The 71405-nt window shown below is 40.4% G+C and overlaps 6 protein-coding genes across 6 annotated transcripts in view; 2 read left to right on the top strand and 4 right to left on the bottom strand.

Moving 5' to 3' along the window:
- The window catches only part of arhgap1 (Rho GTPase activating protein 1), a 22398-nt gene extending 8710 nt beyond the window's left edge, over positions 1 to 13688 (bottom strand). The window contains exons 1-6 of the mRNA XM_084347532.1: positions 13579 to 13688; positions 5084 to 5336; positions 4793 to 4891; positions 3876 to 3963; positions 1991 to 2122; positions 854 to 940 (exon numbers count right to left, since the gene is read on the bottom strand). Of these exons, the coding sequence (XP_084203658.1) occupies positions 854 to 940; positions 1991 to 2122; positions 3876 to 3963; positions 4793 to 4891; positions 5084 to 5204 (527 nt within the window). The 5' untranslated portion in view covers positions 5205 to 5336; positions 13579 to 13688. The remainder of the gene's footprint in view (positions 1 to 853; positions 941 to 1990; positions 2123 to 3875; positions 3964 to 4792; positions 4892 to 5083; positions 5337 to 13578) is intronic.
- Positions 13689 to 14103: 415 nt separating this feature from the next.
- Positions 14104 to 16543, top strand: arl6ip6 (ADP-ribosylation factor-like 6 interacting protein 6). The gene is made up of 5 exons (XM_084347533.1): positions 14104 to 14132; positions 14197 to 14513; positions 14999 to 15052; positions 15561 to 15690; positions 15847 to 16543. Exons 2-5 carry the CDS (start codon positions 14246 to 14248, stop codon positions 15938 to 15940), a joined length of 546 nt encoding a protein of 181 aa, XP_084203659.1. The 5' UTR covers positions 14104 to 14132; positions 14197 to 14245; the 3' UTR covers positions 15941 to 16543.
- Positions 16544 to 18243: 1700 nt separating this feature from the next.
- Positions 18244 to 27555, bottom strand: slc19a2 (solute carrier family 19 member 2). The gene is made up of 6 exons (XM_084347269.1): positions 27368 to 27555; positions 23586 to 24125; positions 23244 to 23490; positions 22277 to 22469; positions 21437 to 21578; positions 18244 to 21321 (listed from the first exon to the last, which is right to left on the bottom strand). Exons 1-6 carry the CDS (start codon positions 27506 to 27508, stop codon positions 21154 to 21156), a joined length of 1431 nt encoding a protein of 476 aa, XP_084203395.1. The 5' UTR covers positions 27509 to 27555; the 3' UTR covers positions 18244 to 21153.
- Positions 27556 to 28051: 496 nt separating this feature from the next.
- On the bottom strand, positions 28052 to 37800 carry atg3 (autophagy related 3). Its single transcript, XM_084347638.1, has 12 exons — positions 37604 to 37800; positions 37316 to 37357; positions 37159 to 37208; positions 35575 to 35645; positions 34957 to 35064; positions 33538 to 33590; positions 32764 to 32851; positions 32625 to 32659; positions 32396 to 32548; positions 32132 to 32259; positions 31671 to 31739; positions 28052 to 30247 (listed from the first exon to the last, which is right to left on the bottom strand). Exons 1-12 carry the CDS (start codon positions 37673 to 37675, stop codon positions 30166 to 30168), a joined length of 951 nt encoding a protein of 316 aa, XP_084203764.1. The 5' UTR covers positions 37676 to 37800; the 3' UTR covers positions 28052 to 30165.
- Positions 37801 to 37874: 74 nt separating this feature from the next.
- Positions 37875 to 45672, top strand: cars2 (cysteinyl-tRNA synthetase 2, mitochondrial). The gene is given in 16 exon segments (XM_084347637.1): positions 37875 to 38271; positions 38865 to 38915; positions 39000 to 39117; positions 39214 to 39285; positions 39408 to 39513; positions 39595 to 39675; positions 40567 to 40696; positions 40865 to 40998; positions 41807 to 41874; positions 41974 to 42040; positions 43012 to 43150; positions 43751 to 43874; positions 44564 to 44662; positions 44933 to 45148; positions 45232 to 45278; positions 45280 to 45672. Coding segments are annotated over 16 exon segments (1737 nt in total). The 5' UTR covers positions 37875 to 38038; the 3' UTR covers positions 45332 to 45672.
- A 2858-nt stretch (positions 45673 to 48530) lies between these two features.
- Positions 48531 to 53296, bottom strand: ddrgk1 (DDRGK domain containing 1). The gene is made up of 8 exons (XM_084346686.1): positions 53101 to 53296; positions 51573 to 51722; positions 50996 to 51114; positions 50644 to 50745; positions 50433 to 50555; positions 50311 to 50349; positions 50119 to 50224; positions 48531 to 48875 (listed from the first exon to the last, which is right to left on the bottom strand). The coding sequence occupies exons 1-8, from the start codon at positions 53186 to 53188 to the stop codon at positions 48715 to 48717; spliced, it is 888 nt and encodes a 295-aa protein (XP_084202812.1). The 5' UTR covers positions 53189 to 53296; the 3' UTR covers positions 48531 to 48714.
- Positions 53297 to 71405: the final 18109 nt, after the last annotated feature.

Consider the following 71405-nt stretch of genomic DNA (forward strand, 5'->3'; position numbering starts at 1 on the left):
ATAATGTTGGTGTATTGCCCTGCCCCACAGTACTGCACATCAGTGCCTATGTCACTGTGGCTGACAATCTGACAAAGATGTTTTTATGTCAGGGACCGTCCAGATATCCAGCATAAAGTCATTTATTTCACATGCAGCAATTAACAATGGCCAACAACCTTATGTTAAAAAGATAAGAGGGCCACCAGGGCCAGAACTGCCACTATCAATATGATATTTCTTATAAAATGGTTAACTATTCTCACTCTAATCAGGTTTCATTTGCAAATAATTATGTCTTTTCGTGTGAATACTCTGAAGTAACAAAATGATTGCTGCGTGCATGCACACAGCAGCAGAGCAGCAGAGTACAGCGCTCATAACAGTGTGCAGGATGTGATCTAAAATTAGATGCATCCATTTTCTTTTGTATCGATCCTACGCACACTAGTATACATACTTTAAACAAGACTTAGTATCTGGCTGACTGCAAGTTCTGTGTAGGTTTGTTTAACATCGATCATCATATCATTGAACAAGACATTACTCATTATGTACAACAGCTTGGATGTTGTAATGTTCTCAATACCAATCCCAACACATTTCATAACTGGTCACAAGCCAACCTATGAGCAGCTCAAACATCTAGGCCAGTTTCATCAGGATTTTACTAAATTTGAAACTGAAAGATTTTACCCAGCAATTTTGTCCTATCTGAACATGCAAAGTATGAGACGATAATGGCTTCAGCTGTAAAAGTGTATGGAAAACTAATGTTTAAAATGTTTAATCATTCAATCATTAAATTATAGCTAAAGCAGGTGTTGCATTGACCTAAAATTAGTAAGTTCGGTAAGTTGACATAAAAGAGAACCTGATAATTGGTTTGAAGAGGATCAGCAGAGTCTTGATGAACATGGTGGGATGGACGATGTACAGAGCCTTGATGTTCTTCTTATACCTGAAATCACATACACATGAAAATCAAAAACATGCTAAATGTAATGTACAGATGATAAGCATAAGATCTCTGGAGCGGCATATGTGGTTCTGCTGTGTTATCTACATTTTTACCACTAGAAGGTGCTCCTAGCATCATTTTTACTCATTCACAGTTGGGTTGCTTTGTAAAAAGAAAATATAAAGTACTACTTATTTAGCAAAAATGCAGAATGACAACATATATTTCATTTAAAAAAATCACTGGGACATCTCAGATTGTTGCATCAATAAATCAAATCAAACTGCTTGTTTTGTTTATTTCTAAAAACATTTAGTTTTTTTTTCTTTAATGTTTATTTGTATAGGGACAAGTATGTAGCAAACACTGGACAACACACCACAAGCATGAAGGTGGCCACACATACATTTTGTATTGATGATTAACAATCCTACAAGAGGGGCAGTGGAGGCAATAAATAATCATGGGTTTATTGACACTTTTTCCTTAATGTCAATTGGGCCGATAGTGTTTTCTTTACACATAGAAAAATATGTTCTATTCCTTCCCATAACTCGTCAATTAGTCAGTCCTGTTTTAATCTAACAAGTGCAACGACAAGAGCAAATAATAGGTCTTGCACACACTGACTGTGTGGGCGTCCACCGGCTGTTTTGGTAGCAGGGTGTGGTGATTAATATATAAACTCTCAGCCAGTCATGACTAATGTGATCACTCTGAAACAGCTGAGCCATTCACAGCAGCAGCTCAACAAATGAAAGATACTTCACCAGAGGATTGTGTTGCTGTCCGGATAAAGCTGCTCCGCAAACAGACATTGTGCCGAGAATGAACATCTCAGAACCATGTCTGTTTGCAACCAGAATAATCATATGTCATCGTTGGCTTTGTTAATTTCAAAATCAGGATATACCAAACAGACAGAGCACTGCCATGAAAATAGGGCCCATCGTGTTTATTTTACACAGATCTAAGTGGAGAATTAAGGCCAGGGTACGGCGGCTGTGTCAGTAATGCTGTGCACATGCTTAGTGATGTTATTAAGCTTACTTTCTATCAAACTCCCTGTATGCATCTCGTAGCCAACTGAGAGACGGTTTGTTTTCACTCGTCAGGCCATGATGGAAGTAGATCAGCGTGTAGTCACTTTCAACATACTGATCCAGTGTTCCTTTAAGATACCTGCAAAAAAAAAAGAAAAGAAAATCCATTGTCATTTAAATGGATAAGTGTGTATAGCCACTGGACTTAATATTCTGGTCCAGATTAACCAATGAACCACATTTGCACTCGCCAGTTTAGTGTTTCAGCATGTTACAGAAACTGTCATGCCATATGTGGAAATAAACAACATTACGGAGAAAGAAAAACCTGAAGTAGCATTGTTCTTCCCTTCACAGAGGTTATGAGACACTTAAGAACAGTTCCCTTTGAGACTTCTGAGAAACATGCTCTGCTTCATACTGGGTTATATGGATGTGTTGATGAGCCAGCAGTCAAAGAAGTAGACTGCAACCACAATATCCTTTAATGCATATTGGCCTACTGAAATTTCCTGTCACTCTCTGTAATCAGGCAACTAATGAATGCAAATGCAAATGTGTTTATAGAAAAACAGGGCAGCAATCTAAATAATTCTATGTCAAAGTTAACACACGGTACACATGGATGTGGTTCGATGGTTTTTACTTCTCTGGTGCACCTGCAATGATGCAAGTGCTTGTGGCTGGTAAATCAAACAGTTTCACTACGAACTGCTTGTACAGTTGAAACAGGATTAAGTGAGTATTATTGATGCACACAGACTCAAAGGGGTTCTTGAATGTCTGAACAATGGCATGGAATCTGACTGGTAACTAAACTGATGGATTGAAATGCTTTGGGAAATGTTCAAGAAATGCACTGACACGCACACATATAACACAATTTTTGTTTCTGTAAAATGTATTAACATAACACTAAAAATTGTATGGTGACCAAAATTTTACTCCTGTTCTAGAATTATTAAATTAGTTAGAATACAACTGTTAGCAGCTCCTAGAGATAATGAAAATACTGCATGCAAGACAAAAACATCCCATGACTTTCATGTAGTCAGGCTTAAATGTTGAATTTGAGGGTAGCACTACAGGAAATGCCAATTAAAATGGGGTAAATCTGCTGGTGAACATCAATGTTCAGCAAAAAAACAAACTACTGAATACATTATGATGTATTTTGTGGTCAGAATATTTTAAGATTTTGTGCTTGGTAAATCTCATGGTAATCTGCCTGTTGGATATTAATATTTCTTGTGAACAAATGGGAAATGCTGCCCTGCTGGTGGCACTAGAGAGAAAGGTAAGAAAAATGACTGGGCTAGATGAAACGTTAGGGAATTACTAAAATCAATAAAAGACATCCACTGAGGACCAGTGGGAAAACTGCATGGCAATTTGGTAAGTGTATGTAATGGATGACGGGCAAAATGCCACCACCATCCAATGCTGCCACCACTTGTGAAACAAAAAACAATTGTGAACTACAGCCTCTACCCAACCAGGGTGGACACTTCTCCTGTGTCTCCTGTAACTTGTTCTGATTAGAAAACGATTGAGCTGTGTCACTGAGGGCTTAAACCTGTCTAAATGTACACACTGTGCCAAGAATCAGAAAACTAAATGAGATATATTCTACCCAAATCCTGGATATTCCATTTGGTGGTCACCAACCTGTCGCTGCATAAAAAAAACAAAATGCTGCTGTGCTCAATCAGTAAAATTCACTCTCACCCAGGGACTTCCGCATAACACTTCAATGGAAGCTTAAATGGAGAAATGTAAATATCCCACCGTTGAATGAGGAACCATTCAGGGATGTGCTATTCCATTTAAAATAAAGAAGAAAAGATTGCTGATTTAATAATCCCACTTTGCCATAAATCATTAGTACTTACATCAGCAGCTTGTGATGGTCCAGTTGGTGCTGTGGAGGCATCCTGCAGGCATTAAACACTATCACCTTCCTGCCAAAGTTATCATCACCTACAGACACACACACATACACACACACACACACACACACACACACACACACACAGACAGGTGGAGATATTAAAATAGATTACTTTCACAGTATTAAATTGTTCCTACTTTTAAATGGACAGTTCACCAATAAATCAAAATACAGATGTTTCCTCTCACCTGTAGTGCTTTTTATCAAGATTGTTATACACCGTAACAATCTCAATAAATAGCATTACAAGTGAGAGGGAACGACTGCATGGCTATAAAATGATCCGGTTTCCATGGGGCCCATAGCGTGCACACATGAGACTTCCGCTGACCGAGCCAGCTGACTTCCAGTTTTGTGCCTGGCTAACTTGAATAGAGATAAAATGACATAATCTTGCAGCTCTTCTAGGCTACCCAAATTTTATTGGACCGAATGGCTTAAATTATGATAGTCAAAGAGTCATTTTGTGATGCTCAAAAAAACTTATCTACTGCTTTACAGCCGCTCCTTCCACAATGTAAGCTTATGGAAAAAGTCTTTTTGGGCCCATATCACATGTGTGTATGGCGAATATTGGACCAGGATGAGCTTCAAAACTGCTTGAGATGTCACAAATCATCAATCATGCTCGTAGGCCCGTCACTTTAAATCACATTTTTCCACAAGCACAGAGAAAACTTTACACTTTCAGCAATAAATGTGAAAACAGCCCTCTAGTGTCAAACTGTGCACAGCCATCATTCTCCATATTGCAGCTCATACATTCAACTGCAGGAACAAGAAGAAAGTCAGTTTTGACTGGAGGGGGACTTTTACTACTGATTTCTTCAAACAGAGGTTTGTGATTGGAGGACTGACCTGCCACCTCAATGATCTGATGCCTGGCGATGTCATAGAAAGGATGGTCCCAGGGCAGGTGGGGAGAGTCTGCATCGAAGCGCTGGGAGAGGTCCGTCTCTGAAACACACACACACACACACACACACACACACACACACACACACACACACACACACACACACACACACACACACTCACAAACATTATTATGACACCCACTGTTCAGCACTCTTTCCCATTGTCTTTTTATTAAAGGCTATGCTCATGAATTAAAAATATAGTGTATGGAATGTGAGTAATCCCTCTCACCTGACTTGCTGAGAGTAGACTCATCTGCGGGCCACTGCTGGTCCTCTATTGTGGCCAGCTTCAGCTGTCCTAACTGGGTCGCAGGGTCTTCGCCCAAATCTACCAGCAGCTCTGAAGACATCACACACACTGCAGAACGGTGCTACACACACCTACTCACACACACTGCACAGTGATGTCTCAGATACACACACACATACACACACTGCCACACACACAAAGCTGCAACTTCCACAGAGTAGTGGGCAGAATCCTGCAGGGGACAGAGACACCTAAGGTCAGATGGGTTTGAAAACATCTTCACTACTGCTGAAAGCATTGACAGATCATCCAACAAGAATGATTTTATAATCAACCGGTTTAAGCTACTCAAATGTCAGGTTTTTCTGCTTTTCTCTGTTTTATATCACTGTTCAGTAAATTTAATATCTTAGGGTTTGGAACTATTAGTTGGACAAAACAAGTATTTTGACATGGTATCAATGGAAAATCCCACTGAGTATCCAAAACCAAAATTAATTCATCCCATTACAACTATTGTGTGTATCAACAGTTGTGCCTTTGGCCCAGTCAGGAGGTACAGTTGCCATCTACTAATGAGAAGGTAGGTGATTTGATTCCAGACCCCTGCAGTCTACATGTTGTAAGTGTCCCTGGGCGAGATACGGAACCCCAAATTGCTCCCGATAGGTGTGTGTGTTGAGCGGGTGCCATCTTGTATGGTAGTCTTGTGTGTGTAAAAAGGTGAATGCAGGCTCATGTTATACAGTGCTTTGAGTGGTTGTTAATAGTGATGCATGATATAATGTATATTTGACCAATAAATGATCGGCTATTTATCAATAACGGTGAAATTAAAGCCCATAAATAGAGCCGATAATACAAAGCCAAATTTTCATTGACTAAGCCAGCGCGGCATCTACACACTTTGATATAGTAGGTGATGGTATGCAACTTTTAAAGTTGGTTCTACCAATAAACACTGATGAAGAATGAGAAGGGGAAGAAGAACAAGTGCAGCATGCTGCTGTTATGCTCATGAAGTCAAACTGCTGCACCTAGGTAGAGCCAGGCAGTGTCAACTGGAGAGCCAAACATGTCATCGCCAGTGTGGGTGGACATCTGGAAAGTTGCCTGTCTCACCATCAAGTGTGCATAAAGGACTGGTTACAAAGTTATTTTTAAAATTATTGGTTGTCTAATTGGTTTGGCCATTAGAAGTAGGTAATTGGTTATCAGTTTCGGCTGAAAAATATCCATATTGTGCACTGCTAATCGTTAAGACAAGAGAAGTGCGATATAATTGCAGTCAATTTGAAAGTTAAGCCTGACTGTCTTACTCCTTTGTGCCACATAGCTCCATTCTCATCCAAAAACCATTAAAAGCATATCAATGAGCCGCACTGTTGCCCTGGGTGACATGTTCCATTTCATCGCAAAGAACATGACCAGTGTATTGGAAATATGTCATGCGTTAGAAGAGTGGAGTCAGTTTAGTCCAGGTTCCAGCTGTAGAATTAAACAGACATGTAGGAATCAGTTCAGTAGGTACTTGTTAACCTGCTCTGTGTTGATATCTAGTAGTAACCTTCAGAGTAATGCCTGATGATAACCCTAAAGTATAACAGATAAAACTCTCTTACTGCCTGAAGTTACTCATAGGTATTTTCAATACATTTTCTGAATCCCATAATTAAAAAGCACACTGCAGATGTTTCAATCAGAAGAGAAAGAGCTTCATTTTTTATGCTTAAACAAACTAAATAAACAAACTCTCTTCATTTTCATGACTGAATAAACTGAATGAATGAATAAATAAATAAATAAATAAATAAATAAAAGTCAAACCTTACACAATTTCATACTGTTTTACTTTGTTTATATTTGGTGGACCCTGCCACCATTCTAGCTTCAATCAGTGATCTGGGGACCTTATTTTTGGTCTGAGGGCAGCTTGTTTATTCACAGATAGATATATCAGTTGAGCTTGAATATACATTACTTGAGGTGTTAACTGACAGCAGAATCTGACTGTGCAGACACAGTACAAGTAAACATCTGAGTGAGGGATGATGATACAGCCCTCTGTTGTAGCTCTGCTCTGCAGTGGAGGCTGCTAAGATGCCGAGTGCACATTCAAATACCCCCTCCAGCAGCCCCAACACAGACTGGAAATCAGTGAGTTTGAGCCAGCAGCATAGTGTAACTGCTCCAATTCAATGACTGCTTCCTCTTGTCACACATTAATTCTCTCCCCCATTTCTATACTAAAGCTTCCTCTTTTATCTCCCAACCCCCACTTATTTACACTGCTCTCTCTCTCTCTCACACACACACACGCACACACACACACACACACACACACGCACACAGCCTCTGTTCTCTCTCTAGTATGTGATGTTATACTAGCTGACAGCATGTTGCTTTAAATAAATATCGCTACTAACCAACAAACACAGTCAGCCTATTGCAGCTGACCAAGCGCACACACACACAGATAGTGAAACAGCTGTTGGTGCACAGTCAGGCTGTTTTTCAGTCAGCAAGAAGCTTTTATGGAGGACATTGGGTAGGATTTTGGATGATGTGGACAGTAACGGTTCCTCTTCCCTGGCGTGTGTCCACGAACACAGTCCCATTGTGCTCACACAGCAGGTCAGCCAGTATAGGTCACAGCAGAAGGTCGAAGACAAACCACCTGACTGTGGACACTGATGTCATCTGTGGACGTGATTTAGCTCCACGATTTATGTCCAAAACAGACACATGTGAGAACCAGCAGCACATGTGAAACACATCACAATTTAAAGCAACTATGCTTGACAAGACTAGATAAGCAATCTAGTTCCAGGGATTTTTCATCTTTAGCATCTTCATCCATGAATGGAGCCGGTCATCATGTGACCAAAGTGTAGAACATGGATCATGTGACGACAAGTGGTCATACATACAGTACTAGGTGGAGACAACATCAGCAGTCTGTAAATACCACACCAAGACCACTCACAGCATCCAAAGGGAAGATATCATAGGCCTTCATCAATCCACTTAACATAAATCCAGGTAAATGACAACAGCTTTGCTGTATCATTAGCTATATCAGCAATTAAAATGAAGAATCACATTATCATTACTTTGTAAAAATACACACTGAAACACCAAGGCAGTTCTAGGTGCTGTATCGTAGGCAACTGGACTTGTTTCAGTTCCTTGAAGACGTTTCACCTCTCATCCAAGAGGCTTCTTCAGTTCTAACTAACTGGAGAAGAGTTGGCTGGCTCTTAAACTCTGTGTGGCAGTGTTTTAATATTTAGCATACGGTTTAGAAAAAAGTTATTTGGATGAGAACTTAATCTTAATGTTAATGTGATGTCACCAAGTGAACTCTGTGAATACTGAGAAAACTTTAACTGCTGTGGTGCAGAGCTTTCGACGGCATCTAACAGTCACAAAGCTATTAAGTGGAATGTTGAATTAAGGCTATTTGCCACACTTTATTCCAAAGGTCAAGAATAAACGTCAATGCTCTAGCAGAAATATACAATATACAATAAATACACATTCAATATTACATACATTCAGTCCCACATTTCCAGAGACCAAGATTCAGTTTGTGTATTTTCTTTGAACGGTTAACAAAGGTTGGGCATTTCTTATTTACTAGACCATTAATTGAATCTTAAAATTATAGATGATGAGTTTGACCTTGTCAAATGGTCCACTGGAATGCAGGACTATGTGCTATGGCTGATAGCCCCAGCTGCTGCTGCCTATGAAAATACAATAACAGAATCTTTCTCAGTTAGCATAGTCGCAATCTAACCATTCCAGTATCTCCAATTTAGCATTTACATCCCTGTTGACAGTGAACAGGCAGTCAGCTCATTAATCAAACAGTAACACAGTCCATTTGCTTCCTCCAGGATATATAGCAGGGAAGGAGCACAGCATCCTGAGTCCTGCCCTGCCCAGCCAGGTACAACACCTATCTGCAGGTGTCAATGTTTAAGGATCATGTTGCAATATAGCCCTGCACACACACACAGTTTAGAGAAGGATGCAGCAGCAAAGGCACCCTGCCCCCTTCATCCCTCCTCTCTATCACAGCACTGCAGAGCAGCAGAGGAAAGCAGCTTAGGGGTTGGGAAGTGGTTCCCAGGAAATAATGGCAGGAAAACTATACGTCTGACAAAAGCCCCCAGAATGATTCTGTTCCTGTTGCCACAGTGTTGAAAGAAGAAGCAAGAGGAGTGGAGATGCACTGTTGTTATCACTGATTTTGTCACTGTCCTTCCACATGTTTTAATGGTGTCGTTGCTTCAATAGGCAGCACAGAAGCTCTCATTATCGCAAATAACAGAGATGTGCAGAGGCGGGCCACATTATGAACGCAATAGCCCAGAACAGAAGAAAGGCGAAGGGGCAAGCTCTCTCTTGCCAGGAGATGGAGTTGTCACAAGCTGAAATAGAGCAGCTTAAAGCAATGGTGCAGGCTCCACCTCCCCCACCCAGCTCAGTAGTTGCCTTGGTTTTGGGTGAGGATGAGGATGATGTAATTGTTTTGCTTTTCTAGCATGGTCAAGTGTATCAGTCTGCCGTCTATCCATTCAGCCTGCTCCTAGCTCCTCAATTTTTTACAATACATCAGGACAAATCTAATTCTATCCAAGAAAGCAGACCACCTTTATTGGCAAACCCACCTATGGAGCAGACAGACAGGGTTCAGTGCCTTACAGTCAACAGCAGCCTCAGCAATCACAACCCTGACCCTAATGCATCTACACCCCCTGCAGAGGTGGCACAGCAACCTCCACATGGAATCTTGTTTACACACGAGGTTCAAGGTCTCCGCCAGTGGGGATGTTCGTCTTGGCTCGGACCAAGCAAGGCTAAAGTTTGTGACAACATAGTTGGTAGCAGAAGGGGTCAGTCCAGAGGGTGTGAAGCCCCTAATGGAGAAGACAGCACATCAGTGTCCCAGAGCTTCAGACTGTCTACTTTGAGCTGATGGACTTCTATGATGTGCTTCAGGATTGAGATCACTATAGTCCCTAAGGGAAGCCTACAGACTGTGGTCAGCCTCCTAGGCAGAGCGAACTCTTGTCAGATTACCTTTCATGTCATAGGCTCTCCCTAGGGGGGTGAGCATTCTCAGGTGGCTCTCTTGACCCCCCGGATAGCACCCACACCTCACAGGGTGAGCCTTTCAAACCACAGGGTCCTCCTTATGGTCCTCTCAGGTGGCCATCAACAATACGCTTCTTCAAACTTCTCAGTCTGTTGAAAGGGGACCTCAGTACCTTCCAGTGAGAATGGGCCTCCTGTTCAAACAGACCTTAAATACAAGGGGTCCTCCAATGCAGATGGAGTATGGAAAATGTTAGGCTGTGTTCTCTTCATGGTACAGGTACAAGCATTTTGACCCAGTCTCCTGCAGCTTGCAGGACATACTGCAGTGCTTGCAGTAACTCGACTGTGAAGAATGCAGGAAGATTCGGTGCATTCACTGCATGAACAGGAACTTTTTTATTTCTCTTTTCTCCATTCATCTACTAATTGGTTTGTAAAAATTCACACAGTGACATCTGCACTCTGCTTGTTTTGTCCGGCCAACAGCACAAACCACAAAATTATTATCCAGATGCCAAAGGTGAGCCTCAGGATATTTCACAGCCTATGCTCTGTGTTACATTATCTTATCTTTAATATCACAATCCAGATCCTGTCAGTAACGTAACCCCTTTATTGGAGTAGAAGATCCATGGATAAGAGCCAGCAAACCTGTTTGTTATTAAGGATTTAAACGCCTTATTATTGGTGTAGGAAAAACAATTGCCGATCATCCCTTCATTAATATGATCCGATTGTCAGTCACCAAAAACCTATAAGCAGCTGTTGACTCTCTGCAGTTTATCTTTCAACAACACATCTGTTGTTGACGTTACTCACGGGGAAGGCAATATATTGCCACACAGGGACTTCAGGAGGATTTTACAGTTCTGCTTCTCTGTGATGTCCAACTCTGGCAGTGGCCATGGTGACAGGTTGAAATGGTGCAGCAGCGGGCTACCGGTAAGCTATGCTGCGTCATGTTTGAAGTGTTTTTTTTCCTTCGAACACGAGCCAGACACATGCCAGTAGGCCAGGGTGGAGAGGAAAAACAATGCTTTGATTTCGACGAATGAAACAGAGGGGAGTGGGAAACTGTGGGGAGTGTCACTACTGGGGATCTGTGCGTAGCATAGTCAGCATACTAACATAGCCTGTACTGCCATTGGCTGTTGCAGTTAAATGTTCACACAACAATGCCTGCAATGCCAGCTTTGGGCCAAAGAGCTTAGAAAATACAGTCTTCCACACTTTAAGCCCGTGCTCGAAACTCATGGCCAATCATCCGAGGATGATAAAAAATGTCATTGGGGAAAAAAAAGCGCTACCCCTGGGATGCCTCTATGAGAAAAGGGATTTTTGAATGTACTATCACTTAGCAAAGGACCAACTGAAAAGAGCACTGTCAAAAACGGAGCGCGTCTTCTCATGCTGTTACCATAGTTATCTCATTCTCCGCAGTGCTAGTTACTATCTCTAGCTGGCTACTAGTGTGAGACCTGTGAAACTATGACACATTAAAATCTGAGAGGTGGCAGTAAGCTTTCTACTGACAGGGAAGGGCCTTAATTTCCCCCTAATAATGCTACATTGTTAAGAAAAAATCTGTGCTGAAATAGACCTGGTGGAGAGCTGGTTAGCTGTTGTTTACAGCAGAGTCCACAGTGATCGCTGATAGAGCTAACCGCTAAAAACACAGCCGGCCTGAGAGTTTCTGTTCAGAGGAACAGGAAGCCTTAATCAGTGAACTGCAGTTCAATGTGACAAGCTAACAACACAAGTTTGCAAATTTAGAAGTACTTCAGCCGAGTACAGTTTGGAGGAAAAGGACTTTGAATGACCTTTCACTTTTCCAGGCTGATGCACAGCAATTTTATTTTTGAGGAATTTAAAGACAATGAAAATGCAATTTCAGCATGTTGTAGCCAGGCCGGTGTTACCAACTGATAATATCAGTTTGATCTGTTGGAGGCACTACTAGCAGCAGACTATACTTCACCACAGGACACACAACTTTGGTGCCTAAACCTATTTAGTCTGAGGTAGTATCATGTAGTTGTGGTTGTGTCACTGTCTTGTAGCTACTGAGTCTGCAGATAGACCTGCGAGACCTTTTGGCCAATTAATGGCTGAGGGTGTTGCTCAAGGACACTGACCAGTCACAAGTCTGCTTTGCTAACCTTTAGGTCACCACTGCCTTCCTGTTAAGAAATAATTCTGTACACACTTTTTATTTAAGCATTTATGTTTCATTGTAACTTTGACAGTACCAATGGAAGATGTAGCCTCAAATCCAACACATATGAAGTAGACTGACACATGACTGGAGCCGACTGACACATGACTGGAGCCAATAAAACATATTGTGTTTTATTTTATGCTCAACAAAGTACAGTGGCCCTGAAGTGTAAATCAGAAAGGAGATAGGAAAACAAAATAGAAAATAGGTAAATGGAACCAAATTGTGAGTTTGATTTGTAATTTATTGTTGTGTTTTGTTTTCTGATTATCATTGTGTTCCCCTATTTGTCCTTGTGACATGCACTTCAGGGCCAACACAGGTCCTTATGTTTAAATGTCCTATATATGTCAAAATCCTACTTCGATTGACTGTCTTACATAAAGCTGTCAACTTAATGTCAAATGACAAGTGACACAGAAAAAATGTGCATCAGTACAATACAATCACCTCTGATAGTAATATGTAAGAGCATTTATGTATGCCGACATGTCAAGAGTAACTTTCTGATTAGGGATCATTTGATATATTATGTTTGAGAGAAATGCAAAAGACAAGAAAGCGAAGACACGTTAAATTGGCAGATACTTAAGTGGCGTTCGGAAAATAGCTCTCTCCACACAGGAGGCAGTGTTGGAGCTAGAAAATCTAGCTATTGATATGTCCGCTGATAAAAGCAACAAGTGAGCAGTCAGGTAAATTAGTTCCTTTACCTATATCCACAAAGTTAGGTAGCTAAAGGAAAAACTGAAAGTATCTCAGCTGTTGCTTTAGAAAAGCTAAACAGGCTAACTTCCCAAGCTTAACTGACAAATATGACAAAGCTAAAACACATTAGCAAACTGCCTTAGCAAGCTAGTATGGTTTATTCAGCAATATTTCTGCATGTTAACACACACACATTCTGAACGAGCGGTTTCACGCTGTGTGGGGATTCTTCTTAGAGATAAAGTCTGAAGTTACGCTTTAATACACCATGTCACCGCAGTGTAATAAACCCATGTTACCACAACAAATTAGCCCCTTGATAACGCTGTGACTAAGAGCATACGACCACCAAACTCTCACCCGACCGCTGTGCTTCGGCCTTAATAGCTGAGTTTCATATTATAGCCTCAAAGTTACAGCACAGTGAAATGTTATTTACCGTAATAGTATAGTTCCTTTGTAGTCACCCGATGGGCTGTGTGGCGTCTGTAGGCGCTGTAGACCTGATCAGCGTTGTTGACAGCTAAGATCTGCGTCAACACCTCTTCCGGTTTATAATTTTCAAAATAAACGTGACGTATATTTCTTTATGTTCTTTCTTCTTCGTTGGTTTGGCGGCCTCCTTATGTTGTACTGTACTTGTCAAAATAAAAGCTCTCATAAGATATGTGCGCCCCCTGGTGGTTTTGTAGAGAAGGTACAGCTGCAGGAGACGCTGTGTGGAGTCTCCTGCAGGACTCTGTCTCCAGCTCTAACCTTTCGTGCTGTTATTAGGTGGTGCTTCTCTTCTTCACATGTTTCTGTAGATACTTAGTCAACACTTAATTTTACATGTTAATCTTTTTTTTCTGGTAGTCTGGTAGTTAATGTTTGACACGGGCTTAACTACAAAGAAAAAAAAACTAAAATAAAACTACATTGACGGAACTGCCTGTGGGACAATCTTGTGTGCGGAAGTGCGACGCGAATAAGTCACGCCTGCAACAGTTCCTGGTACGACCACAATGAACAAACCCTGATATGACTGTGACTTACAACTAAGTGTGTTAATACACAGGTTGTCCCATGGTACGTCAACGGCAGCTCTTCGTTTCAAGTGCACCAGGATGCCGAGGAGTGCGACACACAGGGACGGCTTAGGAAAAAGTTTCGGTGGCTCATATTCGTCCGAGGAGATGGACCGCAGGGCTGCCGAGTATCATCCCGTGAGCCCCGGGATGACAGCCGGGTCCGGAGAGGGGGACGGGGGGAGGCCGTCCACCACCCGGAGAGGCCCCTCACAGTGGCCCGTCGTCGTGCTGTCGGTGCTGGGCTCCGCAGTAGCCGTGGCCGCCGTCGGCTGTTTCTGCGCCCTCATCTACCCGATACTCAAAGGTGAGCACCAGCGTGTGTGTGTGTGTGTGTCAGTGCTGTGGAGACTACTGCTACTCTTTACTCTCCAGTGTTTCTTCACTGTGGTGTCAGCCTTACATGTTGCCACCTTCTCCTCTGCCAATCTGTGCAGCAGGAAAATATGATAAAAGTTTGATTTAACATGGTATCACCTTATGTTATATTTTGGATATTAACATTGCTGAATATTTACAGATTTGCTCATGAAATGCATTACACTCGCAGTAAATTAGAACTTAAAAAGAATGTCATGTTAGCACATAGAGATAATGGCCTGTGTAGGTCTATTATTTCAATTAGCTGTCTGAAAAGTGAAGTGACCATTGAGCCAAAAGTGAGTCAACACTGCTTCTATCAGAAACTAAGTATGAATTGTAAAGTCCACCATCTCTGATCCGTCAGTAAGCAGGCTGTGATGTCACTACTGTGTGTTTGGTCAGTAATCACACTGATTGATGCTGTTTCAGAGCTGCGGGCAGAGAGAGTGAGAGGACAGGATGGGACTGAACAGAGGATGCTGGGTGAGTGCATATCTGCTCATTTTGTCAAAGAGTAATTAATTCCACTCAACAAAATATTAACATTTGTTTTTACTCCATTTCTCACAAATCCAAGTAAAAGATTTTAAACTTTCTATATGCACACAAAATAATTATTTCTCTCAAATTTTGAGCACAAATTTGTGAAAATCCATGTTAGTGAGCACTTCTCCTTTGCCAAGACAATATCAAGATGCTGATCAAACAGCATCATTAGTGCACAGGTGTGCCTCAGACTGCTCACAACGAAAGGCCACTTTCAAATGGGCAGTTTTATCATAAGTTTTGAGGGAGTGTTTTCGTGCTGACTGCAGCATTGTCCACCACAGCAGTTGCCCATTAATTCAGTGTTCCTTTAATCTATTAATTGACTACTCCTAACAGCTGTTGCAAAATTATTTTTGGTATGGCTAATATACCTCTTAACTGTTTATTTCAGAGAACAGTAGTAACAGCAGCATTTAATCATTCATTGTGTGTGTGCGTGCAGGTTTCTCGAGTATCCTGGTGCTGGCAGTATTAGTAGGATGTATCAGCTGTGTCTTCTCATGTACTCTCACCTACCTGGACTCACACCAGCCTGGCATGGTGGTCCCAACACTGACACTGGCCCACTTCAGGTAACACACCTGCATATCTACCTTACAGCAAATATAGAAAGAAATCATCATCACGCAGTCAGTGTCGTCCAACACAACGTGTGACTTCACTAGGAGACTGCAGGTGATGATGTCAACATGTTAAAAACTAGAATCTGTGTGTGTGCTTTCTTCTAGAGATGTATCCAGCCATGGGTTCCACTTGGGCTATGGTGTTGCTGTCCTTAATGGCATCATGGCCATGCTCACCGTCATTTGGAGCCTCACCTGACACACACCTGACACACACATCCTCTGTAGAATTGCACAATTATCTGATACTGGGCAGTGACCATCGTTTAACAGTGTAAAGGCATCTAATTATCCACTATTCCATTTTTTTTTTAAAGTTTCTAATTGACCTTTAGTCATAAAGGACCAGCAGAGACACAGTTAAGTTAATCAATGTCATCCTTTTTACCAACAGTTAGGTTGTAAAGGGCTGTGATTGTGTATTATAATTTCTCAATTATGCTCCAGGTGTTTTGTATCCAAACAATTCGACTGTATGACAAAGGACAAAATCAGATGCATGTCAGCCATGTTCTTTTCTGTCATCAGTCTCATGCAAGTCTTTTTTTCTTCTGCATCTTCTTATGTGCATAACTACAGTGATTTTGTATTCTGCTGTTAGTGCTATTGAAACGGGTGTAACCACACAGCAGTACACTGACTGAAGACAACCTGTGTAGACACTGATGAAGGACTGACGCTGCTGCTGTGTAGACAAGGTTAACAACAAGAAATGACCTGATACTCAGTATTTACATGTTTGTTCTGTGATGATGGACTGTCCAACATATCTAACGCTCCAGATTAAAAGTTCTGGCTTTAATTTTGGTCAAGGTTTTTATGTTCCAATACGTAATTAACAACACAGAAATAAATTAATGATAGGATCATGTCAATATTCACCTCCATGTGTATGCCAGACTGTTTGTGATTCAAACTGTGCTTACACTTATACTGTAGTCAGGGCTGAAAATTAGATCTAGATGTGTAACTTTAAGAGCTGCACAAAATATCAATACAATGAATCTTACCATTTAAACTTAACTTAAAATAGCACTGGATCGGTTCTGGGCACCGTATGTTGGCTGCCCACTGCAGAGGAGTTTCACTACATTGTACATTGTATGATTTAATGTGATTATGATTTCACTCTACTTAAAATGTGATTTAAAGTCTGCTTTTATAACAAGCATCGAAAAAGTTGTTGCTACTGTATAATGTAGCTCTGATTATTTTCACAGGGAGGCTGGTCTGGGTGTTAAGACATACATTACATACACATAAGGTGCAGGACCTTACTGAAACCATTTGAAAGACATTTGATCAGAACAATGATTGATTTTAATGCTTAAACAAATTAATAAACCACCTCTCTTTGTTCTCATGACTGAGTAAATTGAATAAACAAACTGACCTTAAAGGACGACATCATTTCATACGGTTTTACTTTGTTTATAAGTGGCGGACCCTGCCACCTGCTTAGCTTCAAACAGTGTTCTGGGGGCCTTATTTCCCCCTGTAGATGGCAGCCTTCTCTCATGTTAGACTCATCAGCCTACCATCACTGCAGCAGACTGAAGGAGGAGCTCAAGAACTTGATACCACTTTTATTTACCATTCACATATATTGTTTAACTTAACTTCATCTCCGAGCTCAGAGAATAAGAGTTCTCCGCCAGGACAACATGATGTGAGCCAAACTCTGCAGGATTACAGACAAAAAGCTAAAACTTATAGTGTGAGGAAGGTAGAAAGAGAGTGTTTCAGGGGGGGCAGAACTGGACAAGAACATGCCGGGGTGTATTTAAACCTTGTAGTCTCTGAGGTGTTGTCAGATCTGTGGTCAGGGGGCCAACTGAAAAATGTGTGACCATAATGCAGCTTTTAACAGTCAGGTTCTACCCGGAGACTTGTTCTGCTGGCTGACACCATGCTTCTTCACTGTTTTCAGGCTTTAGCTGACCATCATTTAGGTAGTCCATTGTCTTGCTTGTACAACCTTCAGTGTATTATAAAAATGACATTATTTGCATTTTAAATGAGTAGCCACGCTAGCAGCATTGCTCCAGGAGTGACATGTCGGCCTACCAGTTTGGTTCCACTGTTAAAAGGAATGTGACGCAGCAAGTTTAGTGATATCCTTATTTCTTATCTAGCACCATCAGCACATCACTGATCTCTACATCCATAGGATGGATTTGAACAAAATTTGGTGCAGGAATTATACAAATATTAGTTGGATTGACTTGAAATTTGGTTCAGACATTCATGTTCCCCTCAGGATGAATTGTAATAACTGGTGATCCTCCCACTTTTCATCTAGTGTCCTCATCAGGTCGACATTTTCATTTGCCAAGTACTTCAGTTTGTGATTAAATACCTGCAAAACTAATGACATCACCATGAGCCTCTGCTTTACTTTGTGTATTGTGATTACTAGCAAATGACGTTTTTACATGCTACACATCAGCATGTTTATATTGTTACTGAGCAAGCATACACAGAAAAAAAGATGCTGAAAAGTGATGTCATCTCTGTTTATTTAAAAGATATACAGTATGGTTTAACAACAACAAAAATACAGAGTTGTTCTCTCTATGCAATAACTATCACAAAGAAATCATAATGTAATAATTGTTTGTGTTAAGTATGGATGTGTATTTTCAAAGTGCCACAAAGTTTGTGGGTCACTGTTAAGTTATAGTACCATCACAACACAACTTACATGTTTGGCAGGTGACTACACACACAGAATTTCATGTAAGACCAAGTATAAAAATAGTGCAAAGAATCTAACGGAAGTGAAGAATGAACCATTTACACAAAGCCTAGCTCTCATACAATTCACTAGTGATGAGTGACTGTCAAAAGAAATGAATACACAGAATACAGAATACATAGAAAAACGAGGAGAGGCACCATTTCACACAGCAAAGGCCAAATGTTTATAATCCATTCTTATCGCCTCAGTACTGAGAGAAATGAGACTTCATCACAGTCATCCAATTTTATTAATAAATGCTCAGTTAAATAATACAGTGATACTCAAATTCAGTGTTTGACATGCATTTCCAGCGCTGCGTTCATGAACCTAATAGCCTTTGGTTTTGAAATGCTTACTGTACATACAAGCATCTAAACATTTTACTGTGATAGTAGATTAAGACCGATTAAAATAGATTAACTGACATTTAATCCAGTTTACATTTATTGAAGGTATTTGGCTTGCTTGTTGATTGGAGAATGCATGTGCAAGCGACATCATTTGTCAAATTGTCATAAGCACTAAGAGACCAGACTAGAGAACCTGGGTCACATATACACATGTGGTCAACACAGCCACTGGCCTCTAATCTGCCTATTTATCAAAGTGTTTCAGTCAGTGTTTCCTTTTGTGAAAAGACAAACTGTTTCCACTTTATCTTGTGATTGTACTGCAGAGCAAATAAGGTATTATTTATTTAAGAGCTAAAGTTACCAAAAGTTGCTACTCCACCACCGTTATCAGTTTATTTGTATTTATATTAAGAAAGACACTAACTAGTTTATGATATAAATGAAAACTAGAGGCTGGCACAGAGCCTAGTTGATTTTTACAGTACTCTGTAAATGTGGATACTTATACTGTGCGTAGGTGACACAAAACATTTGGTCAGTAGAAAAGAAATAGGCATTATCAAACTATGGCTAATGATCCAGCTTTACAATCTATGCCTCATTCACCCATTCACACACAGAAGGCACAGGCTACCATGCATGGTGCTAGCCAACCAGCGGCAGCAATTTTGGGTTCAGTTTCTTGCCCAAAGCTCCATTCTTTTCCAAGTTTTTTTTTATATCACATCAATGTCGCACTCGGTGTCATGTTCCTCCATTACAATGAACACACACACTGGTATATTTTGACTCAGTCTCACAAATACCAATTTAGCATCAACAGCCCTATCATCAGGATAAAATGTTATCAGTTATCATTTCTGCAAACCACAGATATGTCGGAGGTTGACATCTGTACCAGGCGTGGCATATCTCGTTCACATTAAATGCTACAAGGCTGCCAAACCTAACAAGAGCATAAGCACAGTGCTATGACAAAGGATAAATAGAACAATTGAACCTAATCATCCGTCAAGTTGCAAAATAAATAAACATATTAAACTACACGTATTAACGGATTACAATATTGCTGATTTTGTTTTTTTCATTGTTTCAAGTTTACAAATTTGTCTTTTAAAGAGGAAGCAGCTGAACGTATTTTTGCACTTTTAAGGCACTTTGTCCAAACCCACTAACAGATCATTTAGCTTTAAAAAAAATGTCTTGTATAAAATATAATTATATAGATAGAAGCAGCCTAACCATGGCAAACATGGTGCAGGTGTAACATTTCAAGCTTCAACAGCATTGTGTTCATTAAAGACAGGTTATTAATAAGCCTGATACTGATACTGCTTATCAGTACTAATACTTATCAACAATGCAAAACACAATATATCTAAAAATACAAACATCTTTTTGGCTGGTGTATGTAACACACTCAGGAATAGCTGTCCTAATAAGGAAACATTCTTAGTGTTTATTCTGCTTTTTACATCAAATCTAATGTGCTCAAACTATGAGACAAAGGCTGATGCAGCCAGCTACATTGTCGCCAAGTTGCCATTGAAAGTTAAGACCAGCTCAACTTTATTTTGTAGCACATCTAGCAGCACAAAGTGTCATTTCAAACTTCATATCATCGGCTTCCATTGAATGGAATGACTCGTAGCCTGTAGCTTTGTCACTAGTAGTCTGAAAACACCATAAGGCATCAACTTCAATAAAGCTGGGCAAGAGACATTTACAAATCTGAACATTTGTAAAATGGTGTGACTTATAGTAGATGATCAGCAAAGTGTGGTCAAATGATTAGAATTAAAAGTGAAAGTGGTCCTTCATGAGTGTGAACCCACTCACTGTTTTGGTTATACTGAAAATGTTCTGTAAAACTGTCTCAGTGCCATCGTCAAGGGTTTTTAGTTACCAGTAGCAGCAGACAGCTGTTTTCAGGGAACCAACCGTAATAAACCCACTGTAAAACGCTTGTTTATAGTAATTTGTGTGTAAACACAGTTTGTTGTCCACACCAGCTCATTTCCATGAGTGCTGGATGTGCAAGTGTAACAGATTAGCCATAACAACAATACAATGATAGTACATCAAGGCTCAGTGTGTGTCAGCTTGTTCCTCTCCCAGATAGTAACCAAAGTGGATGAATACAGCTAGAAGCATTTTAATAAGTACATTTAGCTTCTACCTTCTACTGTGTCACCTAACACTTTGACACAATAAAGAAACTGTGGCTGAAGAGATGACTGAAGCTCACTTTGTGGAGTCCCTGTGCTCACTCACCTTCGCTGCTTCAGCATGTGAGAATCTAAACAATATATATCATTATGTGCTATCGGCAGCAGCACTGATTGGAGGAGAGTCTGACTCAGTTTCTGCTGGGCTGTTAGCCAGGACCTCCTGCTCAGAGCGCCTCCTGGAGGCCACTTTGCAAACTCCAGCGATGAGGAAGACCAAAGAGATGACAGCAAAGTAGCCACCATAGATGAAAAACTGAAGGGAGCAAACAAGACAGCTGTCATAAAAATGTACACAGGAACAGCATAGGTGCTCCATGTATGTTGTCATGGGCAACAAGGGGTGGTTGCGGCTCGTTGTACTTCCTCACCTGAGTGAAGACATCGAGGCCGAGGCCAGTTGAGTCCACCACCACCAAAGTGAGCAGTGACTGCAGCAGCAGAGCCATGAAGGTGTTCACTCCAAACACCAGAGCGTAGCGCTGCATGTTGAGACTGGCTGCGATCTGATATCTGATGGGTCAGAGTGCACACAACAGGATAACTTTGTGAAATACTGGGACTGAAGGTTTAGATCTGCAGAACAGAGTCTCTTCTTGTTTTACACAGCAGTTTGGCAATGGACAGCAATAAGACAGCAGCAAGTCCTCCTATGACCTACTGCCCCAACTGAAGTATAAACAGAGAAGTGCGATCCAGAAAGAAACAAAAACACAAGGAGAACCTAATGTTCCATCACGAAGCAGAAACCCTGCTATTTCTTTAAGCTCAGGTTTAGTTTTTGCTGGGGTGGTGATTCAACAGTGTTCCCACACTTTTCAAACCAAAGCACACTGAGATACCTGGAGATGAATGTGCTTCTTCTTGTGGACCTCTCCTCAACAGTGTTGATTCATGCAATCAGTGACAGTACAGCTAATGGAAACCTTCCCACTCTTCCCCTTTCAATTCACAGTTGGTGATCTGTGAAAGCAGGATCTGTCTCTAAAACAGTACTCTACAGTTTGCAAACACAAAGGCTGACGAACCTAAGATTTACTTTACTGCTTAATTTACAGTTAGCAAAAATGTGCCAGCACACAAAAAGGTGCCAGCACTGAAAAAACCTTCCCCATACTGTAAATCTGTTTTAAGAGCTTCTTCTATCCATTAACTATAAAAAAAAACTGCTGACCGCTGCTCCGCTCCATTAACGTTACGTTGTTACTTACGTGGCCACGGTGATCAGCAGCATGTATACGGCTCTGAAGAGGATGTACGAGCCGTAACACACCCAGATGTTCCTCACCATGTCCATGACAAACACACACACAGCCATCAGCAGAGAGAGGACACACAGAGCCAGCTCCCCCCACAGAGACCAGCACACAGGCAGGTAGCCCACCAGCAGAGCTGCCAGGGCCCCTGTGGACCAGCACAGCAGAAAACAACTGTTACAAATACTGTTCAGTCATACACTCAAATTCATCTGTATAGTATATAAAACCTGATGGTCAGTCTGAAGCCTTGAGTTTACAGAGGAAAGTAACTTTACCTTAAAGGAACAGTTCGCCCAAAAATTATGATTCAGTCATGATCTACTCACCCTCATGCCTCCGTACAGCTCATCCAACATAATCCAAGTCCCCTGAAGCCCTGAGATCCCAAACTGATTTGAAAATATGTTATTTATACCGTCAAAGCACGGTCGACGGGGTGCACTAATTCTTTTAGCTTAAGTGAAGATTTTAGTTTAAATAATCAATTCGGGATCTAGGGGGATTCCAACATGGCCCCAGCTACTTCAGTTGTTTAGAAGAATGCTGCAACGCTGTTTTGCTGTGAAGCAAAGTTGTGTGGACAACAAAAATTCATCCAACTTTACATCGGCATGGGGGTGAGTAAATACTGACTGCATTTTCATTTCTGGGTGAACTGTTCTTTAAAAGGCATTTTCCAGTTTGACAAACTAATTTTAACTCCATCCGTTGACTGTTAGATGCAGTTAAAAACCGTAAAATCTGGTGAGTAAACCTTGAGTTTAGATTCTTTTGTCAGGCTACTTTCATAGTCAACATTTTACAGTTAGTTTTATCTAATAAAGCACATCATCAAATTTAAAAAAATGTCTATATGTAAAAAATGCCTCCATATTATTTTTACATCTGATAAAGTGGGAACCTTCAGTGGCACTCTCACCTAGCAGCATGGACAGTGTCTCTACATAGCCGTTGTAGATTTCATGGTCATTGGATGGACGAATGTTCTCCCACAACGCTTGAGCGTAGTTGACGACCTGGAAGTGGCCGCAGGTGGCCAGAGCCCACCACAGCGACCACGCCAGCAGAGGGCGACATCTGTAGCACTGCAGGAAGTCATCAAACAACATCCGCAACACGTCCACCAGACCCCTGCTACCACTTCTTGTCTCCGAGGGCCCAGATATCTGCATGGAGAATAGTTCAAAGACTGTGTGAGTGTTTCTTTATAATAATAATAATAATAATAATAACAACCTGAATAAAGTAGCTTGTCACTCACCGTGGGGGTGTCCTGGGTGTTCAGTGGCACTTTCTCCAGCGTGGTTGTGCTGTTGCTCCGTGGCCTCTCCTCCACTGTTCCTGGACTCTTGTGAAAGAATAAGCTCCTCTTGGCCATGGGTAGAAACCAGGGAGCAATAAAGGCCACCGTGGCCGACGTCAGAGAGATAATGACGAGGTGGAGCAGCTGAATTTTGGCCACGGAGAGCAGGAGCTGACCGATCAGAGATCCAGCAGCAAAGCCAAACAGAGTAACGCTCCGGCAGTAACCCGTCACCCTCTGGTAGTGTGCCGGCTCCACAACGCTGTAGATGTAGGAGTAGTAGGCCACATCCGAGGCTGTGGCCAGCCCAAAGAAAAACTCCAGGAGCTGCATGGCCATGAGGCCTTGTGCCTTCAGCAGCATAACATGGGTCACTATTAAGCTGGTGGCCTGTAGAATCAATACAGGCTTATAACAGAGGTAGTCAGTGGCCAGGAAGATGGGAAACAGCAACACCAGGTAGGAATAGGTCCATATTGGATAGATTTCATTGACGACCTGCAGGTAACAGATGATTTACCAAAAGTTTATAAAAGCACACACATCCAAGCACATTCATCACTAGGTGCTGAACAGAAGCAAGAGTTTATTAAAAAAAAATAGAGTCTGCACACTAGAAGATGCTCCCATGAACATTTAGAACCTCCATGTATGACGTTTGGGCACAAGCCCTTCTTCAGGATCAGAATAAAGACTTTATTGATCACCGTGGAGAAAGCTGCGTATAGACATCGATCATGTCTGATCACTGGTTGACTCGGAACCTAATTCATCTGCACCGTTCACTGTTGAAAGATGTCACACCCAGGTATGCAAATGTGAAGACCTGCTCATAGATATTAATCCTGTAATTTGTTATTATGAAGGTGTTCCTGGTGCATCTGAGTTATCTGAGCACAGTTTAGGGACAGCTTATGGACTCTAAGAGCCTGTTCACACCTGGTATCAACAACCATCCTGAGTGAGCCAATCACAAGTTGTCAGCTCCAAGTCTGTCAGTTCACAACTTGCATCAGGATGTCTCCTGAATTACCACTTGTGATCGGATCGCACTTACCCACTCTGTGTGCCAATAAACTCGTACATGACTGGGACTAACGGATCTGGTTTTACAAGGTGTTTGCGTCAGGGTTAACTCCGCAACAAGATGGTGCTGATTGTTTTTTAACTGTTGTTTTTTTCAGCTTTATTGCTGAAACATGCATTGCCCATGGCAGAAATACATTCATTACCATTGGAGAAGACAGCAGGTGTTTTGGATTAAGAGCAGCTGACTTTGAGATGATCACTGTCCACTGCATTTTTTGACTATCCAACCTGACCGGCCAGACCACCCCGGGGAAGAAGAGAGTCATGCTAATCCAGCCTGGTTTTAAGGCTGCTCCTGGCTTTAGTCCAGTCACAGGGAAAGGAAAAAGACGAATGGGACTTAGGCTGGCCAAACGACGGGAAATCAGCAACTGCCGTGCCCACATTCTTTTAGAGACCTGTCTCTACTACAACATCTTGGATCAAGCTGTTGCACTTGACAGGCAGACCATGTTTCAGGCCTGCATTTGTCAAATGTACAAGAAGGCCTAAATAATTAAGAATTTATCATAGACAACGTTCAACAGTTCATAAAGTTTCTCCTAACTCAACAACTCATAAAATCAAGCAGTTTTTGAAGAGAGTCTAGAGTCTTTCTCCACAGCCCACAAGGAACAGAGATGTTGCCTATACTGGTTACGGTTTACTGTATTTGTAAACTTGCATATGTTTACTGTCAAGTCAATGTTGCCTTCTTTCATAAATTTAGTGTAATTGGTGAAATCAGTTGGAACAGTTTATTCAAACAGCTGCCAAATGTTGGCAGGTAAGATGCACTTCAGGCACGGATGCAGACAGGCCGCTACAGCCATACTCTAACAAGGGAAAGAAAGAAACTCAGCGTAATGAATTTCATTCCAAATTTGCAAGACGTTTTTTTTAAATTTAAGTTTCCCCTCACTCAACAACTCTCTGTGTGCGGATATACTGCTAAAAGAATGTGATCAAGAGCACCTCTGAATGTGGTCTGAGTTATCTGATCTCAAGCATTCACAACTTTACTTCAAGCTGTCAACTTGCGATCGGATCACTCAGTGACGTTGTTACCAGCTCTGAACAGGGCATTAATTAAAAGACAACTAATCACCACAGCCAGTATTGAGAGCCTAGATTTTGCATTTAAATCAGCTTTGCTGGGAAATCATTTATTTATATGCACAACCTCAATGAGTACAATTTCCTGCGGTACATCATAAGTACATGGGGCAATTCTAGGCCATCTTAAAATCTGACTGACGGAGGTAATAATCTTTGGATTAACCAGAAATTCCACAGGATTTGACCACTTTTCAAGAGGGATTATTCTGTTTTAGGCAAGTATGGGTCTGTTGTCGGAGCTAGACTGACAAAACAGATCAAATAAAAGTTTTTCCTTCCTTTGAGCATTTGTGAATTTTCTATACTGCAAGTTTCTACATGGTGTGTCGCGAAAATACTGGGGAATTATGCTAAACTGTTTTAAAATGACTTTCATTTTTTGGCAGTTTTTAATTCAGTCTAGAATTATATATACAATCATTATATGTTCATCCTAGACACTCAACATCATGTAGGAATAGTGAGCTTTGAGCACTTGTATTTTGACAAGTATTACTGAGGGTTAATTAATCTTATCATTAGGTTGCCTCTGATTCCTTGTCAGACTGCAGTTTCATTACAAGTAAGCTGGAAAGGCAGGTTTTGTTGCCTTTAATTGAAGAGGAAACAATTTTAGCATGGGGAAGCTGTGAGAACACCCTCCTGCTCTGACACAAGCAGCTCTAATGGTGGTGTAACAAAAGAAAATGCAATGCAGACAGCACGACTTTAGCCTGTGTCTCAACAGCCGTCTGACATGGTGAGATGTCTACACCATTAAGAGAATCAACTTTAAAACTGTCAGTTCTTCCAAATAACAAAAACAGATCAGTTTTTCTTAAGGCAATAACCATGCAGATAATTTCAGCGTGATCTGTGATCAAACTTTGACTTTTGTTTAATCTGATCTTTAAAATCAGAATTTTTCTAAATGATTCAAATACTGTATATTTATCAGTATTATCTTTAAAAAGTAATATCAGAATCAGCTTTATTGGCCAAGTATGTGTACACATGATACACACACACAATACAAGGAATTTAACTCTGTAAACGAAAAGAAGTCTTTTGTGTACACTAGTATGTTGGGGGAAAACTTTAATAAGTATATAATGTCTGTATTCACGTCAAGTGTTTCTGTAAGTGTCAAACATTACAAATAGTGAAAAAGAAATAGATATCAATAGGATAATGGACTGCTGCGCCATACACAGGAAGTCAGAACATTAAAGCTTGCAGGACTTATACTGACAGTGACAGTGCATGTTTATCAGTATATGATAAAAACAGTGTGCATTTTAACCTGTGAAAATATGAACATTAATGGAAGAATGTAGTGGTTTCAGGAGATTATAGGGTTTATTAACGGGGACCTTGTGACTGACTGTTATACAATTAACACCCACACACTACTTATCATTCTGCTGCTGAGGTTATGGACAGATTTGTGCAGAGTAAAATACAAATTATTATTTCTTTCAAGTGTTTTTCTAATGTTACGTCAGAAGTTGACATATGACGCAAGGTCTTCTAAGCGTTGATGCGCTAGCCTTTTGCCCGGGAAGCTAACTCACCTGAGTTTCTGTCAGGTTCTTGTCCGGTCCCATCAGATATGCAGTGAGGAAAGGTTCCGACGGGCGCAGGTTGGAAAAGAAGCCATAGACACAGAGCAGGAGAGTGGGATAGACCACAGACATGTTGGACTCACGCCGCATGACCTCCACACACCGCTAACTAACAGCATTCTGCTGCTGCTGCTTCTTCTTCTGCTGCTGGTGCTTACATTGGCCGGCTATTGGCTAGCCGTCAGGTACACTACCGCCACCAGCTGGTCTACATGTGGAGCAGCAGTAGAGGGGAAGAAACAAAAGTTCTCCTGGAAAATAAAAGATATTCCTTTTGGGGGTTGGTTTGTTTTGTTTTCTCTTTTTAATTGGAATCATTTTGCAAAAAACATTATTTGGATGTATCGAAATGGCAGATCTTTTTGTAGTTTACGTACCTCTACATGGGCTCTAAGTTAAGACGAACCTGAGGGGATTTTAGATCACTGCTTTCACCACTCACAAAACCCCTCCCCAACCCCAATGAATAAATACAAAAAAAAGCATTTCTTTGCAATATTTGGGATCTCTTTATTGATAAATTTACATTACTTTAAAATGTTCAAGTGTTACCACTGAGCAAATTACATCAGGAGAGTGGACCAACAGGAAGTAGAGTGAATATTTTATCCAACCAACAGACAACAAGGAAAGTAGAGCGAGTATTACTGAAGCAGATACTTTATTTAGTTCTGTAAGTACTGTCAGAAACATGATACTGAAATGAGCCAAAGATAGTATATAGTTCAGAATCTTAGAAACCAAAAGACTGGAAATTCATTGAAGGATTCATTAAAGTAAATCCAGAGGCATGTGACAACAAAATAGTTCCATTTGTTTTGCTTAAATGCTGCACAACAGAGGTCACAGCCAACCTTCACATAGCTCTTAGACACAACAATACATCAAGCTTGTAGAAGCAAGACAAACTGAAAAAAGTCAAGGCTCTGACACAAGCTGCAGAGGAGAGAAAATTGTCCAAAGTTGAAATACAACACAAAAACCATATGAACCAAGCACAGGAACCATTGGTAAATGAAGGGGTCTGGATATCAACACATTCAAAGAATGAAGCATTAAGACAAAGTGGCATAAAGAGCTGTTTTACAATAATGAGGTTCAGCCATGACTCCTGCAAAGTGCTTTAGAATGGAAGCAATAACAACCACTGCAGTGATGTATAGGGATAATATCAGTTATAGTCAAGAAGCTTCTGTCAGTGCTGCTGTCAGGTCCAGAGACGTTTGAGAAAGTGATGTTGGCAAGAACACATACATCTCCTACCAAAAGCTGTCCAATTCCAAATCCACATATATGAAATATTTTGTTCTTAATATCATTTGAAGTTGTACTAGAATTGATGTGCTTAAAAACAGACATACACAGTTAGAGACTAGCTGGTGAACACAGTGGAGCATTTAGCAGTATAAGAGACAAATATTTTGCTCTGGAGTTGACCAAACAGCGAGTGAATATTGGACTTACATTCATCAGGTGCAAATAATAAAACGAGTTTTAATGCTACTCTGTGTTTGCTGGATGTGTTAATAGGCAACAGTTTGTTAACATGTAAGCCTTAACAATTTTATAAGGGATTAAAAAGTCAATGTTGTGTTTACAGCTTTTTCTGCTGCTCCTGAGTGGCCCAGATATTACTTAATGCAGCTTAGATGTCTGTGCCACTAATACTGAAGGCAGGACTGTTGTCCAGAACCTGTCTCACTCTTACTAGCGTAAGGAGCTGACAACTTTGCACAAAAAGGGGTTATTTATTATCAGAAATGGACTATTACATTTGAAACCGTGAAGAAACAGTGAAGCAGTATGGAATGGTACGGAAGATGATTGGGAGAACCATTTGAGTTCTGACTATTTTTCAGAATCCCGACTTTTTTTTAAATCAAAATTCTGACTTGATTTTAATTTTTTGAGACAAAAGTCAGACTTTTGAATTTAAACCCAGAACTCTGACCTTTCCCCCTGAAATTCTGGTGGAAAAAAAACCCTCAGAATTCAGAGAAAAATTCAAAACTCAGAATATCTTTTTGTTTTTACAGTGGCCCTGATCCTCTTCCATAGAATGGGGTGAGTAACAGCATCGAAATCTTCTTAACAATAACTTTGTGAGCGCTCACCACATTGTGGTCACAACATTAAACCTGTAGAGAAACATCAGAGTAACAGTCCAACTTTAGGGATGAAGCCTCATTTGCAGTCTCTCCCAGAGTCAGATGAAAAGACAGACATCAGTTTCAGCTCTGGTTGTCTAGTACAGAGATAAATTAGACACCACTAGCCAGCAATGTCACAAGAGAAGATAAACACAATTCCACAACTCAAGCTGTTCGCTAGCAGACTAGTTACAAATATATCCAAGTGTGCTGTTTTAGATTTCTATTTTCCGCAGGTGAAATAAAAGACCGTTCTGAGTTTAACTGAGGCTGGATTTTTCATGGCATAGCTAGGCTAGCAGCAGTTATACAGACCACATCCACCTCTGTCCTGGACACGCATACATTAAAACTGATATTTATTTTCTTATCTGACTCTGGGTTTCCCAAAATGTCAGACTGTTCCTTCAACAGACTGTTTTGTCACATACCTCCAACATTCTCCGAGTCCTGCACACTCAGAAAGTGTCTCAGATCAACACAAACACTCCACAAACTGGTTGTAATCAGACCAGACCAGATAAAATCTCAACACAGAGGCAGAAGAGCTGATCTTTCCCATGGACACGTTGCAGTAGCAGAGGCAGGTTTATGAAGCTACATGGTGAAGTGTCTCGTGTAGTCATACTCTATTGTGGGAATGACAGCCTGGACAAACTTGAGGAAAATCAGAAGATACCTGAAAGTCTCATTTAAGGAAAGCACAGAGGAGCATGAGGGACATTTACAACACAGCACCACAGTAATAATGTTGTTATCAGACCCACACCATGACAATGTAGCATTGGGGAAATAACAGGGGCACGCACAAGGTAATGGAGTACGCAGGGCTTTCTCTAATCTAGCAAATTAAACACCTAATTAATCAAGGTAATGTGATAACACTGATCACACAAACATCCCATATTGTCATAGATCAGTCCTGCTGGTTCAATGCAATACAAAGATATAAGAGGCAATATTAACAGTGTTTAAAAATCTCAGGCTAAAAAATGTATATCATCATATTGACCGATCCCAGTTTAACCTCTGGAAGCATCAGTTCTATTTCTTAATTTCCAGTGTAAAAGTGGATATTTTGCCCTGAAGGTGACGCTAGAGGAAAGGTCTCCTATCACTAACTATCTGACTGTGAACAGTCGAACCAAATATCATCTAAGGTAGTTGCTGGAATATCTTCCAGTGTTTAAATTGTCAGAGAGATAGAATATCACAATCCTCAGGCGTGACACAAGAGAACAACCTCAAAGGTCTTTGTGACATTTACCATCAGAGGCACTAAGTTTTGTGTCAGCTGGGTATTCACAAGACAAAAGCAGTTCATCTGATTTGCATAAAGATAAAGCAGCACAAAGCTAAACGTGTTCTGCTGCTTAAGTTGAAGTATTTCTTCAGGAGACACAGGACGCTGTTGGAGCTAGTCAGGAAAAACAGGCCGGAGGACCGGGTAAAACAGATGTCACTGCAGTAGATTTCACACCTGCTTATCCAGTTCATCAAGTTAAATATCCTCACAGTGATCAGTCTGACGAAAGTGCATAAAATCCATTTATTACACACTTTATTTATTTATTCATTTTTAACCAAATTTAAGGCTGATGCTTGAAGAAATCATCTTTTTCACATTTAACCATTGTAGGTAAGTACAAATTAAAATAGTAAACACGAGGTCCTGTGCAGACGTAGGTTTTATTTACCAATATGGTTATTAGGTTATTAAGGTGATTTAGGTTAAGTGCATGTGCACAGTAAAAAGACAGTATCAGGTTCAGTGGTAGGTTAAAAGAATCTTCACATTAGAAATAGATCAATTGTTAGTGCCAATTAAGAGCTCATGAATTCAAATTTAGGACTATTTAACCACTTTTAATGTCTATATTAATAAAATTTAAAAGACAATGTGAGACTTTTTATGGACCTGCGGACATCCTGTTTAACAAACATATTGCACAAAATCAAGCATGCAATCTTTAGCTCTGTAACACCTCAGAACAGGATGCAAATCTTTAGGAAATATCCACAGTACCTTCATTAAGATCAACCAGAGTTGTTTCATGTTCCAAAGATGCAGACATGGAACAGGTATTACCATGAAAGGATACATGTGCACTCCTAGCTCTCCTCCCCCCTCTGCCACAGTCTCAATGATCTTTTTCATCACTTCAGCATGTCTGAAAATACAGATTAGATCAGCCAGTCGCATTAAAGCATCTGTGAAAAGACTCAGATAACAATTTCAATACATTGTCATTCTATCAAACAGCCATGATTTAAGATAAAGTGATACAAACAGCATTTTTTCATATCATTCTGCATAGAGAGTGTTATAACAGCTCTGGCCAACAGAAATAGGAGAGCAGCTGTGTTTGTCTTTTCTTGTGATAAGCAATATAATCATATGTGATGACATAAACACCTGTCTACCATCATGTAAAAACAGTTTGCTTCTTAAAATACAGGTAACAAGGTCTTTATAAAACTCTCGATAATGATGAGAATATTGCTCTTAAATCCCACCTGCATGTGTGCATCTTAGGTTTTTTCCCCCATTTGTCTTTCTCACCTGCAGGGGTGGACAGAGCACATGGCAGGTGGAGGGAGGTGGGGGTGGTTCTCAATGGTGACTGTCTTCTTCACATGGTCCTGGCTGATGTCCTCGTACATCTGCTCTACAGTCAGTGGTTGCCTGTCCTGAGAAACACCACAGCAGCTTGGTGAGCTACCTACCTACCCTAGTTCTCAAAAATCTACTTTAAGCAAAAGAATATCAACTCCAACAGATGAAAACGCCCGTGCTTATACAGTCCCATTTTGGGAAGGTACATACTTCATCATATCCAAACAGCCAGAGTCGAGGGGTCTGGTAGTATTTATCATATGTGATGTACAGGTCATATGTTCTAGTCTGAAGAATGGCATCCTCACTCCCCGGCTCTGCTTTGGCTTTAGTTTCCACCATTTTACTGGTGTCAAGGGTCGCCTAGACGCAGGAAAAACATGTAAGTGTAACTGATATTAGATCACACAATAAATCTGCAACACTTTGAGCCGTCTACCTCGTCTGTTTCCAACAGGCCACTTTCCTCATATTCTGAAAAGACAGCATTAAGGACAACATGAGCTCAAGTGTAGGCTGTTTGAAAGAACAAAATCACTGCTCAATTACTGTTGGGATATGAGTAAGGACATGAATACCTTCCATATCTGCTGCTTCTCCATCTTCATCATCATCTTCATCACCGTCATCACAACATGCTGCAGATGTAGCATTCATGTTCTTGTCCTAGAGGAATTCACATTAAAAGGGATCTATTTGAAACTGCACAGGAGTGGACGCTGATCTTTTAAAGGGTAGCTCCGCAAATTTTACACATTAAAGTGTGTTTACAAGTGAAAAAAGTAGTATAAAGCCTTTTGTGTCTCCAGAGGAAGCTACATGTAATCAGATTATTTGCCTCCAGTGATGTTACTCAGTGGCTAAGTTGCATTGTGGGTAATGTGGGCACCAGGAGGAAAAAGGAGGAAGAATGAGTGGAATAAAATAGGCAATATTTCTGGTTCTACTGTATCAATTTTGATCATTAGTTTTAACTGTTGTTAGTCCAACGGTGTTATAGGAGTGCTATGTTAGACAGGTAGATTGCTTTTCAAAACCTGGCACTCAAATTACCAACTATGCAACTTAGCCACTGAGAGACATCACTGACTGCAACGTATCAGATTACATGCAGCTTCCCCTGGAGCCACAAAAGGCTTTTTTTATACATATGCAGTAGTACTCAGTAGAACATGTGAACACACTTTAATTTGTGAAATTGGTGAAGTTACCCAATTAAAACTTAAGCAGCACAAAATGAAATCCAAAACGAGTGGCAATTGTAAATTATTACTTATTACTTATTTGGGTGAACTAACCCTTTTAGGTTGAGTGACTTTTGATCAACACAAAAAAAAAAAAATGAAGCATACCTTGGTATTGTCCAGTGAAATTTCTCGCACAGCATCTGTGACTCCTAACAGACCTGTTGAAACACATCAGTCAGTCATCTTTACTAAAACTATATGATGATCTTATTTATTTTATATCTGATCTATGACCTGATAAGAACTGGAACTGACAGGCAAGTGGTTTTACAATCAGTCAGCTCTGACTGGTATCCAGTTCAAAGTAAGACCTGCTACAAGTGCACCGAAGAAACTCCAACTCCATTAAATGAGGTAGTGTATCTATAATATTCTGATAACTTGAGGTATCAGTGGAAATATGTGGTCGTCTGGTCCCTGCTGGTAAGGGTTCTTACCCCTCTGACCTGACCCTCACAGCTGTGATGTGAATTAGTTTTTACTGTATTTTCAAGAGCAAACACTCAGCAATAGAAATGTTACAGTGTGGGTCATTCAATACCATCTCACCCAGAATTCAGAAGTTGAAATTGTGAAACAATACATGTGTACTGAGCTAAATAATTTAGATTAGTTAAAGTATTTATCCAGACACAGGGAACAGGTTGTCACCATTTAGTACGCGACAAACCAAACCATTATGAGCTGTAACTTCCAAATTTCCTTAACCGAATGAAAAACAGGCTCAATAGGTATCAAACAAAGATAGAAAATCTTTAAGTCAACACAGTGGAAATATCTAACATCAAATAAAACCACTGAATGTAATATTACAGCCAGTGAAGAGTACAAAAAAATTGCTATTTTCTAAAAAATATTAAATGATGGAGTAATATGACATCTTTAATTTTCTTTATATGCCCACAGTGGATATTAACAAGAAGAAAGAAATTTATAAAAGGAAATGAAAATAAACCTTTCTTGGGAAATATATATCGTCATATATCAAATATAGTCAAATATCTTAAAAACTGTGTTTTTATAGCTCTGAAGCTATATTTAGCACCACCTGCAGCACTTATTTTTTCATTTTCAGTTTTATCATTCGGGTAAAAAATTATTTATTGTTATAAATTTGATAACTGTAAACATTCTACAACAAGTATTTTAATGAACACATGTTGCAAAGTATCATTAGGGTTTCTTAGATGTTCAGGACAAATTTAAACCTCATTCAGTGAAAAATAAGAAATTGCTGAGGCACAGAATACACACAAATTATTAAATTTAGCTTCGAGGGCTAGCTATAAGATTTTGCAAGACTTCATGAATTTAATATTTGTTTTACATTAATCTTTTCAATAACATTAATTAAGAGGGGCTAGGTGAGTTGTAATGGATTGACCCATGTAGAAGTCGCACATATTTACTGCAACCCCACCTGCATATCACTCCAACACACTTGGGTTTCTGACATAGAAGAACTGAACTACGGGGTTAAGGATATACTGTATGTAATCTGTGGATGTTTAGATGGTTTCCAACCTGAGTTGTGGTAGGTGTCCACCCAGCCCCCGTCTCCATCATCCTCCTCTATGATGGCTTCCAGCTCATCTGAATACTCCATCTGTTTACAACGCTTGTAGCAGGGAACTGCAAGACCACAATTACAGTGTCAACACACAAACCAGGGGTATACAAAAAAGTACAGCTCTGACCTAAGTTAACCGGTAATGAGGTTTTCACGTTCACAAAGTAAACAACGATAAAGTAAACAATGATGGTCTTTTTTGGCGGCTGCCAAATACATTTATGGGATTTTTCGGACAAATAAAATACAATTTAATTATGCTTCATTCAGTTATGTTCCCTATCATTTTTTTTTTTACACTTCTTTCCAATCTACACTGTCATTCAGAGATATTGTATCACACTGCAAATCAAATTAAGTCAGACCCACGGAAATTACAGAGTTGCTTAAATAGGGACCTTTTTCAATTTATGAGGAACTAGAAAACTGTTCATCTAACAGATATAAATAAATTGCTCGTGTGGCAAAGTCAGTAGCTTAGTGGAGTGGAAGTTGAAATTTAGCTGAGACCAAAAAAAAGAAAACAGAACCATAAAATGAAAGGCAGTCCCCACTTTAAATCCACGTCTTACCATTGCGTGTCAAGAGAAACTGTTTATCCGGGGGCAAATATGGCTTCACCTTGACCTCTTCCCCTGTGGCCCTGAAGAGAGATGATATCATGAACATTAAAACATATTATTTGATATAAGGCCATGGGTTTTGTGCTCATTATGCTGTTATTAAAAACAATGGTCCCGAATGTCCTTACTTTTAACTTGACTTAATTACACATCGATTTTAGGTTTAATAAACCAGCGTTTTAGGTTCCTATATCTTGTGAAGGAGGAACAAAAGCTGACAGACTAGAAGGTAATGTTTTTACTACCACATAGATGCCAGGAATCACAAGGCCTCACACACACACACACACACACACACACACACACACAGAAAGAAATTAGTATATAGTGATGAATAGATATCTAAAAAAAAAATAACAATATGGAAAAAATATTTCATTAATTTCTTTCTGAGTTGTTGATTATGTGCCAAAATTTGACATGGGCAGTAAAACAGTGTGAAGCAATGTTGGTTTCTCCAAGCACAGTATTGCACTATAAAGTGAAACTAAACAAGAACAGAGAAGTGAGCTTTGTAAAGCGCATTCCAGAGCCACAAAAGGTAAGCTATTACTGTAAAGCCTTTTCGGAAGTTACACAATCTGTAAGTGCAAGCTGACATTAGTAGCAGCAGTACAGATAGCACTAACATTACAACTGAAAGTAAAAGCAGGACTGACATTATTCCTACGAGCAATCACCCTGACTACCTTGACATAAGATTCAAAATCAGCTGTTTAACAGGAATTGCATTTCTTTTAATGATACTTTTCTCCAATCTGTTATATGAACCTCATCTTGGTGGTAAAGTATACATTAAAACCAAACACTGCAACATCATTAGGTAACACTTTATAATGAACATTATTATCAAATGGTACATGTATAGTTTAACTTCAATTAGCAGTTATTTCACTGTTAATAAACAATGGACTGCTTTATAAACTGTTTGTTGATCAATAATAAAGTTATGATAACATGAATCAGTTGCAACTTTATAATGACAATCCAATTAAGGATAGATGAACTAGAGAGAACTCAGAGTCGACAGTACTTAGTATAGGCTTTATATATATAAGTTTACAATATAGATTTCCGTAGTTTGAAATGTCGCAAAAAATACTAGAACTGGCCGACAAACTAAAATATCACAGTATTTTTCAACCATATAGCACAATATCGATATTGTGATAATGGTGTAGAGATGACTATTGGTACGTTTACAAAATATGTACAGGATGAGATTTTTGATAAATAATCATCGATAATGTGGATATAATGACTAAGGGGTTAAAGGCAAGTCTTAGAACAAGTAGAACAGTTAGGTAAGTTCAGAGAATTACATCACTGTAATACTGTGTTTACAACCAGGAAAAGAAAACACTTAGAGCAAAGCACAATATAACCATATCTAGACTCCAAGACGATATACATAGTCTCATATCACGATAACCATATTATATCAATATATATTGTCCAGCCCTAATATTACATGCAATGACACCATCAGGAGGGATGTATATATCTGTGATTCAGCTGCAAATGGTCACTCACCATTTCCATGTGGGACAGTGGTGAACCAAGTGATCTCCAGCTGCTACAAACTAAAGTACAAAAGAGGAAGTATGAACCATAGGATATATGATATGACATAGAAATAAAACACACTACCCAACATGTATAGATAGGCTTTTAACAAGTGTATTCTCACCTCCTCTGGTGTAATGACTCCAGTCTCTTTGAATTTCGATTCCTGTGATAAACAACAGTCGAATTAGTATGTAAGAGGGATTTCAGGAGCACTTACTGCGCATTTACCACAACTGTGCAAATGTATCCATGAAGGGTCGATATTCCGTGAACGTTACATCTATTAGCCTGCACCTAATTTTCGCTTAAAATAGCAAGTAAGCAACTAGCTGCTAGCTGCTCATGTGTTTATGACATCTCAAAGTAGCCAACACCTATCAACAAGCTAGCTCATGTAATGTAAGTTTACCTTCAACACTGGAGTGAGAAACTCAGCCACCCCGAGAGCCGTGCCCTTCACTGTGTTTATGACGTTCTGCATCTTGAGGAACTCCCTTTGGGTAAAACGTGAACTCTTTCTAAACCCGTTCTATCAAAATTACAATTATTTTGACATAGCTGCTAAAGCAGAGCACCAGCAGGAGTAGATCACATGATACGTCTGAACACTTCCGGTATCGTACTCTCGCGAGAAGTGCAGAGGTGACATGAACGTGCACGGAGCGGGTGGAATATCGCGTAGTCTGATGATTATTAACGCGTTTCCGTCTCTGTTTAACTAGCTAATGTGCGAGCATGCAGTGTGTATATCAGAGATGTGTGGCGTGTATGTGTGATATGCGAGCGGAGTAGCTAGGCTAAGCTAGCGGTGCGTTCACTGCCTCATACAGAGTGAGGTGTCACTATGTGGCGGCGCTCAGTGAGGTCGGTGTTACGGGGAGCACAGGTCTTCCACGGGGTTCTCAGCACAGCTCAGCCTGTCAACACCGTCAGGTCCAGACTGAGTGGGTCCTGTTGCAGCGTTTCAGGGAAGAACTGGATCAGACCCAGCGGGTTTGACACGGGTTTGAAGACTTTCAACAGCCTGACCAAACAGAAAGAACCTCTCATTCTGACAAGAGAGGGGGTAGCTACCTGGTATGGAATATTGTTAAAGGATTGATTATATAAGGGCTGGGCAATATATCAATATTATATTGTTACCGTGATATGATACTATATATGCCAACACATAAGTATTGAAAATTGTTTTTTTAAGATGGCATTACATTAAAGTGATGTTATGTTCTGAACTGTTCTACCTGTTCCAGTAATTGCCTTTACCCAATTAGTCATTCAATCCTGTGGGCAATTTGCCATTTTTTAGTAGACCCCTATTAAAAAATGACATGGTTAAAAGATGAATCCTTTTTTTCATTACTTACTAACACACTGGCTCATGGTTCTTTTGCTTTTTGTGTCCAGAGCCATGTTCAAACAACCAATAAGTTGTGAGCAAAATAACCAAAGTTAATCTCCCTTGTTAACCAGAGGGAATGCATTCTGGTCGTTTTGCTGAGCAGGGGGCTGCCAACCCCCCGCATCCCCCCTCAAAGCACATAATGATTATATCCCAATTACTCCTGATTATTCAACAGAAATCTCATTGTGTTGATATTGTGTAAAAGTGAAGTGAAAGTATACATCCATAGCTGCACAATAACACGGTATTGTTATGTGTTGTGCCTCAGGTACAGCTGTGGACCCACCGTGTACGACCACGCCCACCTGGGTCATGCATGGTATTGATATAAACACTTCTACTTCATGTACAAGCCAAAAATTGTAAAATGTGACTGAGCTAAACTGATTTTTTCATGTCACAGCTCTTATGTCAGGTTTGATATCCTGCAGAGGATTTTGTCCAAGATGTTTGGGATCACTGTCATCCATGCTATGGTCATCACTGACATCGATGACAAAATCATCAAAAGAAGTTGGGAGGTAAGATGTCAGGAGTGCAGACACCTCTCATGATTCTTATGACTGTTGTTTTCATTTGCTTGGTTGAAAACATGCTTTGTTCCCCTTGTTTGACAGGAAAATGTTTCCCCGTCCATCATATCTTTAATGTATGAGGATGAATTCAAGAAGGATATGCTGTCATTAAAGGTTTGGACATCATAGTTGATATATTCTTTCATTTTAGTTTCAGATTTAGTTTACTGCCTACTTTGGCTCACACTGATGTTAAAGTCTTTATCTATAAACATGTCTTTGCCATCGTTTTTTAGGTGACTCCTCCTGCAGTGTATCTACGAGTCACGGAGAATGTGCATCATATTGTTGCGTTTATCGAGAGGATCATTCAAAATGGACACGCTTATGCTACGAAAGAAGGTGAATATTTGGGAGGTCATATTAATGTCTTTATCCCCACAGTACCTGAGTCAACATCTGTAAAAACTGCTGTGGTTGCAGGTGATGTGTTTTTTGACATCCAGTCCATTGGTGATCGTTATGGCAAGTTTGGGGGAGCTGTGGATTCTCAGGGAGAGCCTGGTAAGAGTTTCTGTCTGCTTCAGCTAGTTTCAGTCATTTTGTTATATTATTGGACAGACCTGTGTTTTCTTTTCCGGATTTGAGAGACCTTTTTTGGAGGTTTATATTCCCCTTCAGATTTCTTGACCTCAATATGTTCATTCTCAACCGTAAAGGAGAACAAGAACAACTCTATCTAGCACTTCTGTTAATATGGAAACTACTTTTTATGACTATTTAAGTCTTGTTTTCATAGTTGTAGCATCAGCTCTTAAACCATTACCTAGTGACAGAATTAATTCTATGTTTCTGTTTTGATGTCTTCCATTTTCATTGTCATCAATCAGAGCTCTGGCCATTAAAGAAAAAGACTATCCAAAAATGGAAAGTCAGTCATTATCCACTCACCCCCACGTCAGATGGAAAGTCTGTGGAAGTTTCATAGTCCATTAAACATTTCGGGGACTTCACAGCTCCCAAAATGCTTCAACGTTGCCGCATTCTCCTAAACAACTGAAGTAGCTGGGGACTTGTTTTAAAAACAGGATATAAACATGAAATGGCTCCATACAGCTTGTCCGGCATAATCCAAGTCTCTGGAAGCTCCGAGATCTTATATTAATTTGAAAAGACATAGACAGAGATTTTTACAGTCCCCAGCTACCTCAGTTGTTCAGGAGAATGCTGCAACGCTCTTTTGCTGTAAAGCTCCAGACATGTTTTGTGACTTTCCATCATCATAGGGGTGAGTCGACAATGACTGAATTTTTATTTTGGGTGAACTTATCCTTTAAATGTTGTGAAATGGGGCTTTTTGGGACCCGTCCACACTGATAACAGGCACTGCTGGTTTTGTAATAGGCAGACTATAAGTTATAATTACTAACTGACAACAAATGGACGATTCTCCAGGCAACACGAATAAACGAGACGCGAGGGATTTTGCTCTTTGGAAGCCATCCAAACCTCAGGAACCGTACTGGGAATCTCCGTGGGGCAGAGGACGACCTGGCTGGCATATTGAATGCTCTACCATCGCTAGGTTTGGATTTACAGCACCCTGTCTGCTTCATTTACTATTATTCTGTATGTTAGTCATCGTCATGGTGTTTGTGATCACCAGACAAAATGTGCAGTCAGGTAAGGTCAATATGGTCTCCTGGAACTTATGACGTACTCTATAGTTGTGTTGTCTCTGTGCTGGTTTCAGCTCAGTGTTTGGGAGTCAGCTGGATATCCACTCTGGAGGTATTGACCTGGCATTTCCTCACCATGAGAATGAGGTTGCTCAGAGTGAAGCCTATCACCAGTGTGGCCAGTGGGCAAACTACTTCCTCCACTCAGGTAAATCCCTCTAAAGTGCTAATAAACCACGTTGGAACAGGCTTTTAAACACTGAGGAATCATGTTAATTCTGTCTGGGGGGCGAAGGTTTATCAGAAGGACTCATTTATACCCGGCTTTAATATATAATCAGCATTTAAATAGACCACCCAGGTCATAGGGTTGGGTATCATTTAGTGACTGTGGTTGTGCTTATTAAAATGTTTTTTATCGAATCCTGGTTTCTGTTCTGACATGAGAGTAAAAATCAAAATAAGCTTTATTTTCAGCAGATTTAGACAGATGTTAATAGTACATTCTCAAGAGTGTCAAATAAAATGTCATTCATCTCATTTACTGTATATCAGACAGGAAATTATTGTAAACACTGTGCTTTTATTTTGAAGGAGTCGTATCAAGTCTTAAATAAAGATCTTCTTTGTGTTTGGAATAAGTTCTACTCCTAATTAGCAGAGCAAGTTTGGATTTTCTATGAATATTTATGTTTCCTGCCGACATAGTTACTATCACATTCTTCACTGAACTGTCAATCCTTGCATACACTTTCCTCCCCATCATACTGTCAGAAGGCACTGTAACACTGTTCTGATGATCATCATCATGCTTCAGTCATAGCACCAGCTATGATAAGAATAATAATATTAAATTGAATTATATCCCTGTCCTCTATTTTCAACTAAACCTTTGTGTGAACTCTGATCACTGCTACACAACTCTGCATATGTCAAGTGGCTTCCTCTCGGAAGATTGCAGATGTTAGTGTTTCTGGTTTTGAATACATGCCCCTGATTGGTTGTTCTTGTTTCAGGGCACTTACACCTGAAAGGCAGCGCAGAGAAAATGTCCAAATCTTTAAAGAACTACATTACCATCAAGGTAAAGTCATCATGAATTATTCATCGTTGAGCAACTAAATAAATGACTGTGTTTTCCATAATGTGTGATAAAGTTTATGTCTTTATTGTCTGCCATCAGGATTTCCTGCAGTCTTACTCTGCCAATGAATTCCGGATGTTTTGTCTTTTGGCCAGATACAGATCAGGTGAGGAAATTCATGAAGCTGCTCTTTTTTTTTTTCTTTTTTTGACTTCTTGCTTTACATGAAATGTGATATGAAGGCATAACAGGAAATTAAATCGTTAAAAAGGACACTCTGATTCCATATAAGTAAAGTAGATATTTTTTTTCCAAATTGGTGTGTATGGTGTAATGGAGCACATGACATGAGAGACGTGAGTTTGGTGAAACGGCTGGTGATGAAGATGGTCTCCATTTTTAAAGTGTCATTATGTAGAAATTGTCATTTTGTGTAATTTCACACCCCCCACAGTTTTGTAAATACAAATCCCAGGTCTGTAATAATTTGTCAGGCGCTAACTACAAAGCAAACTCTACAACTCTTACATCACAACAATGTTATGTCTTGAAAACATGTATCTTAAAGGTCTGCATGGGTCTCCAGTTTCCTCCCCCATCAAAACATGTACACTAGGTTAATTCTCCAGTCCGTGCCCTTGACCAAGATGTGGAGTTGGTCCCCGGGTGTGTGTGCCGCCCACCGCTCCCTCAGGATGGCTTAAATGCAGAGTTCCAGTTTCACTGTGTTGTAAATAATATTATATGTGACTAAATAAAGGTTCTTCTTCTTCTTGAAGTAAATATGTATGTAACGCTGTGACACTATCCTCCCACTGAAGTTGCATAGCGCCAAAACAAGTGATAGGTGTGCGGAGTCGCTGAGACTGAGACACCATTCACCCTATTACAAGACACGGTACCATCAAAATGAATTTGAAGCTGCTATCTTAAGGTTAAACAGTTAAATAATGTAGATTTAAGTAATGTCAGAGAGTGGGCGGGAATGATTGATGTAACCGAATGTAAATAACCAGTGAGAAAACTAGCTAATTATTGCAGTGGACTCCAGAGCCCCCACAGTGATGGGGCAGGATGTTGACCATGTCTTGATTGATACATTGATGGCAGTGAGATTTTACTATGGTGTCTTCACAGCTATTGACTACAGCGACAGCAGCATGTCGGAGGCTCGGACCTCTCTGGGAACCATCTCCACCTTCATCCACGATGCTCAGGCCTACATGAAGGGTCAGCTGCAGTGTTCAGCTGTACAGGAAGCTTTTCTCTGGGAGAGGTAATAACAGTATGATCTACTCATCCATGCTGTCATTTATCTTCTTTTATCTTATTTGTCTTCATCATGTTTGTTGCAGTTTCTGCCATACAGTAGAGTACCTAAATATACTGTATGAGAAGTTATCAACTCTATTCTATGTGTAAGAGTAAACCTGATTAAAAGAAGTACACTCACCTCTGCTTCTGAGTTGGGTGGCCAGGTACGACAACACATGTCCCATACAGACACTGAGAAACACCCATTTGATTTGTATCACTATGAAATTGAAAGATAACGGGAGAAAAGAGTTCAAATAGGGAAAGGTGGAAATTGGGAGTATTGGCAGGTATGGTTTAATTTTGAGCCAGTAGTTTTGATCTATGGATTATGGCTAACAAGTGGCTGCAGGTTTGATGTGGAGTGATGACATGCTGTCACAGGACGAAGCTGTCAACATTCATATTCAAAACACATCATTTTGAGAATAAGGTTGTGTGTGTTGGCTTAGACTTTGCCTCTACGGAACATCTTATTCTTTCAAGTAACTAAATTAAGTTAATATTTACTATATTTGTGTTTTACCTGACTGCTAGAACGTGTCCTCTTGTGTTCTTTCAGGCTGGCTGAGACTAAATCCAGCATTGTGAAAGCACTGGCAGAAGACTTTGATACCCCACGAGCCATCAGTGCTTTGATGAATATGATTTATCACGGAAATTGTCAGCTGCAGCCTGTGTCAAAGGTAAAAGATTACGTGAACATAAACAGACTGCACTTCTTCCTCGTTTAGAACAAGCCTTACCAGTAGTGGAGCAAAAATGTAATGTAAAAAGGATATGGGACAGTCCTCACTTCACTTATAACCAGCTCTGAGTTCTCACGTACACAGTATCCTTCTGTTTACACAGAAGTTGTCCTTTTGACTGTTGTTTATGTAATCATTAGATAAGTTCTCATGTAAAATTGTGTCCACGGCCGTATGACTAACTGACTGGCATCCTCAGAAGATTTAGAGATTTAAATATCAGTGACACAGAAAGTTTATTGCACAATGAGTCATGAGCTCAGACATTTCTGGTGCTTTGGAGAGTGCTTCATTCAGTGACAGTTTAGATAGTTTTAAAGTTAAACTAAGTGGTTGGCACAATAGTGGGATATGAAGAGAGCAGAATAATTGAGAAATGTGCACATTAGAAAGACATAATCATAGGTAACAGTTCCTCATTATATCAAGTGATGATTTAATAAAGAAAAGTTAATTTATTGAATGTCCCAATCAAATATGACTCATAAGAAATGTCATGTAAATATCAACCTTGAATTTAAAAGCATGAGCACGCAGTGTAACTAAACTACACATTTATCTCACTGTATTATATCACACAGTGACATCTAATGTGGCACTTGTGTGTGTGTTGTGTGCCTGTTCAGTCCGACGGAGCGGCCCGGAGTCCTGCAGTGTTTGCAGCGATGACCAGCTACATCAGAGATGTCCTGGATGTGTTTGGGATCGATCTGCTGCACAGTAAGGTGAGAACTTCAGAAAAACAGACACATTTTTGTCATTTTTTTAGATTCTCAACTGGCAGCAGGACGGTGTACGTCGGATTTAAACAAATCCAATGTATGTGTGCGTTCACGGTAATGAAGGAGCATGCCACCCAGTGCAACAGAGAAATAAAATGTACATTATCAGGCTTTGATACAAATGGAAAATACAGAATATCATCAGATTTTTGGGGATTTCAGATTAGAAACAACTGCTCTCCAACATGTCTTCACCTCTGCTGTCCTGTGCAGGAGGCTGATGCGGTGAGTCATGGTGGAAGCCTGGAGGGTGTAGTGGATCAGCTGACCCGTTTCAGAAGTGAAGTTCGAGCGTTCGCACTCGCTCGTCGCGATGCTCCAACCAGTGGATCCACCAACAAACCTGGACTTTACCAGGAAAGAATTCCTCTCCTCAAAGCCTGTGACACCCTCAGAGATGGCCTGGCACCCTTTGGTGTGCTGATAAAGGTATGTTGGGTGGTTACACTACACTGATGTCAAATATTACAGTTTACCGGGAGACTGGACTTATTTATGTGTCATGTTTTCAGGATAGAGGAGCTACCTCGACGTGGGAGATAACTCAGAGCAGACAGAGAGTCCAGGATAAAGACCAGGAGACATCCAGCTGAAATCCACGTCAGCCTCTGAGATTGACTCTTAATTTTAAGCTCGGGGACTCAGTTAAACTTCTTCAACAGAAAGACTTTAGGAAAACAAGAGACCAAATCGTCATGATTTCATAACAACAGAAACTAATTACAGGTTAAATGCCTGATGTGCCTGTCGTCAGTGTATGAACTCTCATATTCTATGTTTCATAAGTCAGAAGTTGGCGTGTTGAAGATTGAAGATGAATTGAATTATTATGCAGTACAAGATTGTATAATGAACTTTTGTTGTGTTTCCCCAAGCTACATACACACAAAAAATACAGACTAATCATTTGTTAATAAAAATGTCAGAATAAGCCAAATAAATGATTCATGGTGGAGTGTGAAGATGAATTGAGGAGTCTCAGCCTGAGGAAAGAAGCTGCTCTGTAGACACTTCAGCAGGGTAAACAACATTACCTTGAGGTGGGTGTTATCTTTGAATATTGTCACGCCGCAACACAAACTTTGATCTTAACGCTAACTGAAAATGAGACGCGAGTGTCCCACACATGCACAAGGAGGTGGAGATGTGTTAATATTTAACAAGCAGTTACTCTATTCATTGAAATCTGCAGAGTCATTCCTGCAGCTGCAGATACTGTGTGGGCCTGGTCTTTAACAGCGTCCTTGATTTCTAATATCAAGTATCATATCAGTCCTGAAAAAAACATCTGTCGATCCCTAATCTGTTCCACTGCGCCCAGCCATTTGAAACAACTTAGCATACAGTACAGACCAAAAGTTTGGACACACCTTCTCATTCAAAGAGTTTTCTTTATTTTCATGACTATGAAAATTGTAGATTCACACTGAAGGCATCAAAACTATGAATTAACACGTGGAATTATATACTTAACAAAAAAGTGTGAAACAACTGAAAATATGTCTTATATTCTAGGTTCTTCAAAGTAGCCACCTTTTGCTTTGATTACTGCTTCGCACACTCTTGGCATTCTCTTGATGAGCTTCAAGAGGTAGTCACCTGAAATGGTCTTCCAACAGTCTTGAAGGAGTTCCCAGAGATGCTTAGCACTTGTTGGCCCTTTTGCCTTCACTCTGCAGTCCAGCTCACCCCAAACCATCTCGATTGGGTTCAGGTCCGGTGACTGTGGAGGCCAGGTCATCTGGCGCAGCACCCCATCACTCTCCTTCTTGGTCAAATAGCCCTTACACAGCCTGGAGGTGTGTTTAGGGTCATTGTCCTGTTGAAAAATAAATGATGGTCCAACTAAACGCAAACCGGATGGAATAGCATGCCGCTGCAAGATGCTGTGGTAGCCATGCTGGTTCAGTATGCCTTCAATTTTGAATAAATCCCCAACAGTGTCACCAGCAAAGCACCCCCACACCATCACACCTCCTCCTCCATGCTTCACGGTGGGAACCAGGCATGTAGAGTCCATCCGTTCACCTTTTCTGCGTCGCACAAAGACACGGTGGTTGGAACCAAAGATCTCAAATTTGGACTCATCAGACCAAAGCACAGATTTCCACTGGTCTAATGTCCATTCCTTGTGTTCTTTAGCCCAAACAAGTCTCTTCTGCTTGTTGCCTGTCCTTAGCAGTGGTTTCCTAGCAGCTATTCTACCATGAAGGCCTGATTCACACAGTCTCCTCTTAACAGTTGTTCTAGAGATGTGTCTGCTGCTAGAACTCTGTGTGGCATTGACCTGGTCTCTAATCTGAGCTGCTGTTAACCTGCGATTTCTGAGGCTGGTGACTCGGATGAACTTATCCTCCGCAGCAGAGGTGACTCTTGGTCTTCCTTTCCTGGGGCGGTCCTCATGTGAGCCAGTTTCTTTGTAGCGCTTGATGGTTTTTGCGACTGCACTTGGGGACACTTTCAAAGTTTTCCCAATTTTTCGGACTGACTGACCTTCATTTCTTAAAGTAATGATGGCCACTCGTTTTTCTTTACTGAGCTGCTTTTTTCTTGCCATAATACAAATTCTAACAGTCTATTCAGTAGGACTATCAGCTGTGTATCCACCTGACTTCTGCACAACACAACTGATGGTCCCAACCCCATTTATAAGGCAAGAAATCCCACTTATTAAACCTGACAGGGCACACCTGTGAAGTGAAAACCATTTCAGGTGACTACCTCTTGAAGCTCATCAAGAGAATGCAGAGTGTGTGCAAAGCAGTAATCAGAGAAAAAGGTGGCTACTTTGAAGAAACTAGAATATAAGGCGTATTTTCAGTTGTTTTACACTTTTTTGTTAAGTACATATTTCCACATGTGTTAATTCATAGTTTTGATGCCTTCAGTGTGAATCTACAATGTCAATAGTCATGAAAAGAAAGGAAACTCATTGAATGAGAAGGTGTGTCCAAACTTTTGGTCTGTACTGTAAATGATCAAAGAGCTTCTTTGGTGGATGAACTGTCACAAGTAGCCTGTCTGCTGCTTGTTAACCATGGCTACAGCTGGACAATGCAGGTTCAAAGCTCATTTATTTGTCATTCTATAATGCAAGTTGTAGTCCCAACACAAAAAAACTGTTATGGTGGGGTTTTGAGGATGAGTTAAGGAGTCTCAGTCTCAGGAAAGAAGCATCACATCACATCTGCTACAGTAAACTCTTAGCACAGCCTATAAAACTTCAGTTTATTCCAGCAGTCCAGATCCTGCTTCAAAACTTCATTTAAAACCCAACTCTCTCTGTAAAAACTTTCAGAATATAGATAAATATAAAGCTGGGAAGGTTGGTGTGTATGTACTACTGAATTGGAAAAAAAAACAAATTTTGAGAAAACAGCCTTTAAAGATGTGCATTTTAAAATTCCATACATTTTTCGACAACAAAAAAAAAAGAATTACGGTTAAAGATTTTACCAATTTTAACCATTAAACGTTGCATTTAAATTACTGACATTAAGACAGTTATTTTTGTATTACAAGTTTTCAGATTTTTTATGTTATATTTAAAGAGGCTGTCTCATTATATATGTGCTACTTTGTATTAATGCCCAGAACAGAAATCTGCACTAAAATCTAAATGTGTATTTTGGATGTTTTCTTTCAAACATGTTATGAGAGCAAAATTGCATAATGACCAGTGCATCAAAAATGAGTACCGGTAATTAATTAGTACATTTTGTCCGTTTGCAGATCCTGTACGTCATAATCTCAACAAAAGTCACGTCACAGTAAACCAAACCAAACTCAGACAAAAATATGAATCTCAAACTTGAATCTTTCCACATATTTACTTTTTTCCTCACAACAATGCAAAGTCACTGCTGTCATGTTGATGGGCTTGATAATTTAATGTCATACACAGTCTAGTATGTGCTTATCACCAGCAGCTGAGGGAAACTGTCACACAGCTTGGAGTCTTGACCATTTTTCAGAAGTCTCATGAAACGTGTCCATCAGGCGGTGCTGCGGGTCTCAGGCATCAGGTTGATCAGGGAGTTACTGGCCTGAGCCAGTTCTGTGATGGACACTCTCCCTCTCTGTCTGATGAACTGAGCCACTGAGTCCAGCTCCTCTGGAGTGATGGAGATAAACTTTCCTCTGTCATCAATCACTCCTGCAAGAAACATACAGCATATTATATCATACAGGATACAGTAGTGATAAAAAGTAATATGTGTAGAATCCTGATTTTACAAAGATAGATATACTGTTCAATCACTTTATTAGAAAAATGAATCGTACACACGAAAAAGTGGACTTTCCACGCAGGTTTCCCGATGTATAAAGATCCACAGGCAGTGAGACTGTGTACTGGTACACATCTTTAACACCATGCACACAGTCTCTTCAGTCAGTTTAGTGTGATGTCGGAGTTGGCAAAAAAGTGAAGAAAAGTGAATTTGTGTAACATTTTATTGAGAGCTGTTCTTTTCACTCAATTGTGTTAGGAATACACCTATAGTTTAAAACACCTTCACTATGATCACACAGTGATGCTCCAGTTGTTAATCTTTTTTCACTGTCTTTTGTTAATATGTTTGTCAGTATGCATTATGATAATTATAATGAGAATGATCTTTATGTAAATGAAGGTTCTTTTCCTGTATTACTGGGGAGTAAGAATACCTTCAGGTGTGACCTATTACCAGGTCCTTTAAACTGCTCTATATAATAAGGGGTGTAGCCGTGCGTCATGGCTGTGCCACATGATACAGTGGCTGCTTTGGAGTTGCTAGAGGACATTGCCAATGCACAATTTAGGCAATATCAACTTTTAAGGGACCATACTGATTTTCTGGCTCACAGTGATGACTGCAAATCAAGCGGAGACAGCACATGGATCCCTTCTCCTCGCACATGATCACAGGATGTGCATCCATCTCTGGATGCACATCTTGGCCTATCGCTTGAAATGAGACTACTGTTTTTTTTACCTCCTCCAGAGTCCATTGCTCCGAACTCATGGTGTTCACCACTTCTGTCACTTTCTGCCTTTCCACCTGCTTTAATTTGTTGCTTATGCCACAACTTAGGCCTCCAAATAATACTTGTTTTCATCAGTCAACAATCTGTAAAATTACACTTCTTCTTCTTCAACTGCTTATTTGTTTCTGTCGCCATTTCTCCTTAAAACTAAACTGGCCTTTTATATGCCAACCAGGGAATTGTGGGTGTATTTGAAGCCATTTATAGTAAATTGTGTGGATGATCAGGCTCGTGCACGTGCATACAATTTCAGCATGACTGAGATGTATGAGGAAGAGACACATGGATGCATGTTTCCTGTTTCGTGTGTACACAGATTTCTACAACTAAATACACAGAGCTTAATATGCTTGGCCCCTGGTCACACTTACCTGTGAGGGAGCCTTCAGCCAACAGGTCCTGCAGTCTGCTAATGGCATCCTGTGTCCTCATTCCAAAATGAGAAGCCAAGTCCTCTAAGAGAACCACCTTAGAGGTCTGCAGGTCAGAGGAGACATTGTTTAATACACTGTGTTGAGATACTTCACTACAGTTTGGAGTGTGCAGAGTGTGTCAGCTCTCACCTCGATGTACTGGATGAATTCTTGCAGCAGGTTGCGTGACTGAGAGTAGAGAAGACATGCACTATAAATATACTTAAAATGCATTATTATAGAGGAACTGGAATGTTATAATGATGTGAGACCTGGTCTTCAGTGAGCTGCTCCGCCTCTCCCTGGTCTTCTACGACAAAGGACGCTTTGAGTTTTAAGTACTCCTCCTCGTCCCTTCTCTCCTGCTCCTCTTTAGCGCGGCGCTCGTCCTCCTCCTGAATAAACACCAACACATAGTCTCAGCATCTCCTCGTATGAACACACAGGGAGGAGACAAGCTGCCAAGAGGTGCGAGTGTGTGACCTGTCTCTGTTCCAGTTGTCGTTCTCTCTCGTCCTCCTGGCGTCTTTCCTGCTCTCTGAGCTCCTGCATCTTCTTCCTCTCCTCTCTCTCCTCCATCTCCGCCTGTTTTAGGGGTTTTAAAACATCAACAGTAATATGAAGGAATCCGCAGGTTGTTGTTGTTAACAACTTGCTGTAAACGGCAAACTGATCTGAAATTAAAGGATTCCACACAAATTAGGTAAAATATAAATAAAAGGTGGGGAGTCCCATGGGACACACTGCTAAAAATAATCTACTTTATTTTGTCACTTCCAGTGTGACTATATACTCGAAGCCAGCTCACAATCAGTGAGCAGTGTGGACCTCTCACCTCTCTCTGGGCTTTCTTGGCCTGTTTCTCCTCCAGCTTCTTCTGCCTCTTGGCTCCAACTTTTGCTGTTGGCTGGAAATTCTGCTGCTCCACCTCTTCTCCCTGCTCAGGCTGCTCCTCTGAAATCAACAGCACACTTGTTACATGTTTTTTTTACATCACACAATATATTATATATATATATATATATATATAACTTTTACTTTTGACATATGACATTTTACTCTTTGAGTAATGAACTTGCAAATTCTAAAGACAGTTCGGGAGCTTTTTTTTCCATGATTGGAAAACTGTACGTAGGAACCCTATCGATCTGTTCTGCAACTTTTTTTGGTTCCATTCATTCTGAATTTGCCTCAATTCACTCATTTCATGCATTTTTGAATGAGGAGTGGCCCATGTCAGCAGTCCAGTGTGAGCAGTTCAAACACAAGCTGAGCAGAGGCTGATTACGAAATATGAAACAAGGTTTATGCACGAATGTTCCACATTTTAAAGTTCATGTGATGACATTATCACAATCATATACATTAACAGCTTATTAAAATCAAACAGAGTTATTAGCAACAGTGTTTACCAGGTTCCACAGCTTCTCTCAGTGGTTGTCGGTGGGCCATCACTGCAGCAAGGTTCCTCCTCCTGCGAGGCATACCGGCTCCTCGCTCCTCTGCTGCTGGCTGAGGGGGCCTTGCCGCCCGGATAACATCCCTCTGCTGCTCCTCATCAGCTGAGCATAGAGAGGGCACAAAACATATCACACTCTGTCTGTGCAATACACGTCACATGTGCAAAGACTGCAAAGGAACAAAGCAGTGGTATCAGATCAGTCAGATCACCTGCAGTGTCCAAACAGTAACTGGGAGCAGAATTAAGAGCTGTGGGATGGCCTGCAATATAGAGGACCAGAACTACTTCAGGCTCGATCAAGGATGGGGAAGTATCATACAAGGCCAAATCCTAATGTCCACTCTTTGAGGCACATTCCTGGTGAGTCTACAAGGGTTTAGTGCTGTCCCACTGCCATATTATCAAGTGAATGAGGGCTATCTCGCAGACATTTTGAGCCTTTTAAATGGCCACTTTCCATAAGTCTGCATATTCTCCAGACTTTGTTTAAGGGAATTATCCACAGCTCATAGCATCGTGATCTGTAAACACGGTGGGGGAGCCTGGAAAAACAACTAAGATATTTCAGATGTCACAGATATATTGGTATCAGTGTAATGCACTGTTATAAAACATGTTTTGGTTGTTGTTGTTGTTACAGGACATAATGCAGAAAAAGTTGCTTGGGATATTGTTTTTAATTATTAAACTACTCAGTGAAGTTTACCGTTTAAGTGTACTGTTGTCAATAAAGTGAATGTAAAATATACTGCCTTCATTACATACACATCTTTGTCACAGGTGTTTGTTGACCATATTTGAGGGATACTTCCACAAATGTGTATTTACATACTACTCAAAATTGATTAGGGACATTGGGATATTTTAGTGTTTCACTTGATTGTTTATTGTGTGACATGTCTGAACGTGTTTTGTGAATATGTTTGGTCCCCAAAAACAATGTAACACGTCATTTGACTTCCATTGCATGTCCATGCACATGCATATATGCACAAATATCCCTAACTACTTTTGAGTAGTGTGTATCCTGTGTCCTGATATCAGTATTGGCCCTACAAATCGAATATCGGTCGGGTTCTGCTTTATACTACTTTTTCACATATGCTCCAGTATTCCCCAAGACCTGTAAGCACACGTTAATGTGTTAAATTTACGGAGTTACCCTTTACTTAAGGACTTAAGGAAATAACACCGGTTCATATGGTCCAGTGGAGCCTCCATTGTTACTGATGGACTGACAGCTGCTGACATTTGAAGTTGCCACAAAAAACTACAGCTGAACCCTGACTCTCCGCTGTCCTCTTTCTACTTACATATTTACCACAAAGTATAAAAAGAAAAGACGAAAATTATATGTAAATTATATGTGCAACGTTACATAACGTATGTTAAAGCACAGCTTGATAAACACTCTGCTAACAGTTAAGTTAACATTAGCTAGCCAACAGAAGTCTGACGTTAGCTCTGAGGCTCCTTACCTTCCTGTGTTTTCCTCCGCACCTTCAACGCAAACACAATCAGGACAATGAGGATAGCAGCAGCTATTAGATACAGAGCTATATCCATAGCTGTCCTGAAATTATACTTTCACTAAATAGAATTATTGTACACGTCTCCCTTAATTTCAAAGTCCAGTTGTGGACCGAGGAGGCCGTGTTGTTCTTCTTCTTCTAATGAATTTCCGGCAGGCTGTACACTGTATAGCGTAGTGCTGCCCTCCACAGGCTGGGGTGTGTTGTGTTCCTATATTTTAGGTACAGGCTAGTTGATTAAAGAGATCTGACTGTTCTGCAATTAGAGTTGGATCTTCATTTCAGATAGAAAGAATTAGAATTAGACATTTTGATCTGCTTCCACATTTCCACACAGATATACTGTCTATGCCTACCTCTAGCTTTGGTGTGGCCAGACCACACTGCCTTAATCTTTAGTCTAGTTAGAACAACAGCCCTTTCTCCTGGCATTTATCATCAGCCTCTTCCTTCAGCCTCTTCCTGCAGAGAGAAATAATACCTACCCCTTTGCTCTTCTTTCCACTCTATTGACACTATTTTTCCTTGAAATGCAAAAGCATTCACATTTTCCCAACAAAACCCTCAGATCACCAGTTTCCCTTAACAGAGATTATTGAGCCAATTTGTCAGAAATGTCATTTCCTTAAATCCCTGAGTCCTTACTTTAGATGTGGTAGCTGCAAAAAGCATAGGCCTAACTGTTCATAGAAGCTTATGAAGTTTGTATTAATCTTGATAAAGAAAAGCTCATTAAAGGTTTACAATGACATAACAGATGTGTAAGTTAAACCCAAGAAATGTGTTTGTCATACTGTTATAAACAATTAGGCTACAAGAAACTCAGAAGAAGAAACTTTTATTAACTTTCTAAAGCAGTCTTTAAACTGTAAACAAGTGTCCTGCATGTGCTTCTAAATGTCTTATCCAACAATAAACATGTTTAACACATAATGGCAATAAGCATCTCATAGGGACATAAAACAGACTTATTTCCTATCAATTAACACTTATTACAAAGACCTTAATATAAGGCATTCCCTTATTTTATCTATAAGAGTTTCCATGCTAACTCTTCATCCATTCACACACCTATACATTTAAAGACCTGGACAAAAGATCAAAAGATCTTGAAACCAAAGATCCATAATTCACTTTTAGACTTTACATCCTCACTTATCTGCCCACTGAACAAGCACTCCCTCTCCTCCAGATGGCGCCATTATCCACAAATAAAGACTCCCCAAAACCTTGCTGAACTTTTTGAAAGATGGAATTTATCATTCCATTAAAAGGGTCTGGACTAATGATGGAGCCTTGGGCTGAACCATTTTCAGTGTCAACTGTTTCAGAACAAAACTTCTCCGGCTCTCATTAGAATTGACCTGTGAGTGAGGAAATCTGTCATTCAATTAAACATTCTGCCTGCATCATGGTGTTTAACTAACACAGGCCCTCTTGTGACTTAGAATAATGACCATCCTGAAGTCTTAACACACATTTGTGCTTTTTCCTTATAATGTTACAGCCTCAGTACATCCATAATCACAACTGCTTTGATGTCTTTACAACTTTTCCAGACATTTAATGAATTCCAGTCCATATCTGCCTTACTGTGGTTTCTGGACCTTGTGTCCTACAGATGTCCTCCAACATTTCCTTTGTGCATTCTTAGTAGTGTTTCTTGCACATGTTCTGCATTTGTATTGTATCTGTATTCAGCAGCATTTGCCTGAGGAGGTTTTTTCTCAATGTTTGCTTTCCCTCTCTCGCTGCCTTATCACAGTCTTTATTCCGGCATGGAACAATAACAAGATCTTTGGGGGCCTCTCTGCAAAGGATTGACTCTGAAGCCACTCTCAAAATCATTGCAATTAAAGAATCATTGCGCTCATTAATTGAGCCGGTGCTACAGACTACCCCTAAACCTGCTGCTGCACCTTTCTTAAACTTCTCTCATTCAGCTTTGGCAAAATCAAATCTTTTTAATGCTGCTCTTCCTGCCCCAGGGATTGAAGAAATACAGCAAACCCCACACCAAGTTTCCGTCACCGTCCTCAATTTCTCATCATCCTAGACCTTCTCTGTTTTTGTTAATTAGCGGTTAGCCGCCAGTTTCTTGAACATTGGAAGTGGACTGGGAGGAAATTAAAGAAGTCTCTCTTAGATCAGGTTTCATATATTTTCTATGATGCCTTCATCTCTGATGCAGACATGTCATCATGCTTTAGAGCAAACAAAAAACTTTTTTCAAATATATGCAAAATATACAGTACCTTGAAGACATACTATTTTAAGCAGCATTGTGGTTCTTCATCAGCATTTTTATGGCTACAACATGTTTCTAAAGTATGGCATTTTTGCTGATTCATGATCTCGTTCAGCAAGCCAAGCAGTTTGTCCTGTTTCCAGGTAACATGCAGTGCAGTTTGGCACTCACTAGGTGGCAGACATGCTGCCTCCGCAGCCAACACATCAGCTGCTGTCACACTAATACTGTAAGTCTATGTATGTGTGAAGGGGCTGCAAGAGCATCCTCTCTCTCCCTCTCTCTCTCTCTCTCTCTCTCTCTCACACACACACACACAAACAGACCTCATCCATCACACCAGAAGGAAGGTCACATTCACAGCACTGTGCTTTCCATAATAAATCACACACTGAAAGCATCATCCACTTCTCCATAGTGATTGTACTAAATCTAAATGTTGAAAGTACTGTAACAATGCAAATACTACAAATGATGTATGTATCTATATATATACGAATATGAATATAGAGGCTGGGGAGTCCTGGGCGAGGCCGTTGCTACAAACCATGTGGCTGTTAAATAATGGAATTGATGGAAGTCTATTTTTAGTGCGAGTTGCTCCACAAAGGTTGTCAAATTTTGTTTGTGATTTACACAGAAATGATCTAATACTCTGCAGAAAAATAAACCTATGGCTCTTCATCTTGTGTTTTGTGGGCCCCTCTGGCAACTGGGGCTGCGGGGACAGGCCCACCTCTGTGGTACAATAGGTACACAGAAAGTATAAAACCATGTAAATATCAAATATATGTATTCTTGACTTTGGCAACAGTGGTTTAACAAAATAAACGTCATTCAAGGTCAACCTACTTACCACTTACTTCAAAAGCTGGGGCCAAAAATGATATATAAAAATGTAACGTTTGAGTGAGAGGAGACAAGTAGTGCTGATGTGTTTGATCAGATGCATGAGCTGGTGAACACATTGCAAGCGTAAGAGTGTAATGAGTTCATCGTGACACATCTTGTCTGAATGCGGGAGAGTAAAGTGCAGTGAACTCATTCTGTGCTCGTGCAGCAGGAGCTAAAAGAATGTCCCAGTCAGCAGTTTTCTCAGTCAGAGAACAGCCGTAAGAATAGGACAGAAGAGCGCAAACGAAAGTGAGGACGAGCTAATCGCTTAATCCCCTCTCCCACGGAAGGATGTGAGCTCTGCTGGGTGTGACGGTACTTTTCCGTCACTGGTGACATCTGGAGGACACAGCCTCCTTCTGGAGCACCCACTGCAATCTGACACCCTCTCCCTCTGTCTTTTTTCTTCTGTGTACATGTGTATGTTCTGTCCTGTACGTGGAAATGTTTTGTTGCTACTAATAACACATTTCATGCTGGTAAAAAGTCTGTGTGTGCACGTGTGTGTGTGTGTGTGTGGCTGCAGGATCTTTACTCCAGTGATCGCAATGACAGTGCAGTACGTCCTCAGACTCCTGTCTGAGCAGACATGTGATAGGAAGCTGTGGAAAGAGGTGAAAACGATACATTTAACTCATCAGACCCCTGCTCTGTATTGTGTTTTACTGTAACTATATCTGTGCTTACAGATAAGCATGAACGTTTCCGGCCGATGCACTGATTCTCATTATCATCTACCTGACTGATGCTTTCTTACGGTATGAAAAGAATGCGTGCACGGCAAAGACAGTCTAAAGTTGAAGGTGAGCATTCGAAGGGCACTACAACTGCGGCAGTCCTCATTTCCTGGTTCGCTGCTCAGGTGATCTACAGGGGGAGGAGACTACTGAATCTCCTCTCATGGGATGCCCTTGCAGAGGAAAACTGCAATATACAGAGAAGGAGTTATGGGAACATGACTGATGTCTCCTGTTTCTACATCAAACCTCCAGAGGTCAGTGTGGCCTCGGTCTCATGTGAAGGGAGCAGAGCCAGTTCAGCAGACTGTGCAGGTGTAGTACTATAGATGTCATGCAGACATGAAGAGGAAGTAGTAGTAAGGAGGGGGCTGGACAGAGAGGCAGGAAGAGGAAGACAGGAAGAGCTGCAATGTTCTGCAGGGACAAGGTGACTCCTCTGCAGGACAGATCTGTTCACGGGCGAACAAAGTCCACACACCTGCAGTCAGAGGGAATGTTCATGTCCCACTTTACACACAGGTTCGAGGATGAACCGCTCACCAAGTCATTTAGCCATTTCCTGGCAACACTAAATGGTCAGACAATTCACAAAGTCAGAACATTTAGTACTTTGTTGTATATTTCGCCACTGGCATTTCAAACTTCATGATGTCATTGGCAGTGAGTGACAGAATCTCAAGATAATCCTGCTATACACTGCATCTCTGTATGTATCAGGCTGCCTGAGTTAAACTACACAGCAATGTATGTCAAGACTTAAACATTACAGTGAGTTATATGTGACTGTTGGGCCTTAAAGGAAATGATCCTGCTAACAAGCGTATCTGTGTAAAACTGCTAAACCTGGCTGAGCTGAGCCCGCCTGCCTCCCATCATCCGAGGTCCCAGTCGAGGCAAACTCTAGTACCCCCAGCTAACTGTGCACCCTTGTACCAATGGCTAACTGAGCCATGAGCTAATTAGCGGACCGTGGCTGGCTACAGCCAAGGATCGCTAGCAAAGTGCAGCAGTTGTCAGTTAAAGAGTGGTGTAGTCTGTAGTCCTAAAACCCGGAAATCAGTTAGCATCTTTGCACATGCGGTTCCCTCGTCTCAGAGTCTATGGGTTTTTAAAATTGGTTTTCAGTTAAATGCCTGGAGTAAGGTCTGTGCTTGTCGCAGGCTGAAGATATGTACGGGTTTTGTTCTACAATATAAAATACATCATTAAATGTCCCATGATTGAATTATAAAATGCTTACGTGTCTTTAAAACTGTGGTTGCTACCGATGGTCTAAATGAGACTACAGAGGTTGTCGGGGACATTAAACGTCATCACAGCGACACAGTTACAAACCATTCTAACTCTGACTTTGCAACTTGTACATTGGTTAATTTACAGAAAACGTGTGCAGTAAGATGCTTAGTGTTGGTGATGTTTAAGTCATGCGACCGCAATGCAGTCTATTATAGCTTAACATTAGCTTTTTATTTCTAGCGATTTAATCTAAGCTTCAAAAATCACAAAGTGGTGTTCATCTGAGAGGATTATCTTGATGAACAAAACTTGTGAGTATCATAAACTTGTGTTTGCCACAGAGATTATTTTCCAAAATAATCCAATATCCAATTAAAAAATCACACAGGCTTTTTGTCGAAGGGAACCAGGGCGATGCTAACTTCCAGGTTAGCCTACAAAAATACGTCATCGCTACACCACTCTATACTGGTGATGTGTTGCCTCCATTATTTTTTGGAGCTTTCATCAATCAGTGATTTTACATATCACACCATTTAGTACAGAGTTTAGGACATGGTTAGCCTAGCTTAGCATAAAGACTCAATGCAGGGTGGAACAGCTAGACTGTCCAAAGTTTAAAAAATGAATCAACCACAAGATGACTGTGGCTGCTCCTTCCTGCACAGCTGACGATTCTCTCTGACCAATCAGTAATCTACAGTGTAACTGTAAAAAACAGGACATTATTGAGTGGATTTATTTGTACAAAACTTTTGCCAATGGAAATGGAAATAATCATTCTTATGTGTAATGAACTGAACTGAACTCAAACGGAGTGTAGCTTTGTAGTACACTGTCACCACCACTGTCTGTACGAGATACACATATAGAAAAAATAGATAGGAAAGGATGTTAGGGCAGTGTGGATCATGTTGAATGTCTCAAGTTCAGTCAAAGGAAGACGTAGGAAGTAAAGGAAGTGTGACAGGGGTTGTTAAACTGGGGATGGGGCTGAACCCTCTGTTTCACGCCATTCTAACTATTTTCTTTGGACTCTCCCCATGACTGAGAGAAAAATTGCAACACCCCCATGATATGCATGTTCCCTGGCTCAATACTGCTTCTCAAATAAACCTCTGATCCAAATACTCTACATGCTACATACACTATATCTTTGGTCTGGTTATTTTTGTTCTGCTTGCATTCATTTCCTGCAATATTGAACTAAAATAACTAATAAGTCCTCCGCCCCCTCTTTGACTTGTCTTTTCTGTATCATTTTATGTCACACAGGAACTTTTCAGCACTGTGACTCCATGTTTTTAGAAGATTACATTATGAGATGCTTAGGAAACACTCCTATTGTCTGCCTGTCTGTGGTCTCCAGATAAATGACGTTGAGGGACCACATGGCCTCGCCGAAGATAAAAGCTGAAGGTTTACTGCAGTGCGATGGAGAAATATTATGAGCTCGGTTTCAAAGCCTCACCACAAACATTCAGTCACAGCAGATTAGTCAAAGCACGCTGGGAACATTTCTCTTCCCTCATGCACACATGAAACATTGACAGACCATAGTATGCTTGATGTGAGCTTAGCCCTGAAAAAGGAGGTCTGTGAACACATTGGTAGAACATGATTTGAAAGGTTTTCTGATCCTTTACTTAAGCAAGAGTTTTAATACCACCTGAGAAAATACTCCAGTACAAGTGAAAGTCCTGTATTAAAAACATATTTAAGTAATATCGTCAAAATCTACTTAAAGTGTTAAAGTTAAGTTAAAGATTAGTTTCCCTTTTATTAATATTGTACAAATGTAGTGGAATAAAAGTACAATTTTTACCTCTGAGATGTACTGGAGTAGAAGTATACAGTGAATACATGTGCTCAGTAACATTCCTTCATTGAGTATAACTGCTGTGTATGTAAATACCTCAGCCATGTCAAAAGGGATGTAGCGAGCTGCATGGGCCAAAAATCAACTCCCTATTAGTCATGCAGCATTCCAACTTTTTCTCTTATGATGCAGATTCTGATACCTCAACTCAGTGTATCCGCATACACTGAGTATCGATCGAATTGAGTTTTGTAGTCCACAAAACATTTCTGGAGCTTCACAGCAAAACAGCTTTGCAACATTATCCTAAAGACTGTTGCTGATGGGGACTTGTTTTAAAAACGTAAAAAACAATAGAGAAAAACATAAAATGGCTCCATACAGCTTGTCTGGTGTAATCCACGACAAGGTGCGTGCTAACACTTGTATCTTAGCAGCTATAAATAAAAGCATTTCAAAAATAATTTGGTATCTCCGGGCTTCCAGAGACCTGGCTCAAGTCTGACAAACTGTAATTACACGCTATAATTTTTGGTTTTTGGAGGGGGGTGTTTATTTTTTATGTCCTGGTCTAAGGTAAATAGTGTGTAAAGTGAGCTCATGTGTTATCACAAGTGCAAAGCTTGTTGTCATGTGAGCCAAATGACATGATGACACCAGAGCCACCTTCATTCAGACTCTGACAAGCAGCTGAAAACTCTGAATGGCTGGCAGGTAGAGTCTAATGAAAGACACAATCTAGTTGCATTATTGGAAATGGAAAAAAGAAAAGTTAAAGTTTAACCCATACTAGGCACCAAAAGACAACATATCTCAGCCTCTGCTGCTTCAGTTGACCATTTTTATATGGAATGTCTCCTGTGAGTCCCCAGAAGGTTTAGAAGGTGAAATACTAAATCACTGTCTTGCGTCTTTTAGCTGCACGTCTGATGGCTGATCCCACTACAGGCTGACATTTTGTACAGGAGCCGGGTGGGAGGAGATAGGTGAAGGGCATGCCAGAGGGAGACTGCTTTCCTCTAAAAACAGACTTTGTTGACACTGTGTGCAACTGACTGGTGATCCGTAACAATGAGCCTGTTGTCGTCACAGAAGCTGATGACGCCTACTACTACTCTGATTCATCGACAACTCTTCTGTTGGGTAAACACAGAGCTAGATATAGTGCAAGTACCAAGTCCAGTTAGAACCTAGCTGATGTCCACTGTGACAAAGCGTGGATGAGTTATACAGTTTGATGTCCACTGGAAGCACGTGTGCCACACGAGGAACGCCTTGGTAGGAGTTATTGGTTCAGCATGTCCACAACTTGGCAGCCCTGTGACTGCCTGCAGGGAGTCCAGCTCAAGTCCTCCTTTAATGATTGATCAGCCTTTCTAACTTTCTTTCAGAGCCTGTTAACATGTCTCGCCCTTCAGCTCCAACCACGACAGTATAAAAGATGGCGCTGGACACCTCAGACTGGTAGATAATCTGCAACGTCTTGTTGCAGACATTGAGCCTGAGCCTCCGCAGGAAGTACAGCCTATAGTTATAGTCATAGTATCGCATTTCCTCCCTATAACAGATGTATGGTCATGAAAGCAGAGGAGAAATCCAAGGTATATGGTAAAGGTATTTGAGGTATATGATCTGCTGCCTTCCACTGTTCTTTTCTTTTTCTTCGCTCTGGGGGTGATGGGCTGGGCTCGGAGTGGAGGATAGTGTCAGGGTCAGTTTAGAAGTGTGGGGGTGGAGGAGCTGGTGGGAGGAGGCACAGCTGTCGGATCGATCAGAAAACAGGTTCAGCTCATCACAAGGCTCTTGTGCACTTCATATCACTGTCTGATTTCATTAAGTGACATTTGATGCAGGCTATTTCAGAGTGATGCCATGACAACATAGGTTGTGCTGCCTTACCGCCAAAACATTTCAACATGTTTTTTATAGTTAGAAACTACACTGAGCTCAGGATTGTATGTCAATGTGTACTGACTCTCTGATTTACAGCTTAATATCCTCTTATCAACCCAGCAGTCTGTTAATGGTTGTGTGTTTTATATGACTGCAGATCAGGTCAGCTGTGAGAGGGTGTGTTGTGCTACATTCACCTTGTGCTTGAAGGGCATCATGGCTTCACTTGGACACACAGTGCTTCCTTTGTCTCTCATGTTCGATCAGTTACTCTGGTCTACCTTTCAGCAGGTGTTAATATGAGGTCACACAGCACTGTAGGTCTGCTACAGGCAGACTGAGGACAGGGATCACTAATTATTACAGTATGAGACTGAGAGGAAACTCTCCAATCAATGTCATGAAGTCAAGGTTAGGACTCCATAACCCACCCATGGTCCCAGCCAGTAAAATGGGAATTTCTAATTTCCTTCAGGCGGTAACAGAGAACTGAAAACCCACGACACAGAAAAACATGAACATGAAACTTAATTAAAACTGAAAAAAACAAAATGAAATAGACCAATAGATCATGATCTGTGATTAGCAGTTTAACTGTCCCTGTACCTGTTTTCAAACATTTAGCATACACCCTCTATATAGAAGTGTGAGTGTCACCGCTCCCCCAGTCATTGCAGTTAATGGTCTTTGTTTTATCATTATCAGCATATTAGCACTGTGGATTTAAGATTTAAAACAATATCAAAAAAATCATTAATTTGTTCAACCTGCTGCCGTCTGCCAAAAGATACAGAAGTATCTGCCGCTGTACCACCACACTGCAGAGCTGCGTCTTTCCTCAAGCTGTGAGGCTCCTGAAGTACCAGGAATAGTTTATTTTTCTGACTTGATTGTTATTTATCATTTATTAATACATACATTAATTATTACATCACTTACGGTATGTAAAGTAAGGTTTGTGCACAAATCTAACCAAATCTCAACTATTTGACGATGTTAATAACAGTCCAAAAGTCCAATTACATATTATTGCTAACTTGACTGTGGAGCATTCACATACAAAACTGAAGCTTAAGAACCATACCCCCTTTACCGTTAATGGACATTTCTACTGATTGGTTAACAAGTTTTTAAAAAGAGTCATCAGACTTCGTTGGGGTAGCCTATTTATTTAAATGATTCTGTTCAGTAAGCTCGCTGGAACTAGGCTAAAAAAAAATATGCTAACCATTGAAAACATGCCAAATTCCCAGAGAGGTTTCTTTATGTGGAAGAAAAGAGGTCTGGACTTTGCCACTGCAGTCTTCCTGTGGAAACTTGATATAATTGAAATAACTACAAACGGCTCAAAATGTGCACAGGGAGAGAGCATTCAAAGGTTAAGTTTTAGGGAGAGCTTCAAAGTGCACACAGAGCTAAAAACCTGGCAACAACATAAAGAGGACAACATTTTTGAGATGCTGTCGTTGGTCAACAAACAGCTCCGACACTAAGTGCTGCTAAAACCACAATCATCTGACTTTGGGTAAAACAGCAAACAAGCACATTTTCCAAAAAGCGGAACTGTTTCCTGAAAGGGAGACGTTTCTCTCTGAACTGACACTGAGCACTGGGCCTTTGCCTCAAACAGACAGGTTTCATAACCTCTATAGTGTGAAGCTATATTGCTCCTAGTTCAAAGAGACGTAGTCTGATTCCGTAGATCAGGTTATCTTTCCGGCTCAAATATTAACCATCACATGAATTATTGGAAGGAATGACTGGTAAACTTTGTACTGGGGTAAGCAGCAGCTAAATATGAGTGAGATGTGGATTAATTTGTAACTAGTGCAAAGTTTCGCAAGAGCATATGTTTCACCACAGCATCAGGAGTGGCCGGTCAGGATGTGTGATCTGCATCGAACAGGTTTGGAGCTTGGTGACAGCTCAAACAAGAGGGAAAAACAATGAAAGTTTAATAGGGAGGGTGTTTATTACACGGTGGACACCAGCAGCTGGCCGTATTCCATTCTGCTGTAGGCTGTATGGCAGACGCAGAAGCTGTGGGCAGATTACCAGCCTGCTGTATGTACTGTATAGAACACAAATCCTGGCTTCATTTAGTTTGGTTTGTCTTTTATTTGAATGTTTATCACACAGGAGAACATACCTCCAGATTCCACCCTGCACACACTTTACTTCCCTTTGTCACATTCTCCTTAGGGCGATTGTTCCTTTACATCCAATTTAATTTCAAGTACACATATTGATGACAGTGAAGGAGCTGATGAAATGCAAGCAGCCCTATCTAGTTCCCACCTTCACTCTGTCGTGACATCATATCCTGCCTTCAGGGGATAGGGTGACAGAGTCCAACAAAGGAAAAACATTCACCTGAGTGTTGGCAGCAGGGCGACACAAATGCAGGCAAATCAGTAATACAGAGAGAAACTTGAAACAGCTCAGACTGTATGGGCTTTTGGGCTTTAGATCAGATTCAGTTCTGTGTTTGTATTATAATATTTCTCTGATCATCTCCAAGAGGCTTAAATGTGCTCATTTATGTATTGAGTACTCTCGTGTTTAGTATGCAGGCTAGATTACAGCTATGCCACTGAGTAGCTGTTTGGACAATGTGTGCTTATAAATACTGCCAATCCTCAGTGTGTCTCCTGCAGAGTGAACTGTTAAAGTCATACTTGCTGAGGAGACACTGTACTTCTTCTCTCAGTAATTTACCAACGAGGTATCCCTGAGCAAGATGGTCACATAAATCCTCTTCTTTTATTCTGGCTACGAAGGCATCGATCAAACTGTGGGGGTGGCACAGAAACTTTTTCTTCCTTGATTTTTCATTCGATTAGGCTTTAGATGTTCTGTAGGTTGCACCCTTTTTCTTAGCGTACTCATCCAGGTTGGTTATGCTGCTTATGCTCAATACTCAGTATTACTTCTTTTGTATTTTGAAACACAGAATACTTCACTTATAAAGCAAGAAAGCACTACACGACGCTGAGAATGTGTTTCTTATCAGTCCCTTTAGTTCAGAGGATAATGTAACAATATGGTCAGTGGTAGGCCCCTGCGATTGTGCACTTAAATGAAGAGGAGCAAAGGATGCAGCGTTTCCTGTTAAAACAAGTCATTATGCCGAGGAAGAAGTCCTGGATCTCAGGCACACAATGAGCATTTGGACACTGTTGAGTCAAGCTTATTAATGACACACAGTCACTTTCTTATACTAACCAACAAGATGTGGATTGGAGTTTCACCTCAGTTATGACTATAGTTTAACTGAAATGATTCTTTGAGGTGTGAGGTTCCAGACGTTAGGTTTCCGGTTGAACAGGTTAAACGTAACCGTGGATTATTTTCACAACTCTTACACATTAACCAGTGCCTTTGAGAGAGGACATTTAAACTTTCCATAATGATCCCTGTCAATTATTGACCTCTGGGGCAATATGGTGTGGCCTTGGATTGCGACTGACAAAAGGACTTCAGACACCACATTTGGCAAAGTTAAAGGGAAGAGAGAGAGAGAGAGAGAGAGGCTTAGCTTATCTGAAAATATTACCTCTGTTACTACTGTTTCAGTAATGTGGTCATGTGTACCCTTTACCCTCAGTCTGAACTCACACAAGAAGAAACAAATATAGTTGTCATTAACAGAGTTTTGTCATTAACAGAGTTGTGACTCTTCTGGTAAACCTCTACAGTCCATCTCAGGCGTGCACACACAGGCCAAAGATGGGCCTCACTAAACCCCTCAATAACACACACGCAGATCCAAATGAAGTTGAATTCTCTGTTTCCCTTTTAGACTATAAAGCATGTAAAGGCAGGGACACACATCGACTGTATAATTATATCCGATTAAGAATGTGTTTTGGGCACGACAGCTGATGCGACCGAGTTGGTTTGTGTGTGTTCCAGCCTGGGTCAGATTGGCCTTCACAGATAAGATCAAAAGCTGTCTGATTTATATAGCGTCTTATCTTGAGTCTTCAAATCCAGTTGCTGTCTGTCTTTCTCATTTTGAAGATTTAATATTTGCGACTGATGTTGTTTACCCGAAGTTCGCTTCCTTTTACAAAAAGTTCACTCTCCTCTATTCCCTCTGTAGGTTAGCCTCAATGATCCTAAATGCCTCTCCATGCAGGATCACATCAAACTGCACTTTTTTTCATCCTTCTTGACCTTTTCAGCACAAATGTCACCGCATATTTCACAAGCTGCTGTGTTTGTTTTGATACAAGAGCAGGCGACAGTCGGTTCTTGCAGGATTTGCAGGGTTATCTGCCACCAGAATTCCGCTGTTACTGATGTATTAAGATACAGACTCACACCTTATTGGTTTTGGGCTTTTCTTTGGATTTGTTGATGAGAAGAAAAATCTAGAATAATATCAGACTGATGCTGTGAGGGTCCAACTCTTTCTGTAATTTACCAGCTCCATCCCTCCGCTCTACACTCCTGCTCAAACGCCATGCACCAATATCCCACAACAAAACATACTATGACATTCCTGTCAGTGTTTCACCTATAAACAATGGCACAGTACACAGAGTGCACGGTATGGTCAAGGTCAGGAGCTTTGTCTGTGGACACAGATACATGTCTGAAACATGATCCTGTTGTATTCTGTCTATATTCTTAACTATAGCTATCTCCTGTACTTGTGCAGTAAATAAAATTAACTTATAGTATGGTGTGACCAATATATTGTTAGCCTTTCTAATTCAATTCCGTGATGCAAAATATATAATAAAATAATATAAAAATATATAATGCTCTTTACCCCTGCCCCCCTGTCTTCATGCTAACCAAGAATGGCTAACCATGTTCTGTACTCATCTGTACATGACAATATTCATGTGTGACAAAATGGTCTTTATGGTTACACCAATATGACATGAACACAGCATTGAGATATAGACATGAGATTGGTATCGTCTCACTCTCAACAAGACAGAGAATACTTTTTACTATTTCTTCAATAATAAATACATTTTAAATATACCTTTAAATTCAAAGTAATGTAGCGACAGTAGTATAATGTGTTGTTCAAGCGCCAGTAATCCTGGTCAACTCTTTCATTCATCTGTGAAAATGAAAGGAAGCCAACAGGAAATAGAATGTTATAACCCACACATCTTGAATTAATTAGTAATTAACCTCTTTGACCCTCCCAGGCACATCAGTGAGATTCACAACCTTATGTTAAGTTGTGTTCAAACGCACCTATTTTACATTCTAGAGGAGGTGGACAGGTTTCCAATATTTCATGTTGAATATTTGGGTAGTAATAATAATAATAATAACACTAATAATAATAAAAAGACCTGCAGAATAATTCTGTTGGAATGAAACCAAATAACTCATCCTCATCCCAATCCGCAGCACCTAAATTAAGAGGAGTTATGTCATTAATTCATGCATGTGACATAGGGCATCACAAAGCCTTCTGGGCTGCATCTGCATATCAGTGCTCAACTCAACCAGCGACAAGCTTCTGCTTTACATGTTCTGTGCACTCTCTGGGCTATTTTCCCTAAATGCAGAAATTGGACATCTTTGATGTTTTTGCTTCTTTACTACTAACACTTCTTTACTCAAGAAATAAAGAAAATAATGGGCTTTAGAAAATGATGAGTAATGTAATCTAAATGTATTACATTTAGATTACATTACTCATCATTTTCTAAAGCCCATTATTTTCTTTATTTCTTTTTAAATCAGTCCAGGCAGCTATTATGTTTCAATCTCATATCTCAAATAATCATAACACAGTGACTACAAACTTTTGTTTGTTTGTCTATTTACAATTTCAAAAAGTTACAAAAACATAGGTTTAACATTAGATTCAAGGTGATTTTGAAGATTAAGATGAGGACTCAATAGAAATCTTAATCAGTGTGAATTACTTTTTAGCTGCACTTGTGGCATGGCTCTGTAGACCGTGCTCATTCCCAGGCTGTCGAATACCAACGTTTTGTCACGTCCAACAGTGTCTCACACAGACCCACAATGTTCCCTTTAGCAACTGCAAGGGATGCACCAAGCTGTAACCAAAGTAAACAGTGACTTATTTCAACTTGCATATATAAGTTATAGGATCTTAACATATGTGACATGTGTAACCAAACGTAACTTAACGTAACGTGCTTATTTTAGATACCATTCCATAAATTTCTCCAAAACCTAACCAAATTGTTCTGGTGCCTAAACATAGCCAAACTGCCACAATTTCACCGTTAAACCATTTCATGAAAAGGCTTTCTGACAAGAAAAGGCTTTCTGGCTGTCTCATACAGACGCTCTTGGTATTTGATGACCTGGGAATAAGAACAAGTTGGGCTCTGGGGAGGACAATGTAACGACCTACTGATTCTGACCTGGCCAATTATACTTAAATAAAAGGCCTTAGTTGGTCATTTTTAAATCAGAAGAAAGAAAAAAATCACAGGACATTTATAAAATGTAACAGAACTTATTATTACCTCATCTTTCATCAAACTGTTGCTCCAACTGCAGGCTACCAAATAATATTACAATATTTATCAAAATAGAAAACCAACAATATAAATTCACCAGTTCCCAGATTGTCCTTATTCTATAACTTTACATCTTTTCCCATACATGTGTGTTTCGGTGTGTACTGTGCTAGTAATGCACAAGAGTTGTCACACTGTCACAAACTTTACATTGTAAACTGGGAAGCATTCGGGCAGAAACATGGTCCACGCAAGTACATGAGTGCAAATGAAAAACGGCTGGCCCAGCCGGCACAAACACACCTTCCCATTGAACATATAACTCGTGCTCTTAAAGGTGCAGGCAACAAACGTCGGTCTTCAAAGGGACGATGTGGAACTCATCAGAGTGTTTACATGACCACAATAGTGAACAAACCTGTATCTGTGGAGGAATGGGTACTGCTGTACCTACTGCTCAGAAGGAAGAGAAAAAGATATAGACAGGGAGAGAAGAGAAGATGAAGTCAACCTGTCAACACAGTAAAAAAGGATTTGGAAATAATGGGTGTCAGAGTGCAGCGGAGGTGGTGTTGTCGCTGCTCTGTCTGAAGGCCTGTTGCTGACATTCCCATTAGCCACAGCTGTACCTTGTGTTTATTACTAAATGCCAGCTCGCTCACACAGTAAACAAAGATGTGTACATAGTAAACAATAAACCAGCTAAAGATCAGTATGTTAGCGTTGTCATCGTGTGTATGCTAGCATGTGGACATTAGCAACTCATTTTCCAGACCGTCTTTCAAGGTTACTGCATGAATCGTGCTAAATGGGCCAAAGCATGCAAAATCATCCACCCTTTAAAGTCGGCTCTCACAGCCAATGTCCAGTTGCTACCATGAAGAAGACACTGCAGAGTACTGCCACTGAGACGAGATTGGGTTGGTGTGTCCTCATGATGATCATGAAACAGCTTCAACCCAGTTTCATCAGTGCTACAGGCCTACGTCACTGAATACCGCTGAGGTCAGACTGGTGAAAATGTTGGAGAGGCCTAATCAGACATATAAACGTTATTATGTGTAAATGGTTGCATGCGACCTGTGCAGGCCTCACACAGGAAGACTCACTTTCACCTTGAGTCCACCCTCCTCCACACACCCTTACGCAGTATAGCCTACATGTTTATTGTGTACACAAGCTGACAAAAGGCAGCAGTTGTCTAGGTGTGGTCGCTGTCAGACGTGGCTGTATCATTAGAAAAATAGTAGGCTTTAGCTCACTGGCTGCTCCACAAACCCTGCCTCTGTGATTCCAGCCTGATGGTTACCTTCACATTAGTGCCATCACATAAACACAGGAAATGAGCATTGTAGTCGCGCAAATTATGACCAATTTTGGATCACGACAAGTATACAGTAGCAGCATGGTTCTCAGCAATTATCGGAGCTTGTCTCATCATGTTTGGGCAGCAGGTAGGCTGCTACTGTGACTGAGATACCGTTTTTACACCAAAATTAGTGTGTATATGCAGGTTAAATACAGGTAAATCTGCTTAAAATAGGCAATTGACTTCTTTCTCATAGCCAGTAGGTGAGGTTGCCCCTCCTTGAGATCTTTTTCCGTCTCTTTCAATGTCAACTCGGACTGAACCATGTTCTGCTTGAATAGAGATGGGTGGAAAAGTGTTTACATGCCAGTGTTGCATTAGAAATGTGCATTATCGCGTTGCACTGGACAAGGGTCGAAAGTGTTATCACAGCCAATCAGAGCTGGAGCCAATAAACACCTGTGACTACTGCAGGGTCATTTGTCCTGGGAATAAATGCAGGTTTTTACCAGTTTCCACTGAAGACAACCAGATGTGAGTTGGTGTTAGTGTCTTTGTCCAGTGTGAAAGAGGTATTGCAGCTATTGTAGCACTCCACCAACCTGCCACTCTGAGCAAAGTAACAGCGAATGAATACATAAATTCAATTATGACTCCACTCCGACTGTCTTGGAGGCTGCCCTGGCAGCCGTAGCAGCCAGTTGGCTGACACGGGAGGCTTGTCAACTGATTAAGTTCACCTGGGCACATATTCTCTAAAAGCTGGCCAATATGTTCCCTCTGTCTCTCCCTACAGCTGGAATCCACCTGCACAGTGTCTTTTGGTTTGTCAAATGGTTTGAGTTGACTTTAGTTCAAACAAATGACTCTTGTTTTAAACTGACAGTAGACAAGTTTTCTGCTTCAACAAATTATTATGAAGTAGATATTGATTGCACACTGTAATGGATGTAGAATAATCACACCATCAACATTTACATTGGTTCCCTGCAAACCTCTCTGTCACTATACAATTTTATTTCTTTGCATCTCTATTACAGATCAAATGATTGAACAAACTCGCTTTTTGTCCTGTTTGTTGCTGTTTTTTTTTACTCAAAAATGAAAAGAATTCAGTTGTCTTTGTAGTGCCGACGCCAACAATAAAACCACTCAGGAACTATAATGATGCATGGACTGTGTTTGTCTTCAGTGTATCAAACACAACATTTATCTTGAAATATTCACTGATCTGTGCAGCAGCTGGATTTTCCAACGGTTGAAGGATAAATCTGGTGTTGGTTTATATTTTCCTTTTTGCAATCAAATCTCACGAAAAGACCAAAACCATCTTTGTGTTAGTCTGTCTCTCCATACTTTCAAACTTCCCTCCCATGTCTGTGGCTCTCAGATCCAAGCCCATTGGTTACGACTTACGACATAAATCCTTAAAAACAGGTCTAAATCAGCTGGTCGGTGTACTTTTGAACACATGTGACTCAAACAGGAGGAAATAATAGATTTGTTGGGGAGTACTTTACATTTGGTGCTCTAACTAGTATTTGGAGCAGGACAGTGTATGTGCAATTGAGTCAGAGTGGTGAAATGAAGGACCATATCACCCAGTGCAACAATATAATTGGTGTGTTTTTAACAA

This window comes from Pagrus pagrus (genome assembly GCF_965226575.1).
Source record: "Pagrus pagrus genome assembly, chromosome: 24".
Lineage (NCBI taxonomy): Eukaryota > Metazoa > Chordata > Actinopteri > Spariformes > Sparidae > Pagrus > Pagrus pagrus.

What these genes read in the sequence shown, in the direction of transcription:
- arl6ip6 (XM_084347533.1), top strand. Translation starts at nt 14,246, where the DNA reads ATGCCGAGGAGTGCGACACACAGGGACGGCTTAGGAAAAAGTTTCGGT. An exon ending in CATCTACCCGATACTCAAAG is followed by an intron (nt 14,514 to 14,998) that starts GTGAGCACCAGC and finishes ATGCTGTTTCAG; the next exon opens with AGCTGCGGGCAGAGAGAGTG. An exon ending in CTGACACTGGCCCACTTCAG is followed by an intron (nt 15,691 to 15,846) that starts GTAACACACCTG and finishes GCTTTCTTCTAG; the next exon opens with AGATGTATCCAGCCATGGGT.
- slc19a2 (XM_084347269.1), bottom strand. Translation starts at nt 27,508, where the DNA reads ATGCGGCGTGAGTCCAACATGTCTGTGGTCTATCCCACTCTCCTGCTC. An exon ending in GACACTGTCCATGCTGCTAG is followed by an intron (nt 22,470 to 23,243) that starts GTGAGAGTGCCA and finishes GCTGGTCCACAG; the next exon opens with GGGCCCTGGCAGCTCTGCTG. An exon ending in GCCTCGATGTCTTCACTCAG is followed by an intron (nt 21,322 to 21,436) that starts GTGAGGAAGTAC and finishes TGCTCCCTTCAG; the next exon opens with TTTTTCATCTATGGTGGCTA.
- atg3 (XM_084347638.1), bottom strand. Translation starts at nt 37,675, where the DNA reads ATGCAGAACGTCATAAACACAGTGAAGGGCACGGCTCTCGGGGTGGCT. An exon ending in GCCTGTTGGAAACAGACGAG is followed by an intron (nt 32,549 to 32,624) that starts GTAGACGGCTCA and finishes TCCTGCGTCTAG; the next exon opens with GCGACCCTTGACACCAGTAA. An exon ending in GGAGAGCTAGGAGTGCACAT is followed by an intron (nt 30,248 to 31,670) that starts GTATCCTTTCAT and finishes TGAGACTTTCAG; the next exon opens with GTATCTTCTGATTTTCCTCA.
- ddrgk1 (XM_084346686.1), bottom strand. Translation starts at nt 53,188, where the DNA reads ATGGATATAGCTCTGTATCTAATAGCTGCTGCTATCCTCATTGTCCTG. An exon ending in AATTCATCCAGTACATCGAG is followed by an intron (nt 50,225 to 50,310) that starts GTGAGAGCTGAC and finishes TCTGACCTGCAG; the next exon opens with ACCTCTAAGGTGGTTCTCTT. An exon ending in GGCTGAAGGCTCCCTCACAG is followed by an intron (nt 48,876 to 50,118) that starts GTAAGTGTGACC and finishes TGTTTCTTGCAG; the next exon opens with GAGTGATTGATGACAGAGGA.